Below are 72089 nucleotides of genomic sequence, written 5' to 3' on the forward strand. Positions count from 1 at the left end.
ATTCATTTTGATTCTTACACATATACTTTTTTCTTTTTACCTAATTCTATTTCTTACACATGCCCTTTTATATTAGTTTTAGATTTTTTTTTAAATCATATAAGAGAGTCTAAATTTAAATAAGTCCTATGCATATGAGTTATAACACTCTAATGTCTAATATCTAAGTTTGATTTTTATAAATAAAAAAATTCATTTCATTCTTAGAATTTTGATAACATGACTAAAATGGATTAAAAAGTGTATGAAGCATACACTAAAAAAAGTAATTTTTAGATTTAAAAATTAAAACATAAAAATTGTACAGAAACAAATAAATAATTATTTTTTCCACACCCACTTAGATCTCACTGTATTTCCTGCCTTCCCAAGCAAAATCCCACTGGCTATCACAGTAATGCATCTCTATGACACACCACCTTTTATTGATGTATAAGCATGCAGATATGCCAACAACTGAACTTTCTAAAGAAACATTCCACCTAACTCAAAGAAAACAAACCCTTTTCACTCTTTTAGGTTTCCATATATTCCCCTCCCTCCATCATCCCCATTCCCCACATCAACAAGCCCTCACTTGAATTGAAGGACCATCCTGCCTTTAATTTCTCATCACCACTTCAGTCAACAAAAGATGGTGATGATGAAATCTCTCCCACTTCTTCTAATAGTACTCTTTTCCCACTCTACCACCACCTTAGCCCAGTCCCCGGCCGCGGCACCGACCGCCCCGGCCACGCCCTCCACCGCAGCCGCCCCGGCCCCAGCACCCTCCGCACCCCCGACAGACATCATAAGAATCCTCAAAAAGGCAGGAGGGTTCACAACCCTAATCCGCCTCCTCCAGGCCACACAAGTCTCCAACCAAATCAACTCCCAACTCCTCACCACAAGCGGCGGCCTAACCCTATTTGCACCAAACGACAATGCCTTCTCCAGCCTCAAACCGGGTTTCCTCAACTCCCTCAACGACCAACAGAAGAACGAGCTCATCCAGTTCCACTTGCTTCCCACGTACGTTTCCGTCTCTAATTTCGACACTTTAAGCAACCCTGTGAGAACACAGGCCGGTGAAAACCCTGATAGGTTGGCGCTGAACATAACAAGCTCCGGAGGGAACCAAGTGAACATGACAACGGGCGTCGTTAATGTTACTTTGGGTGGTACGGTTTACACTGATCACCAGCTCGCGGTGTATCAGGTGGACAAGGTGCTTCTTCCTCGGGACTTCTTCGAAGCTAAGCCTCCCGCTCCGGCTCCGGCGCCAGAAAAGGCTAAAGGATCTAAGAAGAAATCTGTGGACAGCACTGCTACTCCTGCAGATGATGCTGAATCAGATGCTGTCAGCGTGAAACAGTGGCATGTTATGTGGGTTGCAAGTGTTGTACTTTTAGTGGCAGCATTTACGTGGTGACAATGAGGGGTTTGAGAATGTAATATGAAGCATATTGAAGGCTTATCATATTGGGTGGATTGAAAGGTGAATGATCAACATTTTGCAGATATGATTTTAAATAATTGTTTTTTTTCTTAATTTCTCTTTACTCTCTAATGATTCAAGTTTCAGGTTTTGGTGGAAATTGTATTTGATTTTATGAAGGCTTTCTTCGTTCTACTAGTTCTCTTCAACCCCCCTATAAGAAAAACTTCATATCTCGTGTATTACTTATGAGAAATTTGTGTATAACTTGCAAACGAAGATATTCTAATAGAAAATGATACAGAAGTTTTGTTTACCTTTATTATTGTACACAGCCAATAATTTTAGAGGTCTAGCTATTATTTTATATTGTAAGCAATGATTCTAGAGTTCAGATATTTTTTTAATTTTTAATTTTTTTGTATACATGCATCTAAATAATACATTATCCCAATTTAATTATAATCAAAAAACATTTTCCACAATTTTATAGTCCATCCTAACGATTCTCCCAATCACAAAAGAAAAAAGAAATAATACTAAATAAAATGTTTACTTATTTTTAAGATATTAAATATACTTATTTTATTATAATATTATATATTTACTCCTAAATTAAAAATTAAAAAATTCAACATGAAGAATGAAAATTTCACTCTCACAATTGTCTATCCATTTCACTCTACTTTCTTTTATTTCTATCTGAGAATTATTTTTTTTTCAAAAAGTATAGAAAATTAAAAATGATTTTATATCATAATTTAAATTATTCATTATAAATATAAAGTATAATTCATATAAATATATAAATATATTCAAAATATTTATTTATTATAATTCTTAATTATAAAAAAGCTCAATTATGAGTTCAAATAAACAAAGTGATGCATTCCTCTCAATGTGACTCTTCGAAAAATGCGTGTATAAGTGGCCACAATTATTAATTCTCTATGAAAAAATAATTATTTTAGAGTTTGATAAGATTATTATATTGATAATAAAATTTTCTTTTTTAGTATTTAACTTAATTGCATGGAGGTCATACCTATCTTTTATGATAGGTAAGAATATTATTAGTGACAATTTTTTTCCCTCTAAATATTTAATATAATTATATATTCAAGATTTAAATTTGAGACGATACTAATTAAATTAGAATAATCTTGTATCAAATGATTCATTTTTTATGATGCATGTAATAATTTGATATATTATTATTATTATATCGTTACATGATAAAAAATATAATCAAGCCAAGTCAAGAAAAAAATGAGAATGATACCTCTACAAAAGTTATTTATATTTTATCTATTATATATATATATATATATATATATATATATATATATATATATATATATATATATATATTATGCTATCATTAAAATAAAAATTAAATAATAAAATTATTTAATATCTTTATGAAATGAAATATTTTAATTACTCTATTAATAAAATACTATATATTAATGGAATGCTTGAGTAGTAGATAATTTGATCTATTAAACATACTAATAAGCTTGGATTTCTCATTATAAATGTACGCGAAAAATAATTCTTAAGAAAAAAAATCAATTTTGGTGATATTTTTGTCTTGAAAGAACTTAATTCTTAAATATCAGTTAGCAAATACTCAGCAGAAAAAAGAAAAGCAAAGTTATCTAAATTTAATTAGAGGGTTGGTGTTAGTCTGTTAGATCGAGGGTATTTAACACGTTGTTGAAGAGAAACTTAGCAGGCAATTCACTGATTCTCTCACATCCATCTGTCAATAGTTAAGGAAAAAATTGAGCTTACGATGAATTATCAAGTGCTTTTTGGTGGAAACAAAAACAAGAAAAAGAATTAACCCCTAATAAAATCAATGCCCAAAGAATCATCTGAAAAATAAAAAAGTAATAAAAACTTATGAAACCTGAAAGGAAGTTGGAACCAAACTCAAATGCCCAAAGCATCATCCTCATATGACCTTTATTTAACTAAGAAAATCCGCACAATTATTTGCTTCTGGCAAAGTGTACAAAAAAGAGCTGTAATATCCTCAACAAAGGCACCAAATAAAGGTACACAAAAGTTGCGCATCTAAACCACCCAAATTGCATCTAAGGAATAAGACTGAAAATGATTGCATCCCAAGACAACTTCAAATTAATTAGTGGTGTGCTTGGATTAACTGGAGGATTAAAATCCATAAGGTTTAGGTTCTATTTATATTGGAATTCAATGAGGAAAAAGAAATAACAAGTGCTTTATTCATGAAATGATTTAAAAGTAGGGGAAAGGTATACTTCTTTTCTTTTCATCACTGTATAAAAAGGTGGCAAAATCTTAATTTATTGCATCCTATCTAATGATAACAACTTAACAATAAGATTTTTAAGCCTCCCGAAGATCTGGGCCCACACAATATAGTAGTAATTTAAATTAGGTAACATATATGAAACCACTCATAAGTTTTTAGGTAGTTTTACGATCAATTTTCTAGTATCATTAGTCATTAAGGTGTCTCTAATTCTTTTTCTAGCAAAAGCACCTCCATAGTTGTACAGCCTAGAGATAACTCGCTTGCTTTGGAGATTCGGGGACTTCAGACAATCTTAATTATATTTAGTATAAGATAATACTTTATCGCCAAATTCACACGGCTCATCCACGAGGGCATGATGATGATGATGATGATCAACGTTGTACAAATATAACAGTCTAATGTAGTGTATGCTTATATTGGACTTGGGAAGATTCAAAATTACTTTTACTTTTAAAGTAACAAATTTTCCCTTTTATTTACCTTACAATTCATAAATGTGCATTACAATTCTAAAAATAATATGTTTCTAACTTTTGTCCAAACATAACTATAACGATCTAAGATGAGGATTTCCTTAACCCTAGCTTATCTAAGACTCAATTTGTGAAACAACATTGTAGTTAAGAAAACATGGATTTCTTATTATTTTATTTATTTTCTACGGCAAACATTTATTTATTTATTTATTTTTCTATGAAGAGAAAGAGGGAGAAAATTCCCAACATTATTTTCATCTCTTTTTCATTTCTTATAAAAAGTAAGTGTAAAATTTAATTATAATCATAATTGATAGCAATTGTGAAAAAAGCTCAGAATCTACATACATGTGAGACTTGTACTTGGCACTTGATAAGACTCAGGTTTTTGTTTCAGCTTACTGCATCAGTGGAAGAAGCATCACAATTCCATTAATGTGCATCTCACAACCAATTGAGTTCTAACTTTTAACTCCTCTTTTTCTTGCATTGCCAAGCAAAAGATGCAAATCTCTTTCTCAATCACCTTTATCTCATCTACCTTGATGGATCACCTTAATCTCCACCAGGACCACCACAAAACCTCACACTGAACACAAGTTAGTATATAGGCAAATTTCATTACCGAAGCTTCATGCCTTTATCCTACCTGTCATTCACCAAGTTCCTATAAAAACCACTCCACTCCACATCTTCCACACATCAAACACTCTTCCTAATAGCACCAAGCCTTCAAAAGAAACTTGCAATTGCCTACAGAAAAATGAAGCAAGTTTTATTCTACCTCTTACTCCTGATGCCTTTTTGCTCCTTATATTCAACCACAACATTAGCCCAAGCACCTGATGCATCCCCATCAAAACCAATGGTCCAGTCACCCTCTACAGATACCTCTGATTCTTCCCCTGATGACATCATCAGAATATTAAGGAAGGCCAAATCGTTCAACGTCCTAATTCGCCTTCTGAAAACCACCCAATTGATCAACCAAATCAATGCTCAGCTAATAACCATAAGATCAGGTGGCTTAACCATCTTTGCACCAGATGATGGAAGCTTTTCACAACTCAAAGCAGGGTTCCTCAACTCTCTGGCCGACAATCAAAAGATCGAACTTCTTCAGTTCCATGTTCTTCCCACTTATGTTTCAAGCTCAAACTTCGATTCACTGAGCAACCCCGTGAGAACTCTGGCCGGGGATAATCCCACCAGGTTGCAATTTAATGTGACAGCATATGGCAGCAATGTGAATATCTCAACAGGAGTGGTTAATGCCACGGTCACGGGAGTTGTGTACTCAGATAAGGTGCTTGCAGTCTATCATGTGGACAAGGTGCTTCTCCCTTTGGATTTCTTCAGGCCTAAGCCACCAGCTCCTGCACCCTCTCCCGCAATGGCGCCAAAAGCTGATAATGATAACTCATCTGCTGATGCTCGCCTTGGAACATCCAAGGACAGCGCTGATGCAAGCAGTTTGATAAGTACTCGAGGAATGACATTGCTGTCCTTTGGAGTTGCTTTAGTTGCATTGGTGTTTATTGCAAGTTGAAGGCTGGCCAGACCAGATCAGACCAGACAATCTATTTGACGATTTTGACTTTATGTTCTTTCTCTGAGCTGCGTAGGAAGAGTGCTGTTTGAGGGACATGTGAATTATGAAGCGTTGAGTTGTTTACATGTCCTTTTGATACAATTAAGATTGTTTTTGTGTGATTTTGATACAATCAAGGCAACAAATATTTTCAATCTCAAACTACATGGAGTTAATACATATTATGACGTGAGAATATCTACATAGACTTTCCTCAGTTTCCAATATTTGACAGTAAGGTAAAACTAGGCAATGACTACACAAAAGTTTGATGAAGAACTTGAAAAGCAGACCAAGAAAAAAATTGGGCTAAAGAATTTTTCATAAGTAGTTTCATTATGAGCAAAAAAGGAAAGACAAATTGAAGGACCCTATGGTGACTATCTTAAAACCTTGAACTATGAGCTGGATGAATTGCAGGATTCAAGGTTGGTTCATAAGTTTCTGTGCATTTTGGAATTGAATGGACATTATAGCAAAATCAATTCCATAAATTGTTACTTGGTATTGAGCTAACAGTTTTCCTATTTTTGGCAGAACTTATTCCACCTATTGGATTGCGCTCGGTTGAAGCTGCTCTGTGGGAGGGAGGATTCAAAGACAATGTCTAAGAATGAGTATGACAGCCGAGTAAAGTAGACATTAATTATGCAGCAGCTATCTATAATATGCTTCATTGGCCATTGTGGATATGGATCTTTAGCTAGAGACGAATGTTAACAAATGTCGGATGGTTTTTCACTTATTATTGTTGATCAAATAATCAATGCAAGGATAAAAAGTTTAATTTTAAAAGCTGGTGTTGAAGTGACAAAAGGCGAAGTGATTTTGTAGAACTCTGTCTCCTACTATCTAGCATTTTTCTTTGTTCTTAATCACGAGGGATGCCAGGAGAGAAAATATGGTAAAAAGAAAAATCAACCTTTTCCCAACTAATACCATTAGAAGAGGAAATGGAGAATGCCAGTTGGTGGAGTTCCAATCCAATTATCGAAGTCCTAACTCCCAAAATTGCTGAATTGCATGAATTTATTTGTATAGTTGTACTCTGGATCTGTATCAATGTCCCCTCTATTTCCTGATCCATGTTACTCTTTTTTTCTCTCTCTCATTAAGTATAGATTTATAAAAAAAGTAATGTAAAATAGTCATTTCAACATGAACTATTTACTATATTGTTTCAAAATGCGAATGCTTTTTATTCCTAGCAAGCTTTGTTGTACATAGATCCAGCATGTATGAAATAAAATGATTAAATTAAAATTATTTGTCTAGCAATAACATCTCTTATTTAGCAAGAAGTGTGGATCTACATCCAAAAGGAAGAACTTTATATGGGTTAAAATGTCTTGTCTCCATTTGTGCTAAAATCAAAAGGTTGTGATGTCTTTATTCTTTATATATACTAATCATGGACAAGATAGAAGATCAAAGTTTTAAGTCTGAAAATTTTATGCTTGATTCAATCTTCAAAGTTAAAATTGAAACTTAAAAAAGTTTCAATACGAAGGCAAAATAAAGCTTAAATTGAATTATTTCCACTTACATGTATCAGGAACATGGTTATGGATTCCAAAGTCCTCTTTAAGGAGTACTATTCATATATTTTGTTATTATGAAGGGAGATGTTAGGGAGCTAATATGGTAAAAAAAAAAAAAGAACCCTTCTCCCAGTTAACACCATTTGAAGTGAAGAATACACTAGTACGAGTTTAAATCCAATTACTTAACTCCCAAATATGCTGAACTACAAGAATTGATTTGCACTATGTGGATCTGTGTCAATGGTTCCTTCTCTGTTTCCCGATAAATTTTATTAAATTACACCTTATAGATATGCATAACAAACAGTTGCATTGCAGGTTCTCATTGCTATTTTTTAGGGGTCCTCTGTACTTTAGCCTCTACACATTGTCATTCCCCTCGTCTACAAAGATGTTTAAAACAGGTATTTCATGTGTAGATTCACAACTCACCAAATTCAAACTCAAAATTTACCCCAATATATGACACAAAGAATCGGTTTGGCAAATATGCCAATAATAATTAGATAAAAGATCCTTGTTCTGCATGACAGATGCGATATACCCTCACTCCACAACTAACAAATTTCACAGCCATAACATTTCACCAACCCACCGTTTCCTTGGCCTCTATATAACCCCTCCTTCACACATCAAACACAAATTGCAAGAACCATTAATTTCAATCATCCACATTCTTTCAGAATCAACAAAGCCATCTACAGGCTTGAGTTTGCAACTGGAAGATAAAGCAAGCAACCCTTTTCTCCTTCTCACTCTTTCTACTCTTTTCCGCCACCACCTTTGCCATTTCACCTGCACCTGCAGCAGCCCCAAAAGCCCCAGCAAAACCACCCCCTACCCCCAAGGCCACAGCACCATCACCAAAACCATTAGTCCCCACTTTACCTCAGTCTCCAAACTCCCCTGACTCAGTCCCCGACGACATCACCAGAATCCTCAAAAAGGCCAAAATGTTCTCAGTCCTAATCCGCCTCTTGAAAACCACCGAAATCATGAACAACATAAACTCACAGCTCATAACAGCCAAGAGTGGTGGCATAACCATCCTTGCACCAGATGATTCTGCTTTTTCCAACCTCAAAGCAGGTTTCCTCAACTCTCTAAACGAAGGCCAGAAAATCGAACTTGTGCAGTTCCACATATTGCCAGAGTTTGTGTCGAGCTCAAACTTCGATTCTCTGAGCAACCCTGTGCAGACAGTGGCTGGAAAAGACCCAGCAAGGCTTCCACTGAACGTGAATGCATTAGGTAACAGTGTCAACATTTCAACTGGGGTCGTCAACGCCACCGTTCTCGGGGTAGTATACTCAGATAACAAGCTTGGGATTTATCACGTGGACAAGGTGCTTCTTCCTCTAGATTTCTTTGTAACCAACAAGGCTCCAGCTTTGGCTCCAACAACTCTTGCAAAAGCTCCCAAATCTGCAAAGGATAACTCTTCAGAGGACGATCAAGAAGGAACAAACCAGCATCAGAACAAATCTGGGGCAGTGAGTGTGGTTAGCATTGGCCGAACAACGTTGATGTTGCTTGGGATAGCTTTGGTGGCAGTGGCAACCATGGGCCTTATTTCCAACATGGAGTTGATCCATTTGGCAGCTGCATTTTCAATTTTCTTCGCCAAACACTGTTAATTTCTTTCCTTCTGCTTTTTTTGTTTAAATTTTGCTCCCTGTTTCCTGTTTCTTGTTTTTCGTGTATAGGTGTTATGAAAAGGACGTGAATCCTTCAATGATCCATGATATTGTTGTTTTCTTGTTTAAAAACGAAAGGGATTGAGTTGAGTTGAGTCGAGTAATTTAAATCTTAGAAAATTGTGTGCATTGAACGAAATATTTGTGTCACTTCCAATCAATTTGTTGCTTAATAGGTGGATTAATTAAAGAGGAGTTAACAGAGAAAACAAGAAAAAATAAATGCAATATCATAGATTTTACAAAACACCAACTTGAAACTGGAGGAGAGGGAGATTATGACTTCTTTTTTGTGTTGCGCACACGCGAATGGATTTTAATAGAATAAAACAACCTAATATTGATGAAATCACACCAACAAGCATCAACTTTAAGTTTTTAACAACAGTTAGCTTTTCCATAAAAAATGTTATGTCTCATACCTATGAATTATCTTTTCTCACATTCCAGTCCCTCTCTTAACACAGTAAAATTATTGTGAAAATTTTAAAACAGTGAAAAATGTTTGGTTGACACCCGATGACCAATCACTTTTAGTAAGATTTCTTCTTTCTATCGTGTTTTTTTTTGTTGTCTTTTCTCACATTTGAAGACCTTAATTAAGGGGAACCAAGTCCACAATTATACTTGGACTAATGACTTGTTGGTATAAAAAATTGAATTTATTAAGTTTAAGGTTGAAATGAGGTGAATTGTTGTGCAAAATGTTACTCCCTCCGTCTATAAAACTCTTTTCTAATTTTTAGATGCGTTAATTATTTTTTTCTTACATACTCTTACTTAATTATTCTATCCCCAAACATTAATGAGGAATAATTAAGTGGATACAGAGATAAAGAAATGATAATTTAATGAATAATAATATAAATAATTGTCAGATTCAATGTGATTAACTAAATTAACTATTTTTCTTAAGGGATGAAAATTAATGTAAAGAGTCTTATAATGAACTTTGGAATTCAATGAGAAAGTTTTTTTTCCCTCTATTTAAGATTAACATAGAGTAAAATTGTGATAAATTTATTATATAAAAATAGTAATGATGTCAATATTTTAAAATTTAAATCATGTTACAAGCATGATTAGAGACTAATCCTGTTATATGTAGTTGTCATTGACCCAATGAGAGTTTGCACACTTATGTTTTTAGTGATTTTATTTCATTTTAAATTGCATGATTAAATAGACAAAATAAGATATTTAGTTTAGTAGTTAAATAAATAGTAATATTATGTGTGATGTATTTTTTAAATTATAAATTATAAGCATTATATTATACTAAAAAAATTAAATTATTGTATAATGACATGGTAATTAACAACAACTTAATTACTAACTAGGTTAATTGAATTAATTAATAACATATAAGCTTGACATAGTGGTATACAATCCTATTGCATACATACATGAGAAAATGATCTATTTAGCGTGAAAAATCTTGTTCAATTTCCTCTATGTGCATTATTCCATTTCACAGCAATAGACACATATTGTGATCGGGATTAATCTGTGACCTAGTGGATTGAGAGATATGATGAGCTTTGGCATATGAGTAAATGAAAAATAATTAATTGTACTTAATTGCCTTAGTTGCTTAAAAGTTAAATAACCACATTATTCTTAATTTGGGTCCATATAATTTGTTACAAATCATCTTTCTTTTATTTTGAAGATTTGTAAATTGATTATCATTATAAAATAATTTAACTTGTTTTGAACTATCAATAGGAATGACAATTACATACTGTAAAAGATATTTTTTAAAATTATTTTAGTTAATAATTAAAATTTACAATTAATATTAAATATAAAGATAATTTATATAATAATCAATTCTTTCATCAATTAAAATCTTTTTCAGAGCTTTATAAATTAAAAGTTTTCAATAACCACATATTTTATATATTAATTTATATTTTCATCATCAATAAAATAAAATTTTAAGAACTTTTTAATTATATTTTTTTTCATATTTTTATGTATTTTTAAATACTCATAAATATAAATATATAAGGCTTAAATATGTTTTGCCACTCAAATTTGAGAAACTTTTGATTTTGATTTCCTAATTTAAAAATTATTCTTTTATCCCTCAAATTTGTAGAATGTTGTTTTCGTCCTTCAAAGTAGATTTGAGGGACTAAAAAGAACAAATTTTTAGTCTTCCAAAATTATGTTGAGGGACTAAAAGTAACATTTCATAAATTTGAAGGACTAAAAAAATAAATTTTTAGTTTAGGGACCAGAACCAAAATAGTCCTAATTTTTTTATTTAATTACTAATTAAGAACTAATTTTTATTTCTCTAATTTGTATTTAATTACTAATTCAGAACTAGTTTTATTTGGTTAAACTGTTTAATTGTACTTAATTGGCTTATTTACATAAATATTAAATTGTCATTTTATCCTTAATTTGTACCCGTGCTATTTACATAATGAGTTTAGAAATGGTCCTCGTATAAAAATGTGGACCATGAGTAATGGTAAAAAAAATATGTTGACCATGAATTAAAAAGAATAACAAAACAATTAAAAGGCTGATAAGAAAATGTAGTCGCACGAACTCAAGTGTCAAAACAGTGGAGTAGTTTGCATTCAACATTCTACATAATTAATCGCCCAAAATCTCAAAGTCTCGTTTAGTGTCTATAAATATTCAATCTTTAAGGAGAAAAAACACTATCCTCGTGAAAGTTGTAAACTACTACTGTCTACATATTTCTTTTGGGCTACACATTGTGTGGTACAAATGTTTAGAGTAAATTAGTACTATGTATGTGATTCACCATATGCATTTTTGTCCTCCATTCTCTCTCTATCAAGTCTGTCTGCAACAAACATACAAATCATATGATGTAAGACTCCAAAATGATGCATAAAGATCAGAAGATAGACTAATCAATGCTTTTGAAGGCAACATGCCTTTTACCAATCCAATGAGATGCTTGAAAGTCTTCCAAACCTTCCATTCAGTTACTTATATGACTAACCAATAAAAGCAAACTAATGGTATAAGTCCTAATGAAATCATTAACTAATAATCACCAAATATATTTTAATTCCACGCATGATTTGACGCAATTATCTAGTAAACCTTGTTTTAACTCAAAATTAGGATAGATTAAAAATTATCATTTAGGATAGTTGTTTTTTTAGTTTTCAGAAATTTTTTGATGTTTTTGCGGGAAATTAAGTAAGAAATTATAAGTGGAGATTTGCTCGCTTGAACACGGCTTGTTGTGCCCTTAAGCAAGGAGAGGCAGAAGCTAAATTTTTTGAAGGTCTAGCTTAAGTGAGACATTGTTTACGCTTAGGTGAGACACTATTCACGCTTAAGTGAGACACTATTCATGCTTAAGTGAGGAGAGTCACAATATGCCTTGAAAGAAATTAGAAGGCCTTGCTTAAATGAGACATTCTTCACTCTTAAGCGAGAAAATACAGTAGCTATGTGAGGACCTCGCTTAAGCGAGACATTACTCACGCTTAAGCGAGAAAGCCGCATCAGGCCCAAGCCAATAACAGTTTATAAAAACCTGGTGCGTGAATGAAGAGGGATCTCAACACGAATTGGAGCAGTTGTTTTGTGAGAGAGAATAGATCATTCTTAGGCTTTTAGCTTGTTATTCATTACACTTTGTATAAATTCTTTAAAGGATTGTAATCAAGTTATGAGCAGCTAATCTCCTCATCCATCAGGGATGGAACGACTGACCTAAATTCATGTAATTCTCCCTTTTAATACAATTTTTTATGCATTTATTCTTCTTCTTCTTCTGCTATTCTTAATGCTTGTTTTGGACAGATCACTTATTGCTCGATCATAGGAACCATTAGTTTAGTTGAAAAACACTCTTCTGGTTCTTGAAATTGAGAATAGTACCTAATTGAGATTGTTGCTAGACAGTTATTAACAATTAGGTGCCATTAATCCTTAATCGATAACACTAATTATTTAGATTAATTTGCTAAGACATTGAGAATTAATCTAAATAATTTAGGCTATTTCACCTAAGGCATTAAGGTTAGAATATATTTGTGAATTGAGGATAAATTGCATGAATGATTAAATTAATTATGAATATTGCATTGCAATAAGAGAAACCAAGTTCAGTCTCGACTATTCAAACCTCTCATTTATTATTATTATTACAATTTACTATTTCATTTCGATTTACTACTATTATTACAATTACTTTTTATTTATTTATTTGACTGTTCATTAGTCTTGAAATTGTTTCAAATACCCCTTTTGAGAAAATACCTTTCAAAAACCTTATCCGTTTAATTAAAATTGTATACATAAACACTAGTCCTTTCGGAGATGACTTGAACAAAAGTCTTGTTTCGAAACTTATAATTTCACTTGACCATACCAAAAATCGTGAACATTAACCAAAAAAGATGTCACTCTTTAGAGTACTCATAGAGTTTCAAATTGATGTAGTGTTAAGAATGAAGAGCTTAAGTGGGGGATGCTAGTAGGAAAAGTCTATTCTCCGAGAGAATGGAGACAATCTATTTATTCTTGAGCTCCTTCAATGTATCTTGACTTCGTAGTTAAACTGCTGAAAAAAGAAAAAAAGAAACTGAGGGATGAAATACAAAAACTAGAAACCAAAAAAACTCAATCAAAAAAATTTAAACTTGTCAGCAACGGATGATCCATATCTTTAAGATGCAAAAAATTGAAAACCCAAAAAATAAAATAAAAAAACGTGAGTATGAGAATGTGGGTAAAACCCCATTGCATGGCCCCGTTATATACTGTAAATGCCATAATATTAATTAGAGCGATATTGTAGTAATTTACGAAAATAACGATTTAAAAAAGCAATATATTTAATTAATTGGTAGATTATTAAGTATCATATACCCTAATACTAAATTGACTAAAAAGTTTCTAATATTATTATTCCTTATTAATTACGGAGTATCTCATATGATTCCAATGCAAGGATTTTTAAAATTTAAAATATAATATACAAAAATTAAAGTGTACATATAATATACACAAATCAAAATGTACAATAATTATCATTTTTAGGGATATTAATATGAAAAGATTTAGTAATTAATTAGAAATAAATATGAAAAAAATTAAGAAATTATTTAATAACATCTATTATGATTAATCTAAGCAAGCTTTTAAAATAATTATGAATATACTTAAAACTTTGTATCATCATTTACAATTTATAATATATAATTTAAATAACAAAAAATCATATCATCATCAAAATTTTAGGAATCATAATTTTACGAAATATTATTATAACAAATACATCTAATAATTTTTAGTTAAAGAGCCAGATTAGAGTTTTTATGTTAGATTAAATAAAGTTCTCGAAAGTCCGAGTGTCGAATCCACAGGGACTTTGTTTGTACTTAGACTAATGCAAACCCAATTTACAAGCAAGAGATAATAAATTTAAAATAAAAAAAAATAGAAAAAGATAAAAGATAAGAAAAGATAAAATTAGAAGATAAAGGAAAAGATAAAAGATAAGAAAGATAAAAGATTTAGATAAAAGATAAATTCAAAATAAAATAGTGTTAGGAACTGACTTGCCTTGTCTGCCTAGAATGTATGAGTTTATGATTTTTTCTTTACCAATTAGGTGATTCTATCCTACCCACATTTATTCATTTACTTGCCCCTGATGCCTCACGATGACAAGCTTATTTTACCTATCTATCCCCCAAATGCCTTTGCAAAGACTCAACAGATAAAATGCATGAAGTTCTAATTCTAGATGTTTGCTTTGACGCATGGGCATAATGCAATCACTCTATGCCTAGCAATGATTTTATTATGATATCTTTTCTTCTTGTTCTATTAGAAGTTATCCTCTCCCGAGCGTCTAACCCCTAAAACTAATGCATGCATATCTTCTTTAAATTTTATTTAGAAGGTACCCTCTCCCGAGCATCTAACCCCTAACAGAATATAAAGATGAGTATGCAAGATAAAAACAGAAAAGAAAATAGAAAAGAAAAACCTAGTATTGCATTTGATAAATAGTGAAGAGTACATCATACATCACATTGGCTTTTAGGCCTGCCAGGCCCTAACTAAGGGTTTAGCCACTCATGGCCATTGGGGGCTTTACAATGAGAAGGGGTGAAAGAAAGGGAGTAAGTGAAACCCCTAGGAGAGGGGGTTCGTGGTGTGTTCTGTCCCTCGGACTGGCTCTCTATTTATAGCTGCTGAAGTGAGCTTTGGGCCTTCGTAGGCGAGCTCAGCGCGACACCCCCTCGCTCAGCGCGTGCTTCTGTTAGATCGCGGGCTTAGCGCGTGTGTTGCAGGCTTAGCGCGCGCTTCTGTTGGATCATGGGCTTAGCGCGCGTATTGGGCTGGGCCTGCTTCAGATTTTCTTCTTTTCTTCAATTTTTTTGGCCTTTTTGCTTGTTACACCTCCAGTTTTTATATCTGCAGCCAAAATTCAACAAAACATCAATTCTTTAATATTTAAGCGCAAATAACTGCTAAATAATTATTTTTAAAGACAATTTTGCCTTATTTTCTATTATCAAAATACAATTATTTAGCAGTTATCAAAATCCCCCAAATTAAAACTTTGCTTGTCCCCAAGCAAATCAAATTAAAAGCAGACTCTGAATGTTCCAACACTTTCAATAGCTACAATTTTTTTCAAATTCTTTCAACTGGTCCCTTCTGCATTTGCCATAATCTCACAATGGAAGCATAAATCACATAAAGATGAAATTGGTTAGTATCGGAAATCAATCAAGTTGGTTTGCCTCACTTTCCTCACAAGGTTAGTGTTTATCTCTACGCACAAGTGTCTGGGATGAGTGTTTAAAATTTATACGACCTGCAATTAAGATTCCCAAATTTTGTACTTCATCTCAATTAAAGTTATTCTTACTTTTGGCGGATCACTAAGGACTTTTATTGGCTTGTAATGGGGCCTGGCTAGACAAGAAATCATGGTTTTTCTGGGATTTCAAACTTAAGGTTATAAGAGAGCATTCATCCTAGAAAAACGTATACTTAGCCTAGGCTTTATTTGTTTTTCAGCCTTAACACATATGCAATCTATTTTTCTTATTTCCAACCTTAGCACTTATGGCACCTCTTTTTTTTTTTTCTGACCTTATTTTTTTTTTTTTTTTTGGAAAGAGACTTTGGGCTTACAAGCTTTTTTTTTTTTGGGTGCCTTATTATGTGCTACTTTTACATTCCCAAGACCATCTTCATTCTACCCATCCCCCAAATTAGGGGTTTATTATGACTAAAACCTTTATGCTCTCTTAGAACCCTAAAATAAGGTTAGAGATATCACAATTAGGCTCAGGGGTTTTATTTAAAAATAATAATTACTAATTTTGGCTCAACAAGGGTGCAAGGGATAAATTTCATCACAGGTTGGCTTTTTGGCTATGTGGCTAAAATAAAAAAAACATGGCTTTGATCATATCCACCTTATGTAAATAATCTAACAGTCTAAGAATGATGCAAAATTAGGAATTTAAAAACAGACTTTCTCTCATGATTAAGTTCACACAGCTCTCCGAGACAAGATAAAGTTATTGGCTTACCGGAACGTGATCTCTTTCCATCAAGCTAACCTTTTCTCTCTTTGTGATTCATGTCTCACTGTTTGACTGACTCTTGCTTCCAGAAACCAGTATTTTCACAATTGTCATGTAGCATTTCAAGTGTTGAATCCTTCAGAAAAAGCCTAAATAGTGACTTCACAAATATCATGCAATTTTTATTCAATGACTAAATTTAAACTACTGAAATTAAAATGCATAAAATCATAAGTAAAGAAAAGAAATAACACAACTACCCTAAAAAAAACAACTGCAACTAACTAAAGAAAGATAGGGTAAGAAATCCTGGGTTGCCTCCCAGTAAGCGCTTCTTTAACGTCATTAGCTTGACGAGTCAAATGCCTTCAAGGTGGCATGAAGGTCACATAGAACACACCTTCCTTGCATTTCCGTCTCTTAGCTAGAGACGCCATGAAACTCATGTATGCTGGAAACACCTTCCATATTGTTGCAAGGGAAGTGTTGGTGATCAAGGAAGGAATGATACTTAAGGCTTTCTTATGTTTTTCATGTCTTTCTTCCTTGACGATCAGTTGATGAGGAGGGTTGTTGATTTGGAGAATACTTTCTTGTTGAATTTCTACTTGTGAGTACTTCTCCCATTGTTGTGCTTTCTCCTCATTTCTTTCTATCTCTTCCTTCTTTTCTTCTTCCACATCTTCCTCAGTTAAAACTACCTTGCACTCCTTTTTGGGCTTCATCTCAGTATTTACCATAAAGGTTTCGGTGGGCCTTTCAGCAACTAGCTTAGCTAATTGTACTTCCAGATTTCTGATTGCTGCATCAGTGCTCTTCTGATGTGACCTTGTTTCCTGCATGAATTGTACCAGCAATTCTTCTAGCCTACTGCTTTCTTCCTGTGGGCTGGGCTCTTGGTCACGTAGAATGACATAATCATTGGCCGCCATATTCTCTATTAGCTCAATAGCTTCTTCTGGAGTCTTTAACTTGATCTTTCCACCGGCTGAGGCATCGAGGAGCTGCTTGGAATGGGGTTGCAAGCCATCAATAAAGATGTTGAGCTGGACTGGCTCGCTAAACCCATGTGTAGGAGTCTTCCAAAGTAACCCATGAAAGCGATCAAGGGCTTCACTCAACGATTCATGAGGATGTTGGTGGAAGGATGAGATTTCCACCTTTCCCTCAATGGTCTTGGACTTTGGGAAGTACTTCTTCAGGAACTTCTCCACCACCTCGTTCCATGTCCGCAGACTATTCCCCTTAAACGAGCGAAGCCATGTTCTTGCTTCACCGGCCAAGGAGAAACAAAATAAGTCAAGGTGGATGGCATCTTCAGGCACTCCTACTATCTTCACCGTGTTGCAAATGTCGATGTATGTGGCCAGGTGTGCGTATGGATCTTCAGTTGGTAGGCTGTAAAATAGATTCCCTTGAATCAGCTGGATCAAGGAATATGGATATGAGAAGTTGGCCGTCTGCACCTCTGGTCTAACAATGCTGGTGAAGTACTGAGGTATAATAGGGCTAGAGTAATCCTCTAGTGTCATTCTCTGTGGACGATTTTTTGCCATGATGCGTTTTTTGAAGAAGGAGTGTGCACTGTTAACAAAAGAAATAACTACCGTGCACGTTATCACAGAATAAATAATTTTTTTTATTTTTTTATTTTATTTTTTTAAAAAAAAGAATAAAGTAAGAATGAGTAAAGAGAAAAAAAATTGAAAAATAAAATAAAGCAGCTAAAATAAATAATAGATAAAAAAAACAAAGAATAAAATAAAAATAAAAATAGAAAGTGAAAACTAATTGCTTACAAATTGGAATATGCAATTAATCAAGTACGAAAAACAAAGTCCCCGGCAACGGCGCCAAAAACTTGTTAACTCATTGGCAAGTGTACCAAATCGTCACAAGTAGTAAAGTTCTCAGAAGTCCGAGTGTTGAATCCACAGGGACTTTGTTTGTACTTAGACTAATGCAAACCCAATTTACAAGCAAGAGATAATAAATTTAAAATAAAAAAAATAAAAAAAGATAGAAGATAAGAAAAGATAAAATTAGAAGATAAAAGGAAAAGATAAAAGATAAGAAAGATAAAAGATTTAGATAAAAGATAAATTCAAAATAAAATAGTGTTAGGAACTGACTTGCCTTGTCTGCCTAGAATGTATGAGTTTATGATTTTTTCTTTACCAATTCTGGTGATTCTATCCTACCCACATCTATTCATTTACTTGCCCCTGATGCCTCACGATGACAAGCCTATTTTACCTATCTATCCCCCAAATGCCTTTGCAAAGACTCAACAGATAAAATGCATGAAGTTCTATTAGAAGTTATCCTCTCCCGAGCGTCTAACCCCTAAAACTAATGCATGCATATCTTCTTTAAATCTTATTTAGAAGTTACCCTCTCCCGAGCATCTAACCCCTGACAGAATATAAAGATGAGTATGCAAGATAAAAACAGAAAAGAAAATAGGAAAGAAAAACCTGGTATTGCATTGATAAATAGTGAAGAGTACATCATACATCACATTGGCTTTTAGGCCTGCCAAGCCCTAACTAAGGGTTTAGCCACTCATGACCATTGAGGGCTTTACAATGAGAAGGGGTGAAAGAAAGGGAGTAAGTGAAACCCCTAGGAGAGAGGTTTGTGGTGTGTTCTGTTCCTCGGACTGGCTCTCTATTTATAGCTGCTGAAGTGGGCTTTGGGCCTTCGTAGGCGAGCTCGGCGCGACACCCCCTCGCTCAGCCCGACACCCCCTCGCTCAGCACGTGTAGATCGCGCGCTTAGCGCACATGTTGCAGGCTTAGCGTGTGCTTCTGTTAGATCGCGAGCTTAGCGCGCGTGTTGTAGGCTTAGCGCGCGCTTCTGTTAGATCGCGGGCTTAGCGCGTATTGGGCTGAGCCTGCTTCAGATTTTCTTCTTTTCTTCAATCTTTCTGGCCTTTTTGCTTGTTACACCTCCAGTTTTTATATCTGCAGCCAAAATTCAACAAAACATCAATTCTTTAATATTTAAGCGCAAATAACTGCTAAATAATTATTTTTAAAGACAATTTTGCCTTATTTTCTATTATCAAAATACAATTATTTAACAGTTATCATATATATATATATATATATACACACACACTAAAACCTAAAATAATCCTTAATTATTTAAAATAATGATTCAAATCAGTGTTACTGGTTGAGGAATTTGTGATTTTTTTAGAACAATAGAAAATAAATTAATAAATAATGGGGCAAAAAAGTGGGATAAAAAATTATAATAAGGTCCTTTTATTTTCCCATATAATAATAAAAATTTAAAGGTCATTTAATATAATTATATGTTAGATTTAATTAAAATAATAATAAAATAAAATGTAGGTGACTTTATGGTGTCAAAATTGATTTATAATGATATGGTATAATGATAAAACTTCATTTTCCCAAATTTATATAATTTTTATTAATTGATACTAATTTGAATTCAATTTTTTTTTAACAAATTTCGAATTCAAATTATGTTGACATAACTGTGTTTTTTTTTATCCAAATCAACCAACTACGAAGAATGCCACTTATTTGGATTGGTAAATTTATTATTATAGATAAAGAAAAATTGAATTAACTAATACTTTATAATTTACATTAAGACGTCCACACTCATTACTATCAGGATCCAAATTCACATGAAAACTAGTTCTGTTGAACTAGAAAGGGATGAATTTTACAGATATCCTAATTGAAAGCAACATATCCATGATCATCCGTATAATAACTCCTTTATTTGGTTACATTCATTTCAGCTATCACTTTTTTTCTCTCAAACGTTTCGATCTTCATTGATGCGCCACCATAATCTCCTTGTCGGATATGGGAGTATGTCCCTTTCAAGCAAGATTTAACTTATTCCTCTGTCACCCCAATCACATATATATACCCGTATATATCATCTACCATCATTGATGCAATACCTTAGTATGATCTCAAAGCTAGATACGTTCATAAATCACAATTAAAGGTTGTACAACAAATCCTTTCACAATTCACCTAAATGTCCTTCTCTCGGCCTCAATATAAAAAGCCTACTCCTGCATGTCATCAACGCATCAACTCCTCATTGCAATTACAATTCCTATCATTTCCTATATCATCTAAACCTTCTTTTAACAAAAACCAAAATGATGAACAAGCAATCTGTCTTGCCCTTCTCACTAGCATTGCTAGTTTCATTTTTGAATTGCACCACCACCTTAGCCCAATTATCACCAGCTTCTGCCCCTCTCAAACCACCCCAACCTGCTCCTACCATACCAGCTGCTGCTCCTCAACAACCATTGGTTCCTTCATTGCCACAATCACCAAGTGATTCCACCCCTGACAGTACTCCAACTGTTGACATTGTTGGAATCCTGAGAAAGGCAAAGTCATTCAACATCCTAATCCGCCTCATGAAAACCACCCAATTGATCAACCAACTCAATGCACAGCTCCTCACTACTAAATCCGGAGGCATCACCATTCTTGCCCCAGATGACAGTTCCTTCTCTGAACTCAAAGCAGGCTTCCTCAACTCTCTTTCTGATGGCCAAAAGCTCGAGCTCTTACAGTTCCACGTTATTTCAGACTACGTGTCTAGCTCCAACTTTGATACACTGACCAACCCCGTGAGAACACTGGCAGGGGCTAAACCTGGAAAGGTGGAACTGAATGTGATAAGTTATGGAGGGAGTGTGAACATCTCGACGGGTGAGGTGAACACCACCATCACTGGCATTATATATACCGATAAACATCTTGCTTTATATAAGGTGGGAAAGGTGCTTCTTCCTATGGACTTCTTTGTTGTTGCCAAGGCACCTGCAAAGGCACCCTCGTTGGCACCAGAACCTTCAAGTGACGCGGCAAAGGCGCCTAAAGCTGATAAGGATGAGTCATCATCTTCAGATTCGTCACAGGTTAATTCCGCTGAACAGAACTCTGGCACCGCCAAGATGATCAGTGTGTATGGAAAGTGGGTGTCAATTGGACTTGGACTTGCATTGGTGGCAACAACGATGCAAACTTGATTGAGACGGATGCACTCTTTAAACACCCATGTGTCTTTATATATGTGTTGTCTTGTTTTGGACTTAGTATATATACTGTATGTTAGCCTAGGAAGATTGTGCTGTTTTCTTTTTTCTTCAAGAATAATTTTCCTAAAATATATAGAACTAGTACTAATATTTTAAACTACAGGTGGACAAAATTAAAGAACTGAACTGCTAAAGAATTGAACTGAACTATAAAAACAGTTCAGGCGAACTGAATTGTGTAATAATTTGGACGAACTGAACTGAACTGCGTAATAGTTCGGGCAAATTGAACTGTTTCGAACTACCCAACTGCCCGAACTGCTCTGAATTGTTTGAATTGTTTTCAATGAACATCTTATTTTGAAGCAAAATTTTCACATAATCCTAATCAGTGTGAATCATATATTTCACAGTAAATCCAAGTTCTGCATTCTCATTTCATATCCAATATCCACCACAAGCTAAAGTAGCTCATCCTTGGGAGTCTTTATAGTCAATAAAAAGAACTGTGTATATTGCTTCACCAAAACAAATTGAACTATATATTAAACCCAACAAAATACGTCATAATTTGAGAAAAAATTTCATGGCATGTACAACTTGTTTCCACACTTGCATCTCAAAATCTGTTGGCTACTGAAAAATATAAAGTTCTAATAATAAGAGCAGAGCATATATTTTGTGAACTGCTAAAGATTTATTTTTATCGAATGATAAGCATTTGAATTTATACAGAAAAAGTTCATGACGTGTACAACTTTTTTTCAAACTTGCATCTCCAAACCTCCAGTAGTACTCAGCGGCCACCACGTGCAACACTACTATAACTGGTTTGCAGGGTATACATTGGCTACACTTGGAGGTGCACTGCGGTGGCGATGATAAGATCTCTATTTTACCTTCAGACACCAAACTTTGTCCAATTTCCCCCTTTAGTTCCTGTCCAACATTCATAGTTAAGCAAGTAATTAATAATCAGTGTTAAATTAAGATAACTATAATAATCGTATCTTTTGGAAATGATTTCTCTCCGATGAAATTTAACATGCAAAATAAGAATAAAGTGAACTCATATGTATAATACATATCCTTAAATTTTAAACATAACTTTATAATATTTTTTTATAAAATAAATTAAATAATTTTAATGGTTAAGATTATGTAGTGGAAATTTCAATGCTGAGGATCCTAATTTCTTTTGAAGAATGGATTCTCTCCACTAAAATTTAACATAAAAGAGTAAAGTGGACTCATTGTCCATCCATAAATTTATGATATTTTTTTATAAAATAAACTAACAAAGATCTATGATTTTTTCTTAAGGTAACATCAATCAATTTTAACATTATAAAAAATTAATTACATGATGCGGTAATTTTCAAGTAGATGCATGCATGCAATGGCAGTGCAGTATTACTGCTGAAAATTGTAAGAAATCAAAGCATGCATATGGGCAAAGAATAGGACCTGTCTATACCCTGAAAATCAATATCACCTTTGGAAAACATTGAACACCTAGTATCTTTTTGGTGAATGGGTGGGGCTACATCCCCAAATAAACATGGACACCTAGTATCTGCAACGGAGAAAAAAGACTAATTAGATGAAGACGTTATAAATTTATCTTATCATGGAATTAAATAGAATTAGAAAGGTGAATAATTTAATTATAGCAGAAATGTCAGAGCTGTGTAATCAATAAATGTGTGGAAGAATTGCCTAAACATGGAATGTCAGATGCAGGACTACTGCAGAAAATCAGTGTTCCAAACAAGAAAAATTAGACATTGCAAATATGAATTTAGTTTGTAAGGGTAGTGGAACTACAAGAAAACAGCCGTTTAGCATTAGAAAAATCCAACTCTAAAATACAAAAGCCGACTCTAAATCATGCCTATTGGTTTTGCATCAGACGCGATGGGGCCGCATAAACCGTCACAGTTAGAATCCCACACTATCTTGGATAAGTTTTAAAAATATTTTTTTCCCATTTAGAGTCGGCTTAGCCAAGTTCAACATGTTTAATAGTTTAATATTCTTTTTATTTTGCGCCAACTTAGCCAACACTAGGTTTAATATATTTAATTATTTTTCTTAGCATCGGCTTAGCTGACTCTATTGTTAACATACTAATTTCTAAATTTTCTTTTAGAGCTATCCTAATGCAAGTAGATGATGACAGTTATTCTCATATAACCTATATGTAAAAATGCAGAGTTAAATTTTGCATACAAGCATGAAACAATAATTAAGCTTTTTTTTTCTAAGGTGGAAATTATGTTATATTTTCATATTTGTATTTTGCAAAACACTAAGGTGGGTTTATAGAAAGTAGAATATAGTTTTTCTAAGGTGAGTTTAGCATCTAAATGTGTGTTTGGAATACAGATTGCATGACTTTCAAAGCTTCCCTACGGAGAAGTATGTCTATAGTTGGATTGGGTTCAACGGATGTTTGAAGGCTTCAAACGTCAAAACACAGCCAAAATGTTGTAGTTATGTTTTGTTTCAAACTCTGGCATTTTCATTTTTCACATAATAGAAAAAAGGCAGTAAGGTGGTGCATGCAATTCAGATCTAGAATTCTTCTTATGGTTTGCTAACTATAAAAGGGTTCTCGTGGAGCAATATTGAGGTATACTTATAGTTGGAGATTACCTGACAGCAACACAGTGTGTTTCATTTAGTGTTTCTGTTACAACAGAAAAGGTTAAGTGTATATTAGAAAGTCAATTTAACAAATAATTGTTTATATTTATCAACTTATTGATACAATCTTCCACATGACATAATTTCCATCCAACAAAGAGGCACCATTAGAATATTAAATCATGTTCCTGAGTTGAAAGTTTTCTTCATTCAGATTCATATAAAAAGTACACGATTTAACGCTAAACTTACTAAACTGTTAAAATAGAGACAGAGTATAGGATACTGTTAAAATACTGTACAAGAGAACTGACTAAACTTAAAATAGAAAACGAAAGTCTTAAAAGATCTACCTTGTTGCAATCACTCAAAATTTTCAATCTAGGGAGACAACAAATAAAATTTAACATACACAGAACATAAGTATATACACACAGGCATCTGTTTACAACTTCTAATTTAAAAGATGAGATATTGCTTATACCATAAGTACTGATTGTTTTTTTTATTTAGATGTATGTAGTGATCGTTAAAAAGATAGATATATACACATAGACCTTTCACTCATGCACAGTTAAATGATAGGATCAACTTTATTTGGGTAAAAATTCATGATCCATCCGTCCAACTCCTTTATTTGGCTACATTCATTTCAGCTATCACTTTTTCCAACGTTTCAATCTTCATTGATGCGCAACCATAATCTCCTTGTCCGATAACAAGTGTATGTCTCACAGCACTGCATCTCAGTTCTCACCCTATTTTTAATATCCCTTTCAAGCAAGAACTTATTGCTCTGTCACCCTAACCTCATATGTACCTGTACATATCTATCTTTAATGATGCAGCACCTTAATATCTTACTATCTCAGCCAGATACGTTCATATATCACAATTGAATGTTGTACACCTAACTGTCATTCTCTCAGCCTTAATATAAAAAGCCTACTACTGCATGCCATCAACACATCAAGTCATCATTGCAATTACAATTCCTATAATTTGCAATCCTTTCCAATATCATCTAAACCTTCATTTAATTAACAAAACCAAAATGATGAATAGGCAATCTGTCTTGCCCTTCTCACTAGTACTGCTAGTTTCATTTCTGTATTGCACCTCCACCTTAGCCCAATTATCACCAGCTTCTGCCCCTCTCAAACCACCCCAACCTACCCCTACCCCACCAGCTGCGGCTCCTCAACAACCATTGGTTCCTTCATTGCCACAATCACCAAGTGATTCCACCCCTGATAGTACTCCAACTGTTGACATTGTTGGAATCCTGAGAAAGGCAAAGTCATTCAACATCCTAATCCGCCTCATGAAAACCACCCAATTGATCAACCAACTCAATGCACAGCTCCTCACTACTAAATCAGGCGGCATTACCATTCTTGCACCCGATGACAGTGCCTTCTCAGAACTCAAAGCAGGCTTCCTCAACTCTCTTTCTGATGGCCAAAAGCTCGAGCTCTTACAGTTCCACGTTATTTCAGACTACGTGTCTAGCTCCAACTTTGATACACTGACCAACCCCGTGAGAACACTGGCAGGGGCTAAACCAGGAAAGGTGGAACTGAATGTGATAAGTTATGGCGGGAGTGTGAACATCTCGACGGGTGAAGTTAACACCACCATCACTGGCATTATATATACCGATAAGCATCTTGCTATTTATAAGGTGGGGAAGGTGCTTCTTCCTATGGACTTCTTTGCAGTTGCTAAGGCACCTGCAAAGGCACCCTCATTGGCTCCAGAACCTTCAAGTGATGCAGCAAAGGCGCCTAAAGCCGATAAGGACAGATCATCTTCTTCAGATTCGTCACGGGTTAATCCCACTGAACAGAACTCTGGCGCCAAGAAGATCAGTGTTTATGGAATGTGGGTGTCACTTGGACTTGCATTGGTGGCAACAGCGATGCCAACTTGATGGAGAGGGGTGGATTTCACAGCTATCAATTTCGTTCTTTAAAACACGCATGTATCTTTATATATGTGGTTGTCTTGTTTTGGGCTTTGTATGTGTTAGCCTAGGAAGTGTATCTCTGAACTATGTAAAAGGTTTGCATGATTGTGCTGTTTTCTGTTTTCATAAAATATATAGAGCTACGTACTAATTCTGGCAACCTACTATTGAATGAACTTGTCTTTACGGATTCTATCAGAATAAGCTTTAGGGAAAAAAGGAGAAGAAAAAACCTGAAGAACCGAGATGGCGAGACATATAGCTGTAGAACTTCAATTTAGTCTTGAATGAATCACCCCAGACTAGAGGTATCAATTTTCATATGCGTAAAATGAACTTTCTGCTTTTTGAGTTATTCAACTAATTCATTCAAAGTAACTAATTTGATCTTTCCGTGACATCACTAATGGAAAAAGTGGAGACAAAAAGCTAATGTATATCAAACTAGAGTAATATAAAGAATTGGATAATTGGATTGCAGAAGCAAAAGTCTAACAAAATTGTCATTGGTTGAAGCACTGTTGCAGGAGCATAAAAACTTACTATATCAGAAAAACTGAAAGCAACTACTTGTAACAGCATGCAACTGATTTTGAGATACTTCAACAAATACAGCTACACATTTACACTCACTGAAAAAATAGTATTTTTGCTCTTCACTTTTTTCTACACTGATAAAAATAGGGAGGAAAGAAATAGAAAGAAGAGAAAGTAAGAGTGTAAAATATCGATGCATAACAATTTTTTTTAAGTTATTGATCAAGGCGTCCCTATTTTTACCCAAAAGTCATCTTCTTCTCATATCAAGAAAGCTTGACATACTTAGTAGATAAATGAGTGGTCCCTTAAACATGTTAACTAAGATTCAATTTCTAGTAGTATATATTCAGAAAGCTCAATTGGAAGAAACAACTCTTAAGCTATATTTGACAAGACATTTAAGTTAGCTTCTAGTTTTTTTTACTAACTGAAAAACTCATTAGACTATTCGGTAAACAAGCTTTTTTTTAGTAATTTTTCAATAGCTTCTAGCATTTTTTGAAACACTACTTGAAGTAATGTTTTTAAAAACACTAGCTTCTAACTTCTAGCTTTTTATATTTTTTTTCAATTTTATCTTTAATATATTTATTCATTTTTCTTGTTATCTTTTTTAAATAAATTATTATTTTATTATTTTTCTATCATTTTATACTTTTCAATTACTTCAACAACTAGTTTTATTGAATACTTTTAATTTAATAAATTAGTTTTTCAGTTTTCATAAAACTAGTTTTTAAGCTTTTAACTACTAGCTCGCTTTTCAACTAGTTTTACCAAACATAACTTTAGTTCTTTTTTTGTTTTTTGATCCATAGGAATAAGAGTTTACAACAACTCACCCACACTATTCAATAATCTCAGTTACACCCCCTCAATAAACAATGCTTACTTCAATAATTTTTGTCTGGAAAGAGTTCAATCTTAATTTTTCTACGGCCGGATATTTTTAATACACAGAAAAATAAAAATCACTATCTCCAGGTTATGAACACATAAATGTTTATCAATTATTAGCACTAAATATATGGTTTACGTAAAGTCTCTACAAGATATAAATTCTTAACAAAAAGAATTTAAAAGATAAAAGAATATTTAAGAACGATTATGGTTTAACAACTGAATCATTAATCATTGAAGTATTCACGTCCTTCTCATAACACCAACACACAAGAAACCAGAAACAGATAGCAAAATTTTTAAAAAGGAAAAATGAAAGAAACTAACGGCGTGTTTGACAAATAAAATTGAAAATGCAGCTGCCAAATGGATCAACTCCACATGGTTGCTACTGCGACCAAAGCTATTCCAAGCGACATCAACTTTGTTCCACCAAGGCTAACCAAACTCACTGCCCCGGATTTATTGTGATCCCGGTTTGTTTCTTCTTGATCGTCCTCTGAAGAGTTATCCTTAGCATCTTTGGGAACCTTTGTAGGAGCTGTTGGAGCCAAAGCTGGAGCCTTATTGGTTACAAAGAAATCTAGAGGAAGAAGAACCTTGTCCACATGGTAAATCCCAAGCTTGTTATCCGAGTATACTACCCCGAGAACGGTGGCGTTGACGACGCCAGTTGAAATGTTGACACTGTTACCTAATGCATTCACGTTTAGTGGAAGCCTTGCAGGGTCTTTTCCAGCCACTGTCTGCACAGGGTTGCTTAGAGAATCAAAGTTTGAGCTCGACACAAACTCGGGCAATAAGTGGAACTGCACAAGTTCGATTTTCTGGCCTTCGTTTAAGGAGTTGAGGAAGCCAGCTTTGAGGTTGGAAAAGGCAGAATCATCTGGTGCAAGGATGGTTATGCCACCACTCTTGGCTGTTATGAGCTGTGAGTTGATGTTGTTCATGATTTCTGTGGTTTTCAGGAGGCGGATTAGGACTGAGAACATTTTGGCCTTTTTGAGAATTCTGGTGATGTCGTCGGGGACCGAGTCAGGGGAGTCTGGAGACTGAGGTAAAGTTGGGACTAATTGTTTTGGTGATGGTGCTGCGGCCTTTGGGGTAGGAGGAGTTTTTGCTGCGGCTTTTGGTGCTGCTGCAGGTGCCGGTGAAATGGCCAAGGTGGTGGAGGCAAGGAGTAGCAACAGTGAGAAGGACAAAAGGATTGCTTGCTTCATCTTCCAATTGCCAAGTCAAGGCAGTTGATGGCTTTGATGATTCTGGAAGAGTATGAATTATTGGAATTAAATTTTCTTGCTATTTGTGTTTGATGTGTGGGGTGAGTAAAGGAGAGAGGATTTATATATTGTTTATGTCAAGGAAATGATAGGTTGCTGAAATGTCAAGGCTGTGAAATTTGTTAGCTGTGGAGTGTGAGGGTATATCCAATCTGTCATGGAGAACAAGTATCTTTTATCTAATTATTATTTGCAAGAATAATGTGTACATATTGTGGTGAGAATGATAAAGCATTGCTCCTAATTCCTAAAAAAACTCCCTTTGCCTAGCATGGACGTACGGTTCAGGTAATGTATCACTGCTTGTTATAGTGGTGAGGGAGGATTATTTAGTTGGGAGGGAGAGTCAAAAGTATTGGCTGTGAACTATTATGCTTTCATGTCATTATCGATATTCACTATATATATCAATTGGATGCATGCATATAATCGAACATGTAAATTAAAAGGTGACTCTATATAGGTTGAGTACTAACATCTGAAAAAGATGATATGGCCAAATTGATTAAGACCCCCTGTCCTTAGTTTATAATTTAATAGTGATTTTAATGTACGAAGGGGAGAGAGATTTGTTTGAATTATGAAATGTTTAACTGCACAGCCAGAAATTGTTTCTGAAACTGCAGGGGACCGTTTCACAAATTGCTAATCAGTGTTACCAGGCTAGTTTGGCTTATTTGTATTAATGAGAATGAATTATTTATATCCTTCTACAGTTTCTTTGAATAAATATTCAAATTAAATGAAAAAAGTTAAATATATTTTATATTTTTAACATATTAAATGCATTCACTCTATCATTTAATATTTACTTTACAGAATATTAAAAATATTTATAAAAATTATAAAAAGAGGATATAATAATATTGTTCAATTAAGAAAATGAGATAATAAGGTCTTGTCCAGGAAAAATGATTATATGATCCAATACTATTATACTATTTATTTTTTATAACTGTCTGTTATATTAAGGGTTTTTTTTATAACATTAATCTTTAAGATTGAATTTAAGCAATTAAAAGTAAAAGGTTTATTGAGAAAAATATATTTATTATTAAGCTGCTTTAAGTGATGAGTAACAGAAGATCTAGCTTTAAATCTAAATTTTAATCAGAAACAAACAATAATTATCACTTCCCTCACCACCTTTAATTACCCAAAATATTGAACTGTGTACAGAGTTTCTGTTAGTTGATTCTTCGTAGAAGACAATCTAAAGCTTGAGATATATAGAAGCGACCAAGGTATAATACTCTTGTACGTTTTAGAATAAAATCATAGATACAACAATAATAGATCCCCTGATCCAGTATTCAATAAATTCATCACAAGTTTTCACTTTTCACTTCTTTCTCACAATTACATAACTCATCGTAGCACTCTTGGTATCAATAGATAGCATATGGTGTAGCAACTAGCTACAACGTTGGAAAATTCAGATATATATGATCTTATTCTGGTTCTGGTTTACGTTGTCATCACACTCATGAGAAGTACTCCAAGAACAAGTGACACCCACATTCCATACGCACTGATCATCTTGGCAGTGCCAGAGTTCTGATCAGTGGAATTAACCTGTGACGAATCTGAAGATGATGACTCATCCTTATCAGCTTTAGGCCCCTTTGCCACGCCACTTGAAGGTTCTGGTGCCAACGAGGGTGCCTTTGCAGGTGCCTTGGCAACAACAAAGAAGTCCATAGGAAGAAGCACCTTACCCACCTTATATATAGCAAGATGTTTATCGGTATATATAATGCCAGTGACGGTGGTGTTAACCTCACCCGTTGAGATGTTCACACTCCCTCCATAACTTATCACATTAAGTTCCACCTTTCCAGGTTTAGCCCCTGCCAGTGTTCTCACGGGGTTGGTCAGTGTATCAAAGTTGGAGCTAGACACGTAGTCTGAAATAACGTGGAACTGTAAGAGCTCGAGCTTTTGGCCATCAGAAAGAGAGTTGAGGAAGCCAGCTTTGAGTTCAGAGAAGGAACTGTCATCTGGGGCAAGAATGGTGATGCCTCCGGATTTAGTAGTGAGGAGCTGTGCATTGAGTTGGTTGATCAATTGGGTGGTTTTCATGAGGCGGATTAGGATGTTGAATGACTTTGCCTTTCTCAGGATTCCAACAATGTCAACAGTTGGAGTACTGTCAGGGGTGGAATCACTTGGTGATTGTGGCAATGAAGGAACCAATGGTTGCTGAGGAGCAGCAGCTGGTATGGTAGGAGCAGGTTGGGGTGGTTTGAGAGGGGCAGAAGCTGGTGATAATTGGGCTAAAGTGGTGGTGCAATTTAAAAATGAAACTAGCAATGCTAGTGAGAAGGGCAAGACAGATTGCTTGTTCATCATTTTGGATTTTGTTAAAATAAGGTTTAGATGATATAGGAAATGATAGGAATTGTAATTGCAATGAGGGGTTGATGCGTTGATGACATGCAGGAGTAGGCTTTTTATATTGAGGCTGAGAAGAGGACAGTTAGGTGGAAGGCTTTGTTGTACAACACCTTTAATTGTGATTTATGAACGTATCTGGCTATGAGATATAAGATATTAAGGTGCTGCATCATTGAAGATAGATACGGGAATTTTAAGTGAAGAAAATTGGTTTGGGAATTTGGTCGAGCATTTGGTAGACGCGGTAAAATGAGTTGCCAAAATTGGATGAAATAGCCGAGGTTTAATTTTATTAAACTAATCTATGATATTATCCATTCACAAATTATCTTAAACTTAAATTTTTAAGTGAGAGAACTTAAGTTCTTTTTTTTTATTAAAAAATAATTTAATTTCAAATGCTATTTATGCAGTATTTTTGTAAATATATAAATAAAAATATATTTTTCTATAAAATTAATTTTTTGTATTATTTATTAAGTTTAACACATAATTAAATTTTCTGTAAAAAAATACATAATTAATAAAAAAAATTATTTTTAATAAAAAGATATACTTTTATGATAAGAATAAATATATTTTATTATTATATGTATTTTTTGTTTTATCTCTTAACATAAAGTGATTCAAATATTATATTTATAAATTTCATACATCATCATATTATTATTAGAAAAAATAATAACTCATAATAAATTTTAGGTCAAATGATCTATTTGGTTCCTTATATGATTTTTTTGGTTCAATTTGGTATTTTTATCTTAAAAAAATTTCACTTTGATTCTTTTCATAATTAAAAGGATCAAAGTAGTCATTTGTCAAGATAGATTTAATGTTATTAATATGTGATATAAAGTTGTTAACGGCTAAAAATTATTACAAAATGTGGGTTTTTTCTCTAAACATGTTCATTTTATAAACACAAGAATCATCCAAGAAATCAAATGAAGAACACAACCCGCACAAGTCAAGAATCCCAAATCCAGAACCCCCAATCACAAATCACAACCCAAATCACAAATTCATCTCATGTTACAATAGTTTTGGAAAGGGAAGATTCCATTGGAAGAGGTTGAGGGGGACTCGTTGGCAATCTTGCGGGCATCGACAATGACAGAGATCAGAGTGGCAAATGGAGGTCGAGCATCTCCTTGGGGAGCTTGTCGATGTTGGTGATGATGAGAACGAGATTGTCAACAAGGGGCAGAGCTTGTTGGCGTTGGTGGAGGGAGACCGAGCATCTCAAACGCATGCATGTTCTGGCGTTGTCTCACAGGAGTAGTGAAAGGAATTCTTGAGAATTTCAAGCGTATTAGTTTGAGGAGGAGATGAGGGATAAGGATAGAGAAATTAAGTGTGACAAATAGAAGGTTGAGGCAAAAGATAGAGACAGTGAAGGAAAAAAACATACATTTTTGTGACAATTTTTAGTAGTCAATATTTTTATTCTATCAACGACGTTAAGATTAGATGAACGAAATGACTACTTCGAACCTTTAAATTAAGATAAATGATCAAAGTAAACTTTTTAAAGACAAAAGACTATTTTGAACCCAAAAAATAAGATGAGCGACCAAAAATGTCATTTGACCTAAATTTTAAACATCACTAATTTTTCTTGAAAACAATATCCACAATTTGAATGTAACCCTTTATATCTCATAAAATTTAAATATATTTTTAGCTTTTAAATTTGGGGTCGATCTTTTTTAGTCATCAAATAAAAATTTACATTTTTTAGTTCCTCAAACTTTGCAAAATGTTTTTTTTAATTTGTTTTGTTGTTAAATCCTATTGCAAATTGTGTATTAAAATCAGAAAAAATCAGTCAAGAGAGACTATAAAAAGTTTTTGGAAAGTTTGAGGGATTCAAATATGATTAAACCATCTCATAATTTAGAAAAAAGAGAAAAAGTAAAATGGTTAAGGGTAAATACTCATTTTTGTCTCAAAATGTGCAATTAGCTGACAAATACATTCCTAAAAAATGAAAAATACAAAATTTAGTCCCCGAAAATGTAAAAAGTAAAACAAATATATCTGGCTATTAAGTTTCATCTGTCACCGTTAATAAAATAGCCTACGTGGTACAAAAGGATAAATTTATCACTGAAATGATTGTCAATGTCACCATGCTGACTAGATTGGATAAAAATGTCAGTAAGATACCATTTTGGGATGTAAACGTCAGTAACGTTTTGTTGAACGAAAATGTCAATATATTTTTAGTGGAGAAAATGTTAGTAATTTTTTTTTTGGACCTAAATGTCAGTACGTTCCATTGAACTAAAAATGTTAATAACTTATCATTATTGGATAAAAATGTCAACAATTTTTTATTTGACCTAAATATCAGTATGTTCCTCTTGTACTAATTTGTTAGACCCAAAATTTTATTTCATTTAAGGATAAAATATAATTTTAGAATAAATTTTTATCATTTTTTATCGTTACAAGCATAATATTACAATAATTATTTAAAAAAATATATTGGAAAATATGATTTAAAACAAACATAATAATAACAATAATATTGATTATCAATCATAATTTTTCTATCACAATAGAAATTATCCAAAATAAGCATTGTATCAGTTTACCAAAATAATACATTGAAACAACGTGTCAATCATTACAAATTTTTCCAAATTACCCTAAAAGATAAATATATTCCATATTTTACTTCTTGAAATCTTGACTATTTTATTAACGGTGATGAAGAAAAGTTAATGGTTAGATATATTTGTCACACTTTTGGGAACTAAATTTTGTATTTTCATGACGCATTTGTCAATAAATTATACATTTAGGGACAAAAGTGACTATTTACCCATTCATATTACCGAGAGAGTACAAAGACAAAAAATAAAAAAAATATTATATGAAAAATATATCCTTATGTTGGCAATTAGAGATGACCAAGTTGATAATCATTTCAATGACAAATTCGTTCCTCTGTGTCACGTAAGCTATCTTATTAACGGTGACGAATGAAAGTTAATAGTCAAATATATCGCACTTTTTATACTTTTAAGAATTAAATGTTATATTTTTATCTTTCGAAGACGTATTTATCAACAAATTACATATTCAAGAACAAAAGTGACAATTTATCCAACGGGTAAATTTAGGAATCTAATCGAATCAGACTTGAAACGGTATCCGATTATATTTATTTGGATTTTCCGATTTTGTATTGGCGAACTAACCTGACAATTGGATCCATCTTTATTTTCTATCTTCGCAGTTCGCACGTCACTCCTTCAGTTTTCACTTTCAACCCACAGAGGCACAAACCAATCAGCATCTCCAAACCGACCCGAAAAGTCATATCGGGTTATCGGATGACCCCGCTTTGGCTTACACGTTAAATTGGGGCAACATTGTTTTCTTCTTCCTAACTACTTAAACCCTAACAAAACCCCACTCTCATATTCTCATCCAACCTCCAAACTCTGATCGATGAGGAAGAAGAAGGATAAAATCATTCTTCCACCGGAGCTTCCGCTGGAAATTCCCGACGACGAAGTTGAAGTTTCTGATGATGACCTCCAATTCATCAAGGAGAACTGTGCCTATGCCTCCCTTGTTTCCACCTTGGACACCCATTCAATCACCAAGTTCGCTTCTTCACTATTTTATAGTGTCACTCCTTACTTGCAATGCTATATTCTGCGTAAACTGTTAGCTAAAGTAATCCTGTTTCTGAAAGTTTAGGAGATTTTTTTCACCATTTATAAAAGGAAAAATTGTAAAATTTGCATATTTTGACTCTTTGAAACCTTTCCGTGAGAAACTTGGCTTATCTTTGTTTATTGTCGACTTTAACTGTTTAGGTGCATAGTTAGGAGAAAGAATTGAATTATTTTATGAAAATGGAAAATTTTTACAGACTTATCATTCATAAATTTCCATAGCATTAAGCTTTAGATTGCCAATAATTTTTTTTTCCTTTTTGCATTATAATTTTTTTACCAGTCCTTGTACGGTGACATAAAGCTTCTTGCGGCTGCTATTTGAATTTTTAGAGTAAGCATCTAGCATGCATGTTATCTTCTATGAAGCACAGACACACTGGCCGAAGGATGTGTCACGGCGGTGGACACATGACGAACATGTTTTTGCAGTGTCCAATTTTATTTTATTTTGCTTCGACATGGTGGCAATACTACCTGGACACACATCTTTCTTTTTTTTACTTTTTGATATTTTTTAAAAAATGACCTAAAGATTAAACTAATATTAGCAAGTTGTTTTTTTTTTTTGGATTTTTCCTTGCATTGTGGAATATGATAACTCTTAATACCTTTTTTGTGAGGCTTATTATGATGTGAAAATTATAAAGCTTAACAACTTGTTTTAAGATGAAATGATGAATATATAAATTTTAATTATCAATTTAAATTTGTCATGTTGATTATATATAACATGTCCCCGTGTCCTATCTATGTTTTAGACTTTAGCTCTGTCTCAGTGTAAGTGTCCGTGCCGTGTTCAGTGTCCGTGTCAGAGTCTGAGTCTGTGCTTCTTCATAGGTTATCTACTCCCTGTCACTTGTACAGTGTGTAAATGTCTTCTGAATTGTAACTGTTTAGCTTATGTGAATGTACATTGTTGTTATGAGTTTTATATGATGAGGTTACTTTGGGAATAACTTTCCCACACATCCTTAGGCATGTTTCACTGGTTGCTGATGCCAAAGATGATGCATTGGAGAAACTTTATGCAAAACACATGCAATAGAATGCTCTCAAGAAAGAAAAAGAAGAAACTGGTTTGCAGGTTGATCGTGTAGATGCTCTTCCAATCAAGACATTGGATGGAAAAATCCATTACGGGACAGGTATCTAGTGTTCAGTATATAATTTGTGCATTGTTGTCATCTGATTACTCTTTTATTTCTTTTACCAAGTGCTTTGGTAACGGATGCTGTTCTCACACTCTGCAGCTACAAAGACAGTATTGGAAAATGATCCAAGTGAAGAGGGAACTGGAGAGGATGTCAATAAGGACAAAGGTATGGTCAAGCTAACTAAGGCTGAAAAGAGAGCCAAGCTTAAGAAAATGAGAAAAGAGGCGAAACAACAAGGGAAAGAGGTGGCTAAAGCAGAAGTGGAAGAGACACCACAAGCAGCAGTACTGGTATTATCAAATCAAATAAACTATCATTTTACTCTTTTTATGGTTTCAACAATGATCTTTTTCTTTTTTGCATCTGATACTGTATCAAATTTCAAATAGAATGCTTTGTTTAAAAAGAATCTAATGCTAGCATGTCACACACTATTGTTAAGTTATTTTCATGTGTCTCCCTAAATAAAGTGTGTGCCCAAGTTATTTAATAGGATCCACATTCCACATAAATTCACATAATAATAGAATGTGCTGGAAATATTGTGTTGCGAGCATTCCACTTAAAAGTAAAAATAATTGTTTTTTCATATATTCTCTTGAACTGCCAACTTTTTTTACAAGACTAGAAATTATTGAACTTGATGTTGTGCATAATTTTTTGTATGCTCTCTTTACTTTGTTTAGGCTGAGGTAAAGGAAGATCTTACAGCTGAGGAGGCATTTGAAAGTAAGAAGCATAAACTTGCAGAGTTGGGGAATGCCTTGCTTACAGATCCAGAGTCCAATATTAAATTTCTGAAGGAGACGATGCAGATATCTAAAGATAATGATAGTATGATTATTTTGCTTTGACAATCAATATTAATTCTATTTTTAATGTTTCAACTTTCATGTTAATGGATGCAATGTGGCAGCTATCGGATCAGGCTTCCTACTGAAAAGGAACTAGAAATGAAGGTTTCAAAGACTGTTAGAAAGATGCGTTATTATGAGTCATCTCTTCTTTCTGCATACAAGGTTCATATTAATGCTCAAGTGTTACGCTTACTATAATTACTTTATTTAGCTGAAGCATATTTATACTGTCATATATGACTTCCATTTCCTGTGCTAGCAATGGTGCTTGTTGCCTTTTTCTTGAACCTACTTCCTCCATTGGCCAATTCTTTTTTAGATATCTTGTTTGAAATTGTCATAAAATATGAATTTTGTTATATTTGTGCCACTAATATGTTTTCTTTTTTATGAGGTCAGTAATGAATTCTACCACATGAACTTGTTGCCAAGTTTCATAACTAAATATCTTGTTTCATTCCATGATTGTATGTTGTGTCTCTAAGCACTGTAACAATATATCTGGTATTTGTTACATTTTTTGTGACATCATTCACTTTTCCCTGGAAGCTGAGTTCTGAAGGCCGGGAAGGATTCTAATTTCAATTTCTCAAGTAGTGGAAAGACTCAAAGACACAGTTTTTTGTGTGGTAAAATCATCAAGGGCCTGCTTCTTTAAGCTGAAAAAAAGTTATTCTATGATATATACAACTATGTTTAGAGCCCCCTCCCCCCAAAGTTATTATTTTAGCTCATGCCATGGGCGAAGCACTTAAATAGGGATAATTGTTATATATATATACGTATATTTTGGGATTAAATTATGTAGGAATTGTTAATTTTTTTCTCTTATTTCTTCTTTTTTGTGTGAATAATTGAAATTTTAATATCATTTAAATTTTTTGTGCAGAAAGTGTTAAAAGCTTGTGAATTTATATTGTTTGGTAAATAATTGGCGCAGAAAAATAAAGTAAAGCCCAAAGAAGTAAAATTGAAGATCTGAAGTTACTCGCTCAACGCGTCTCAAACACTCAGCATGACGCAATTGCTTAGCGCAAGGAAATATGGAGAAGTCTGGAACACGAAGGTGCATTTAGCGCAAGTCACGCGCTAAGCACAAGAAAACTGCCATACTCGCTAAGTGTGGTAATTGCGCTTAGTGCAAAGGTTATGTGAAAACCAAGCTGAACTACACCTATAAAAGGAGGAGAGAGAAAAAGGAAAAAAATAGACAGAAATTTCAAGAGAATACAATTCCTTACCGAAGACATTGGTTAGGAGTCATTTCTTCCCTCCATTCCCTTTCTTAACTATTTCCTTCCATATTCACTATCCTCTTGCAATTGTAAAGTTTTCTATGACAATGAGAGGCTAAACCCCTTTGTTGGAAGCGTAGCAGTTAACGGCTGTGGATGTAATTTTTCTTCCTATCTATTATGAATATTACTTTTTCATTATCCTTCCCCGTGCTTAATTTTATTGTTTATGGTTTGATCATTCATTTGCATGGCAAGTTTTAGGGGTAATATTGGGAAGTGTTATTCTCTTAAAGAACTTGAAAATGGTATCTAAATACTTCATCACTGAGGATAGGTTATTTTTATATTTAGTTTGTTATACATCTTTATTCTTAATGCAATTTAACTGTTTTAACTTTTAAAAGGATTTGAGAGAGAAAATAGATAAATTAAGTTCTTTCACTTGAGAGATCTTGATTAGATTATACGAGTATATGCACGTGAAAATTGGAATAATCATTAATAGAGAAAAAAATCATTAATATTATATCAAGAATAGCTTTGGTAGGCTAAGTTTCGGATATTCTCATATTCGAATTCACTTCTGCAATAATATTGGCTTCTCTAATCTTTTTTGTCTTAATTAATCAATTAAATTTTATGTTTATTTTTCTTCTCTTGTTTATTGCAATTTAATTTTAAGCCAATTTAATTTACTGTTTTTCACAACCTTTTAAATCAATTGTTTGAAAATTATATATTCATCTACTCAAGTACAAACAAAGTTTTTGTGGACTCGACACTAGAACTTTCGTTTTAATTTTACTACTTGGGACAATTTGGTGTACTTGCCAATCGATCCAACAAATAACTTTTATAGGTTTTTTCCTCTGAAAAAATTACATAATTATGATATATTTTTTAAACATTTTTTAATAAAAAAAGTGTTTTTTCTTTTAAAAAGCACAAACAAATTGTCTCCTGTAACTATTTTAGTGAAACCAATTTTATTTTATGTGTAACGTTTAACAGAGCTAGTTAGTAATGTTTCTTCTTTGCGACGCCTTTTCAGGTTTTATTGTCTCTTTCATTTGATGAGGAATCTTGTGATGGCTAAAAGGATAGAAGACGAACAGAAATTGAAAAACAACAAAAGAAAAGGACAAACTTGTAGGCATCAAATCAGTTGGCGAATGATAGAAAGAAATGTAGTAAAGAAATGATCTCTAAGACAAGAGAGGAGGTTATTACTTTTCCCCATAAAAATCATTGTTCTGTTTTTTTATTAGGGATGATATTGTAGTGATGTGTTTTGTAGGTTGAAGCTGATTATAAGGCTGCATCCTTAGCCCCGGATGTTATGGAGAAGAAGCATATGCAAGCTGAAACAGTCTCTGCTGTCTTTGAGACATACTTTCGCATTTTGAAGCATACAATGCAGTCCATAAATGCCAGGTGTGTTTTTATATCACGCATATTACCATATCAGAGGGAAACATTAGTGCTTTCGGTTCATAAACTCTGTTTTCCATTGAATTAGATTTTTATATTTTATTGTGTTAATATTTCTTGTGTAGTTTTTGTTTGTGTGTAACTAAGTAACTTTTGAATGAGCATTCATCACTTTTTGTCATGATTGTTGATAATTTTCCCTGGCTTTCTTGCTTAGGCCTGAAGCAAACACTGGGGCATTATCTGCTGCAGTGGGACCCCTCCCTTTGCTTGCTCCATGTCTGAAAGGACTAGCAAAATTTTCACATCTCATTGACCTTGATTTCATGGGTGATCCAATGAACCATCTGAGATTATTTGCTTTTGGAGGTAGCACCTCAGGCAACACTTCTGACAAATGTTCTAAATATTTGATTGTATCGGAACATTTCCAGTATTGCATTGTTGTTTTTAAAGTGACAAGGAATGATAACTGTGAAATTTGAGTTTAATTGATAATCAATTTTGATTAAGAATGATTAATTTTTTTTACTTTACTGTTATTCTTTTACGAAATAATGAGGAATTTAATATCATGTTAATTTTTTACCAGCAGGATTCGAAAGAAGAAAATGATAAGTGCTTTGAAGAAAAAATTGATGAAAAAATGTGAAAAAAAGGTTGAAGATTGAGACCGTTCGCTTCACGCACAAGACAGACCCAAGGCGTCTCCTCGCTTAGCGGTCAACCCAAGCTTAGCATGAAGAAGCTCAAAGGCACACTTAGTGCGAATCTAGCACCAAGCATGTGATCATTATCATATTCGTTAAGCCCAGAAGGTCCGCTTAATGCGAGGTCGCATGAATTTTAAGTTATGATGGGAGTACGAAACAAAAGAGAAAGACACACCAAGACTTAAAACTCTCTAATGAATACATCTTAAGCCTAAGTATCTCTAATTCGAAAAACCTTCTTTCTATGTCCATTATCTCCTTCTCCTTCTCTATCCATTCATCTTTTTCTATTCACATCAGCCCCTAAAATATAAAGCGTCACATGATAATGAGAGGCTAAACCTCTATTGGTGGGAGCCTAGCAACCAATGCCCTTGTAATGTAATCTTTTCTTACTATCCATTGAATACAATGCCAATTTTTATTGTTTCTTTCCTTCGCTTTATTGTATTGTATGGTCTGATCATCTATGCATTTGTTTAGGGATTAGACATTGAAAAATGATAATTTCCAAAGAATCGGGAAATGACATCTAAACCAATCATTGCTAGTGATAGAGATGTAATGGTTTCTTGTGAATAAGAAAAAGTTCTATGAGACTATATCCGTCTAAACAATCACATATAAAAACAAAATTTTAATCCTTGACAGTTTCCATGAAAGTCTTTCAACTACATGTATCCACAACATGCATTTATAGTTCAATTTCTTATAAGTTATTCATCTCCACCTACCTAGGATTAGGATCTTCTCCATTTCTTCTAGCACTAAGCTTTTAATAATATATGTTATTCTTCATAAAGCATGTATCATCTATATTTTATTTATTTGCCAAAAAGCTTATGAAATAAAATGAAGGAAAAGGAAATTGAGAGGATCCTAACCCACTACGTGATTATAGCATGTGGAAAGTCCCCAGATTTACAAAATATTATTTTAAGCATACCATTTTAAAAATAAGAAGAAAATATATAAATACAAATTAAACAAATAAGTAATTTTTTTTAAAAAAAACAATCCAATATGACAAATTAAGATGTCATTAAAGAATAGAAACAAAAAAAATTAGAAAGCAGAAAAAAATATTGTTAATTAAAATTATTTTTTAATTTTCAATTTTAAAAGCGAATATATTTTGAGATGATAAAATCGAAAAAATCATTTAAAAATTACAAAAAATGAATTTGGTAACATAATTTCTCAAAAAAGAATAGCAATGTCACAGTTTAAATTTTATTTTATTTTTAATTAAAATAATTTAAAACGACCGATAATGATGTATTTTAGGGAATAAAACAAGAGAAAAAAGAAAAAGGAAAAAAAAGAGAAAGAACAATAAGAGAAATTAAAAAAAATGTTAAGAGTAAAATAAAAATTAAAAAGTTTTTATATGCAACATAATTGGAAATTGTTTTTTTTTTTATAAATAGTTTCTTTTATTTTAAAATCAGTTTTATTTTAAAAGTGAATATTATGATTTTAAAATTTTCATATTAAATAGTTTTTACAAGTGACATAAGGAGATTTAAACACTCACATATCGTGGTCAACCAACTAAGTTGGATCTCGTTGATGAAAATCAAATGAATTAAACATGAACTATGTATAGCTTGACTCAATTCATGGAGCTAGCAACTCAATATATATAATTTTTCAATTAATTTCATTAATTTTACTTGGGGTCTTCTTTATAAGTTAACATATAAAATACTATATATGTACATCTAAAATATATTATTTTTAATTAAAACTATTTTGTATCAACTAATCCATGTCAATGAAGGAGAGTTGCCATGGAGGCCAAGGCGGAAAAAGAGGTTTTAAGGATAACCCTTTTCTTGTCTTGGCGGAAGGTCAATGTTAATTCTTTTTATAAAAAAAGTATTTGATAATAAAAACATTTAATACTATTGTAAATACAAAATTTATTTATTTATTTGAATAAAATGATTTTCTATAACCATATTGTTAATTTTAAATCATAATGTTAATTGAGTCACGTAAAAATGATATAATGGTATATACTAGATGATGCAATATTAAGTTTGTTAAATTTTACATTAGTAACTAGGTTGTTTTATAGCATTCAAAATGATTTTGTATATCAAGAATGTCAACAAAATAATGAGGGTTTTTAAGATTTTCTCTCCTCCATTTAGAGTTTGGCTACTATGACCATGAGTGAAACAGTGTGAGGGTGCTAGTGAAACAGTTGTGAGGATTGTGAGAGAATGGAAGGAACATAGTGAGTTCACTATAGGATAAGATGAAGAGTGCAAAACCATAAGTTGTTCCCATGTATTTTTTTAATGGCAGAGCCTAGCAGCCAAGCCTTCTAGGAATAATGATCATTTTGAGTTGGAATTGTCAAGGCTTGGGTAACCTGGGTGCAATTCATGTTTTTAGGGACCTCATTCAGAGTCAGATACCAGATGTTATGTTCTTGTCAGAAACACTAGTACATGCGAGTAAAGTGGAGGAAATAAAAAGGACAATCGACTTTTATAATTGCTTTGCAGTTGATAGATAGGGTAGGAGTGAGAGTCTTGCTTTGTTTTGGAATAATAAAGTTAATTATCAAATTATGAATTATTCTATGAATTTTATCAATGTAATGATTGTTGATGATAATAATAAAAAGTGGAGATTTATTGGTTTGTATGGGTCTCTTGAAGTCATAAAAGGAAAAATTCCTAGAACATGCTTTGAAATCTTTCTTCTTTGTCATATCTCCCTTGGTGTGATATTTGTAATTTTAATGACATTCTTTCTCCAGATGATAAATGTGGAAGAGTGGATCATTCGTCTTGGCTAATCAATGGATTGAGGAAAATTGTTATATTGCAATCTGGTGGACATTCTTGTGGTGGGTTATCCTTTCACTTGGTCATGTAGCAAAGATACTGTTAATGGTGTGGAAGAGAGACTAGATCGTGCCTTAGTCACTGGTGATTGGTTAAACTATTATCTTGATGTAGAATTACAAATTCAATAGCATCTATATTAGATCATAGACTCATTAATATGGATACCTAAGAAGCATCGAACCATCACCGTATGAGGAGAAGGTTTAAATTAGAAAATGTCTGGTTGTTGGAGGAAAATGTAGAGGAAATGGTGAAAGGCAATTGGAATAATTCTAGTGAGGTTGATTTCACTAGTAAAATTCAAACCTACAAGGAGAAATTGGAGGCTTAGGGAGGCGGATTAGAATGAGATTTTGAGAAGATATTAAAAGAAGCAAACAAAAATTGGAGATATAAATACAAAATTCTTTCACTTGCTTAAGGATGGAAATATAAATACAAAATTCTTGTTTGCTACTTCTAGAAAAAAGAAAAGGAGATAAAATACCTAGAGGATGAGGAGAGAGGAAGAGTGGAAGACCAAGAAGGGATTTGCAAGCTAACTTTTGATTATTTTGTGAGTTTATTTGCATCTGCAAAAAACCATTTGCTATGCTTGCAAACAAAATTACTAACAGAGTTTCAAATGATGACAATTGCAGGCTTGTGAGTGAGACCGTTTTCATGTGAAGAATTTAAGGAGGCAACTTTCCAAATGCTATCAGATAAAGCACTTGACTCATATGTATCTAATCCTGAATTCTACTGTCATTTCTGGAACATTTTGGAGAGGTTGTGCTTATTGAGGGATGCAAGTGGCTCACGCATGGTGTTTACCACCCTACTGTTAATGATACCACCATTGTTCTGATTCCAAAGGTTAATAATCCACGAGGTATGAAATATTATAGACTTATCTCCTTATGTAAGGTGACCTGTAAAATTTTGTCTAATGTGTTGGTTAGTAGACTAAAGGAGGTCTTGGAAAATTGAGTATATGAAGAACAATCGAATTTTGTTCCTGATATATCTATTATTGGTAATGCTTTGGTTGTTTTTGAAAATTTGCATTTTAAAGTAGTGATATCGTAACGACAAGACAGATTGTTACATGTTTGTTATATTGTGAGTATAAATATGTAATTGGTTGATTATATTGTGTGAAGAAAATTATTTATGATCACTGGATTATCACTCTCTCTCCCCCACACACATATATATTCATTATGTGTTCTTGTAGTAGCAATATAAAAAAAAATAACTCAAGAAAAGTATGAAATAAAGTAAGAAATTCACTTTTGACGAGCATTACTCCATTCGCTATAGATAACATTGCACATATGTATTTTTATAAATTTATTGTTTAAATAATTTATTTCTATTATATAACTTTTAATCATTATTGCTATGGTTAGAACTTTTATATAGATAAATGTATTACTTTTGGATTATTTTCTTTTGGTTTTATATTCACATTTTTGTCCAAAGACATATTATTTGGCTTAAAAGATTTGTAAATCCAAGGAACCAATAACGTATCTGTGTATGAACTTTATATGCACATTTCTGAATGGTTTTATTAAATTGGTTTATAGACCAATATATGAAATGCAATGTTTTTAACGGGGAACAAGATTTAAATTATTTTGAGCTTCATACATGCATGTTGTCATTTTTATAAGCACATTCACTGGGTTTTCATTTCATTTATTATGAAAATTTCTTTAAAGTTGTGTAATGAGCATAATTGAATTCATATAGACTGATTATAATAGTTTTTACATGTATTAATGTCGCATTAATTTTCCTCAAATGGTTTTGTTGGTTTACAAACATGTATATGTATATATGTTATGTGGTGTGCCTTTTACGATGAACAATATCAGGAAAAATGACTCACACAAGACAAGACATTAATGCTAAATTTGTATTATATGTTTATTGGTACAATTGAAAAACATACGATTGTAAACCAAAAAAGTTTATGAAACAAAAATAATTTTTTTTGTTTGACATGACCAGTTGGATTATTCCGTGTTTATTATGGTGCAAAAAGTAATTACAAATTCATGTGAACATTCATTAAAGATCCGAAAGAATCTTTTGTTCAATGATTTTTCATGTATTACTTGTTCCCAAGAGAAGTTAATATACAATAAGACCATCATCAGGAAAATTGAAGATAAACTCCTTACATTTTTAGTACGGATACAAGGTGATATTTGTAGACCAATTAGATATTTTATGTTTTAAATTGATGCATCAACCAGATGACCACATGTTTGTTTGTTATCAACTTGCATCTAGAAATTTGCGAGATTTTTAACTCAAGAAAATCCATCTTCATAATGATAGTGTGTTTATATCTCATGATTTTAATGAGTATTTTATGACTATTGGAATTTATATTGAACATCCTGCAAACATATTCATTTACATACTAGGCTTGCATAATAACTCATAAACACACACAAAAAAAAATCTATGGCAAGACCATTATTCATGAAATCAAAACTTCCAATGTCTTCTTGGGAAAATACAATCTCGCATGCAACAATATTGGTTCACATCACACCAACAAGTTATAATTAGTTTCCCTTTCTTGAAATTGATTTTTGCTTAGCAATCTTATATTTCCAATTTAATATTTTTGTTAGATGTGTTGTATATGTTCTAAATATGAGTTTGTAAAGACAAATATCACAAGAAAAATGGTTCAATTGTGAATTTAAAATTTTTTAAAGCCTTTTCAAGAACAAACAAAATTTTTGTTTGATGAAAACTGTGAATAGCAGATAACATATTTTCCAAAACATATACAGACGAAGAGAAAAACATTTTCGTACAACACAAAATATCCTTCAAATTCTAAAAACAAACTCACACCCTAGGTCTGATGAAGCAAAAGGAAAGCAAGTAAATATCATACTCAAGAAATTATACTAGTTCTTCTCTACCGTTGAGACTACGCCTAACTCTTGACAAAACACCAAGTTTCTCTAATTTCTCACAAGTTACAAGTATTATTCATTGTCACTTTTGACTCTACAAATCAAGTTCTATCCCAAGCTTGGTGAATACCTAGTATTCTGTCCTACCAAGTCATTGTTGGTTCCAAACAAATTAGAAGATATTTGTTGGTTGAGTTTGCTCACTAACTAAATCTATAATACGTTCAAATTGTTTTGAGAATTTTTTATCTTTACAATAAATATACGAAAAGCTTTTTATAGAAAGAATGAATAAATATATGTGCACAAGGTTTTGTATCTTCTTCGAAACTTGTGGTATTTAATGCGTGCAAGTATCCGTTGTCTCACAATGGTTGGATTCGTCGCTTGATTTTTATATGATGATAATGGTCGTTAGGGGTATTTAATGAGCATTAAATGCACATCCATTCTTTATGTAGAGAGTTTGCACTTATTGGCTTTTGTGTTGTGCACTTTAGCAAAAAGTCACTTTTCATCCATCACATCAAAGCACATCTTTTGATGAAGATAAATATTTTCGGATATTGACTTCATTTATTCTTCATACAGTGAGTTCACACTTATTGGCTTTAGTGTTGTGTATTTTAGTAGAAATATCACTTTTCATTCCTCAGCAGCAAATCTACACAACAGAATGCATCTTTTGATGGAGATCAACACTCTCAAATCTTAGACTTCATTTGTTCTTTATAGAATTTTGACAATTCTACACGATGTATAAATATATGTTAAACTAAATATCTCATGATATTTAAAATCCAAAAAAAATGTTACCGGAAAGAATCCATAATCAATAGATATTATAAAATAAAAAAAATACATATTTATATAACAATTTCATGAAAGCTAAATGAATGCCATCAATTTCTTTGAAGCATCAAAGGAATCTTTTGAATTTCATTCTCTTAATTCACCCATTCCTCGTACGAGAGAAATGTTAGGAAAATATTTTTTGTCACACTCTTTTATACATTTTTTTAATTGATTGAAATTTATTAAAAATAATATAAAATTGTGGTCCTATAACATATTTAATAATTCTCCTGATTTTGTGGGTTTTAATAAATTTTAACCAATTAAAAAAAATGTGTTTGAAGGAATATATTAGAGTGTGTTGTTAATACTCTTTAATAAGAGAAATGTTAGAAACACATTCTTTGTCAAACTCTCTAATTGGTTAAAATTTATTAAACATGACAAATTTATAATCCTATAACATGATTCTTCTGATTTTATGAGTTTCAGTTAAAAAATATATTTAAAAAGTATATTAAAGAATATATTATTTTCTCATTTAACAATAGCATTCCTCCTTTAACAATGCCTTATAACATTTGGAGCGATAACATCAGGATGCATGTCCAACGACAAACTTTTTCCAAACTGAACGCTTCTCAATCAAATGCTTTCAAAAGCCTTTAAAAGTGTGTCGGTGTTTTAATCCATATAAAACAGTACTTTCAAAAGGCACCGATAGAAGGAACTTTATAGGATATTACTTTATTTTTGTAATTTGAAATATCAATTTACTGTACCAACAAATTCGAATATTCCAAAAAAAATTTCACCGAATAGCTACTTAAGAAAAAAATACTTAAGCCAACCTTAACAATTAAACATATATACGATTTATATATTGTTTCAGAGTTAACAGTGAATAAAAAAAAACCTTCAAGAAAATTCTATCCAACCATAATAAGCAAACAAGAAAATTCTATCTATTCATAATAAACAAACAGAAAACTTAATCCTAATAATGAAACAATAAGGATATGCTCTAATATCACTTGTTGATGAGATTTTAATCTTTAATCCTTATTTTAGTATTTTTTATGTAAAAACAAAAAAAATCATAAATTTTAAAATCTACATCATGTTTGATTATTAAGGATTGAAGTAAAATATCTAATTGGTTTATAATCAAAACATTTTTTGACAATTGTTGAATCACAAACTGACAAATAATGTGACCGACAACCTCAATCTTACGATTCTTCCCATTATCCCTTAATGGACTAACATCAACATATGCTCATTTAAGTCCATGTTATCTTATTTAGTACTCTAACAAAATCGCTTAATTTAACCATATAAAATAAAACTCACTAATAATAAATAATTAATATAATTATTTTATAATATTAAAATACACTAATTATTGAAATATTAAATTCCAACAAAAAATCATGCATAAGAATAAAATGCATTGATATTTACAAATACTATTACCAAGTCTCGAAATTTACTTCCAAACCAATTAGACTAGGTGTGTTAATATTTCACATTACAGAGTTCCAATGCATTTACACCCCAATCCAAGGGTCTAGTGTCATTGTCTCATTGAGTTAAACTGTAGTTTGAAACTTTTAAACGTAAAAACAAACACTCTAAGGCTTGTGACCAAGAAGAGATGGCCTATAAAACACATGGCTTTGGGCAATCTCAATGCGGTCACGGGGATCATTCATTGTCTCATCCCTTAATGCTTCAAGAATGGCCTGGGCTGGATATTCCCTGAAGATCAAAGCAAGATCAGCAAAAACCATTGAAAATGTAGTTTCACAATTAGAATTCAGTTCTCTGTTTTGATCATTCAAAGGTAAAAAAGGAGGTAGCTAAATGTGTTACCTTATTATCAATATTCTGTATAACATCTTCAAGATGGGACAGAGCTCCACTGGGGCTACATGCTTGTTCTCTTCAGGATTTAGGACATTTAAGCTGGACTGGCTAAGTAGCTCATAAAAGGCCCTAACAGCAGAGACTCCCTACAACACAAACCAAAATAACCATTGAGGAACAGCAATGTCCAAATTTTAAAAAACGTGTTATCTTCAATTCTGGACTAAAATGTATTCTTGATCCCTGAAAAATATGAAATTCTTTTTTGTTTTAAGTCATATTTGAATAAGCTTCTCTATAAGTACTTATAGGAGAGAAAAATCAAAAGGGAAAAATGAAATAATCTTCTCTCATAAGCCAAAATCAATTTTTGCATAAGTGAATATCAGCTTTTTGGAGAAGCTAAATTTCAGCTTGTTAGAGATGCTATAATTTAGCTTCTCCAAAAAGCTGATATTCACTTATGTATAAGCTAATTGGAGAAGCTTATTTTATTTTCTTCTCCTATAAGTACTTACAAAGCTTGTCCAAACAAAGCCTAAAGTTCATATTTTATTCATTTTCATTTCCTATTTTTTAAACAAAAACAATGCATTTTAGTCCCTACAAGTCATGAAGGACTAAAAGCACATGGGGATTTGTAATTTTTAAGGACTAAAAAACAAATAAAATTTAAATTGAAACTAGCCAAGTTTTATATTGTGATCACGGATTCATGGTGACAGTTGCGGTTCTGTTGCGATCCTTGGTATTGCGAGACATTGCAGACAAATGCAGCCACAATGACCCAAAAAACCTCGTTGAAGCTGAAATCGCAATCGCGGACCGCTTTTAAAACCTTGGAGAATAGTATAAAAAAAAGCATTTACTGGTATCAAATATATATTTATGCCCGAATTCTTTCTTCTTTCTTATCAGACAGCAAGACAACCATTATCCCCAAGTCACAAGCATGTTGAAATTTGAATGTACAAAATACCTGAATCATCCCCTTGCCCTTGATACTGTCACCCATTTCAAGGCTCAATTCCCCTTTGGCCAACTTCTGTCCATACCACGCATTACGACCTTTCAACAAGGTTACATAAGTATCAGCCAAAAGTGGCCCAGCAAGTTTTTCTGGTTCTTCTGCCAATAGATGAGTGATAAAAATCATCTCTGAAGTACAGTGAGCAAAGTATACAGATTTGCTGGTGGCACTTTCATTTGTTAAAGCAGCTACCATTCCTGTTAAATTGAAATTAAATAAATACAGTTTAAGACTTGACGATATAAAAAGAGGACTCATGAACTGGCAGAAAAATAATCAAAAAGTCCAAAACATCAAGCATCACTCAGAAATATAAATACCTTATAATAAGTCTCTAAGACACCCCAAATGATATTTGGCAAAAGTAAATCCACTAAACTAGACTCTTAAATGGTAAAAGACGAAAAGTAAAATGCTCAAGATGGAAGAAAGTGGGAACTGGGAAATCTTCTAGCCAAAATTCGCCACTAGTACATCTACTATCTAATGAGAAGGATGTCTAAATATAAATTGTGCACACAATGCTAAAAAACACTTGATAACTCCCCATTTTCACCTACATTTCTCACTCTCTCCCCCTTTTCTATACTCAAATAATAACAATTCCAGTAAAGCAGACACAATGAGCAACAAGCAAAGATCCAACACAGACAATATTTTCTCCTGATGCTCGATCTCCTTAATAAAACCAGAATGAATATTATGTATTTCCTGCTTAAAATAGCATTTGCCTACTAGCTTCTATGAAGTTATTCTTTACAATGTATAGCAATGTAAGAGGAAAATGGAGAAATTACCTGCTCCAATAGCATATACATTCTTTAATCCACCCATGATTTCATGAGTAACAAGATCACCATTATCCCACACTATAAAGTGAGGTTGCCTCAAAAACTTTGCCAATGTTTTCCTCCATTTTTCTGCCCCACATATCCGAGCATTTGCATATTCCTTGTTGTAAATTTCTGAGGCAATGTTCGGTCCTCCAAGATAAAGGATGCTGTCCAAGGGAACGCCAGCTGCAAAGAAATCAGGCAACGATGGGAGTTTAATTAAACATGGATGTCATGTACCATTACAAAAATAAGAACTCCAGAAAGAATATCAAGATTTTTTTTCTTCATAGACAAAGAATTAATCAAGAGAAATCCCATTAAGATTCATCCATCTCAAAAATAATAATTACTTTGCATTACCTTCTCATTCTTTAGGGAATTTTTATTGCTATTTATAAGGTTCAATTACATAAGCTTCTATGAAGGCCAAAAAAGTGACAATAAACAAAAATGAATTATGCATACAGTATCAAGTATCAACTATAAACATGTATATAAGAACAGAAATCACTTTTTAAATTTTAATAAACAAAACCTCAATGTTTTGAAAGAAACAAGCATATCTCTTGGGTTACAGGGCTATCAAACATCAAATGATCCACTGTATAGCAGCTCATCTTAACCCTTAGCATGCAGAGATACTCAACTCACATGTGAATTTACAAAATTCCATCCCAAAGAAAAAGCTTCAATTGTTATCTTGTTATTCACATATTGCATAGTAATTCCAATTTAGGAAAAAAGCTTCAGATTTAGTTTGTCTTGATATAAAAGAAAGAAAAAATCATTAAATCATAAGAGCTCATCTAAATTCTGTACAGCAAAGCCATGTAGATATATACACTGAAAATATAACCCTTATTTTAAACTATTGGATTTCTGAAATGAAACTCAAATAATTTTAATTTCTATAATGTGAAAATTCTATTTCAAGGCACAAATGGACAACACTCATGCATGTTAGAAATAAAATGGCTTCAAAAGTAGTGAAAGCACATAGAGATGCCACATTAGGATCTAATATCATGAAATTCAATAATTTTAAGAAATGGCTCTTGTAAAGGATGGATGATTTCACACCCAAGCATGCCATGTAACTCAAGAAATTTCCATTGAACTGTATGTGATAAAGGAAAGTTAATTAATTGTACTTCTTTCCTTTTGAGGACTCCACGTCAAATTCTTTCAGATAGCCCTTTCAGAGTTGCACAATCTTACTTGTTTAAGTGCCTCATCTTTCTACTCCATGAGTCAGCACCTTTCCCATAAAAACACATTGCAATTCAAACATCACAAACAAACTATCACACATTACCTCATGGAAAGAAGAGAAGGAGTAAGTGGTCCACTAATGCCCTACTTTATCAGAGATAGCAGCACCTAGTTGCAATCATAGTCAGAATTTTAAGGTACTAACACCACAGGATCCTGTATCTTCAAGCTTCATTAAATTTTCTTGTCTTTAATCACCTAACAGATGGCAAGCGATGAAAAATCTTGTCCAGTGTCTCAATATTCTATACTTCTAACAGCTATTGAATTGGACATCCTAAAATGTGCTTCCTCATTTTCAATTGTGCAACAAATCACTTCCCCATTAACTAAGGAACAGATCCTTCAAATCAATGTCTTAACACTAGACTGAACTGGTGAATTCAACTAACAAGACCATGAATCAGCCAAAAAAATTTATTAGTGTCAGGAAAGTTGCAAACAAAGAAAACCACAAGAAGAAAGAAAAAAAAGCAAATGAAATCCAAAGATACCAATTTGTCACTGAGTCTTAGGGTTCCCATATCATATTCAAATAAAGACTCAGGTTTCTCAATGTGTGCCTAAACATGAGCAGACGGGAAAACCAGAAAACAATTTCTTTATGTATTGTCAGGTAATTTTTCATCAACAAATTTGGGGACTATTGGCACTTTAAAAAGACACCAGAGAAAGGTTATCAGTCAGTGGTTGCATTCTTGGGGACAACGGACAACCTTTCCATGATTGTTTTCACATTTCAATACTATGTCTTGCTTGTATTCCCTTATTCACAAACATGTAAAGAAATCATATAACTAGGCCTGTCTCCACATACAAGTAAAAGTTTATAGTATATCGGTAGTGCAATAGAGAAACCAAAAGAGGAGCAGAAAATTTAGCCTAGTCAGAACCATATAAATTAAAAAACTATTTAAATATGTTAAAAGAGAACTAACGTAGTATTAAATATCTTTATAAATGCAGATAGAAAGAAAGGAAACTTTAGAGTGCAAATCACTCAATCAACACATAACACTACATAAAGCAGATAACAAAATAAAAGCAAATGCATCTTACTTGCTTGATTGATCATTAGAGTTGGTGTTATTATCCGTGGCTCAGTGCCCAATTCAGCCTCTACACCTTTTGCCAAGGATACAATGACAGGGACAGTGATTCTCTCTTTCCAGTACTTACTAATTTCCTCAAACACCTCACGAGTTTCCGTTGATGGCAAGCCATTAATCACGATATCAGCATCCCACACAGCCTCCTGCAGGTTTGTCACAACCTTCAGAGGGCACAGAGGGGTATCAATCATATTCAGGCAAAACCCATCTTTCAAAATCTCATCTGCATAAAGTGTTCTATCACCTAATCTAGCCTCGACATATTTTAAATATGCACACCTCCTAATAAGTCTCCTCAGTACATCCTCCCTTGAATTGATCACCTCGAACAAGTGCTCAGCCGTGGCCCTGTCAACCATTCTTCCCGGCCTTCTCCATATCCTTATCAGAACTTTTTCTCTTAAACTACCATAAGCCTCCTGCAGCATAGCAATAAACACACTACCCCAAGCACCAGCTCCTACACCAACTATTCTCAATGGATCACCCTCCACTTTCCCAAGAAGCCCACGAATCTCATCAACCTTCTCTTCTAAACTACCCCCATTAACATTCAAAAGAGAGCCATTTGAATGTGCATTCCCATTGCTTCCAACCATCTTCCTTCCAAAAAATGATCCTGATAAAGCACCTCAACGGTCACCCTACAAATTCTGACAGATCTGCCAACAAAATATCTCTTCTCTAATAACCCCAACAAATCCTAGTGAAAAACCTCATTCAAGATTGCAAGTTCTAACCTTTAAAATCAAACAAATTCTAACTAAAACAAACAACCCCACCATTCACAGCACTTAGCGAAAAACACAGAACTTTTCCAGAATATTCAAGATTCTCCAACTGGGTAATAATCATATCACAGTGATTATATAACCCTCTACGAGAAACAACAACTAGCTTCTTCCAAGAACAACTTCTGCCAGCACAGCATGCATAAAGAAAAAGACAAACAAAGAAACCTCAAATCCAAAAGAAAAGTTAAACAAAATAAAACAAACAAATTGTGTGGGCGGGTACACCAATGCTTTGCCAATTGGGGTTTGCGTGGAATGCTGGAATTTGAAAACGTGCTTGAGTGTGAAAGAAGAGAAGGTGATAAAAAAAAAAAAAAAAAAAAACTGGAGTCACTTTCTTTGGGAAAGGGGAGGATGGAAGGATTAAGGAAGCGCGTGCGTCAACTTCTAGAGAAAAAGGGCATGTTTGTAACACCAAAATCATTCCTACTTCATGAAAATACGCATAAGTCAACGAAATGGAATTTTGTTTTTTGCTGAAATATTTTAAAGGTTTAATTTTGATTAATTAAACATCTTTAAAAAATGTTAAATTAGTTTTTTTCTTCTCTAACTTATTATTATTATTTATGTTCAATTTAATCCTCTAATATTTAAAATTGATTCAATTTGGTTCTCTAAGTTTTTTATTTTCAATTTTGATCATTTAATTTTTTAAACATATTCATTTTTTTTTGGAAGTATGTATTTTGTGGTGCTTTTAAACCATCACAAAGTGTGATTTACAATTTAAACTAAAAGATCAAATTGAATTGATTTAAAAAATTAGAGGATCAAATTGAACAAAAAAAAACTAGAAAATTAAATTGAACATAAAAAATAAATTAAAGAACTTAAAAAAATAATTTAACCTAAAAGTAACTTAAATTGTATTCTAATTAAATCCTTATTGAAAATTTGAAACTTTCTTTGGATATGTACTTGCAAAAATTGGAATGTGTCAACATACTAATATATAGGGGTGAAATTAAGGGACATCTGTTAGGAGTCTATGGTTCAGCCCATCTAAGGTTTGACTTGACTTAGCTTGTTTAACAAAAAGGTGAGACTCCTACTTTTTAAAAATTCTTTTTAGTTAAATAGGTTAGGTCATAGGCTATTAAAAAACTTATTAAGCCTGACTAACCGGCCTATTTAACAACAATATTTTTTAATAAAAATATTATTATTAATATCATATATCATATTATAATTATATTAATCAAATTACAAAATTATTTTAGTGTTTTGAGGATTTGAATCATTTTAACATTTAAAATAAGTTAATTCCTATAAGCATAGATGAGTAAGAAGAATAATGGTTATTTCATTTGACTTGGCTTAAACGGTTTTGGTAGTCTATCACATGTAATGTTTGTAGACAAGTTTTGACCACATCTTATGGTTTAAAACTAACTAACTTATTATTTTTAATGAAAAATTTTGGCTTTGTTAAAATTTTTTTTACACTTTTTAATATGAAACAAATCTTTAAATAGGCTAAAGGACTAGACGAGCTTATATAAAGTCGGGCTCAAACCTAAATATAGGCTCATGATGGGTAACAGCTTGGGCTACATAAATATAAAATAGGTCAGATCGGACTTAGGTAGGGCCTGACAAAGTCCAATCCATTTTCACCCCTATTAATATACTAGCTTAGTGGTTTGTGTCTTGCACTGGTGTTAAAATCACATTTTATAATTTATAAGAGTAATTTTTTATATTACTTTGAGTTTTTAATGCATTTTAATTATTTAATTTAAATTCCAATACATGTATGTTAGTAGGTATGTCAATAAATATTTAAATATATTTTTTCTATTTAGACTTGCTCCAGAAAATTGTGAATATTGAGGGTGTTGTCTAGGTATGATTTTCTTTACTTTGATGATGTCTTGCATGTTCCCTTATTACTTTATTTTTTAAAAACAAGTTGATTTAGTTCTTTTTTATAATTTTTGTAATCGTATTACTGGTGCAAAATATTGAGTGACTTTGTTGATAGCTAATCTTCATTAAAAAGTGAAAAAACATAATTTTATAATATTTTTAAATTAAACTAATTAATTAAATATGTTAAAGTTATCATATATATGAAAATATTATAAGTAGTAAGGTTAATAAAAATGGTTATAAAAATTAATATAATCATTTGGATATATTATAGGTATGATGTAGTTTAATAGAATCACCCCATATAATCAGAACCTTCTTTTATATATACCATTATAATAAGACAATGCTAGCATGGACCAAGATGTTATATATGGTTGGATATATGATATTATATTTGGCGGACGAGATATGTAACCTTATATCACTTTCCATATAATATTTTAGTTTCTTATTTTTTTAAGTCACAAGTAGTTTTACATAATGTGACCAGGATGTTTGTTTGCACAATTATCCTTCTTTGTGTATTTCCCATTTTGGCCCCTCCATGCGCCGCAATGAGCATTATGTTGTTGGAGTGTTATCGTTTACGATTCTTCATTGGTGAAGCTGTTAGTAGATGATATGTTCATCCATTAATGGGTTTTGATGTATAAGATTGAATATATGGTTGGAACCTTTGCGTTTGATATGCATAGGTGCATGTGGTTTGTAATCGAATGTGAGAGGTTATGAAAGGAAAGATGAACCATTGTTTGTCGGGTTGAAGCCTTATTGGGTAGGGGGAAACCTGTTCAGCGTGACCAATACCCTCTGGCCACCACAGACAATTATTTTGTAGGGACATCCATATTTCCAAAGTAGACATGTTTACACTCACTCTAATAGTAATTTGGGTTGTTGGACATCCGTAAATTGATAGTTAGAGAGACAACGGACAACATGAGCCTTTCTTTTGTTGATGAACTATGAATTACACACGAAAGGCTCGAATGTAAAAAAAAGAAAGTTGAGACCCAATATAGAATTGTTGCTAATCGGATGATGAAAATGAATTGAAGTGATGTGGTAGTTGATGGTAAGGGAAAAAGGCCCTTTTAAGTGAGAAAGAAACTTGTTCAGCTTGGAGAAGTTTGTGCCTTGACCTTGTTTTAGACACATTTTGGGAAAAAGTTGTAATTTTAATAGGGAAAAATAAATGGATGGTTTGTAGTTAATTTGAGATATTTTGGTAATTAAAAGTTTAATATGATACTACATATCTGGATTAATAAATATTTAGTTAATGTTAAATAATAATTAAGTTTGTTGTTAGAAAAATAAAACACGATAATAACTTCGTGGATGATTGCATGTAATGATAAATAGATTGAAATGATAAAATTGTTTGATATTATGAAATTGAAAAATGACCTAGTGTTAAAAAATTTATGTTACATAGTTTTTTTGTCTTTTATTATATGCGGAAGAAGGTTAAAATTAATACATGGAAGGTTAAAATGAATTGACTTAAGTTTATTAGGGATATTTCTACACTATTGGTAATCCGAGCAATAATTTATAAAATGTTTGAATCATGAGAAAGTACTATGAACTTAGAGCATCTTTAATATTGGATCTTGAGTTCAAGATCAAAATCTACCACTAGACACATGTTTGGGGATTGAGCTGAGTTTTTGAGTTCAAGATCCATTCTTCACTAAATCTACCAATACACATATATTTGGCATATTAAGGTGGGTTCCTGAGTTTAAGATCCGTTCTTCACTAAATCTACCAATACACAATGTTTTGCATATATGAGGTGGGTTATTGAGTTCAAGATCTATTCTTCACTAAATCTACTACTAGACACGTGTTTAGGGTCTTGAGCTAGGTTCTTGAGTTTAAGATTTATTCTTGAAAAAGTCTACCACTAGACACATGTTTGAGGTCTTAGTGGAAAGACTAGATGTATGATAATATATTGTGGGCATACATGTCCTACATCAACAATAGTTTCATCCATAAATGAATCATACCAAACAAAAAAGGTTTTTCATCTCTCCTAGTAGTCCGCTTATAGTAAATAATGTATAATCATTGATGATGTTTGTTTTACATTCATGTATATGATTGTAAATTTCATTGCTTAAAGTACACTAATGTAGGGGATATCCATTTAAAGTTTTCATCATCTATCCATGACTGATTTTATCCAAAAAGTATTTGCAGTTACGGATTTCAGATGCCAAGCCTATTGTACACGTGATGATTACATTTATTTTTAAATTTTTTTGTCACAATATATATACACATACATAATATGTATATATTAAAGATATATTATATTTGTGATTCTTAAATTATTGTAATGCAACAATAATTAAAAATTACATTTATAATTTAATTAAAAATATATATAAGTTTATTAAATTATAAAAAATTATTAATCTTGGGTTATCCATGGATATATCTAAATCCAATAAAATTCTATGATAAAGGAAGTGAGAATTAAAATACAACTCAACCCAGTCCTTGGCTTATTTCTCTTCCTTACACATAAATTCTGGTAAACTATTATCTAACTAAAAGAGCATGTGCATTCTAGGCAAGAGCTATACCGTGTATTGTTATATTTGTAGGTCATACGAAATCATTGGGGAATTGCATTACAACTATTTGACATGACTTAAAGTGTTCAGTGTCGCTCATTGTATACAACAATATCGACTAGGCACATCAAAAAGTGTCATCACCAATACCCATCATACACGCTTCCACTGTTGCTTACTCATTCATTAAATCAAACTAATAACCAATAATTTCTCATTTGCAAGGATCGCCAAACTAAAGAAACCAATAGGCTGTATTTTATTAATTAAAAATTAGTTTATTAAAATATAAATATGTATTATTTAAGAAAAATGAGGCCCCACCTTAATACAATCTAAAACCAAAGTCCTTGATTGTATTAAATGGTCATATGATTGTATAGTTTGCATATGCACCTACCCACCCCTACTCATTAACACAAGGTTTTCGGTCTAGTTATAATTTATGGGAACTAATTGAGTCCTTAAGAGTATAATTGGTAGAAGCTCTACAAGGAAAAAAATGATCGGAGCAATAAAGCACTGTAAGTTCTATGTTGTTGTGGTTGGATGATGCCCCGACATTTACTTCACGTGGGATAAGTGTAAAACAAAAGTTCTCGGATGCTCAATCAGTAACTAGTGTGGTTTTATGACATACCAAGATGCTCTAAATTACTTTAATGACAACTAAAAACCTTGCTCTAAAGAGCCCACCCACTGAAATGTTCATACACCTCATTCAACATATATTCCAACGCCAAAGTCGTGTTCTGCTAGCCAAGGTAAGTACACCATAATTTGCGTTGCCTCAAAGGGTTATTTATTTGTTACCACAAGCATTTTTGAATGTGTCTTTTCACATTTAGGTTGGTAATCATAGGTAACTAGACAACACTGTTTGTGTTAAACACAACATATGAAGCTTTTGTCCAACAACATTTAAGGCAACAATGGCTACGACAACTATGTGCATCCCTTAAACTGTTGCCAACTCTAATAGTGCTTTCAGATTTAAAGTGCATCGACGATGTTGATTTTCAAAGGTATTTTGGGTCCTTGATGATTGCTCTAGACGGTAAGCCTATTTTTCATGTTGGGAGATATGCATTGATAGATTACAATGCTCAAGAAGACATTGTCTTTTTCCTTCAACACCTTCTTTCAGCATCTGGTAAGTGTATTAGGTATCTCAACTACTACCTGTGACTACCTTTGAAGAAGAGGTGCAAGAGCTTAAGAATCAGAACAAACACTTACAAATGTGAATGACATTCATGTCTGACCAAATTCGTAGCTTGTGTAGCAACTTCAATGGGCGACACTAAATGTTCATAGTAAATTTATGTTATGAACATGGTGTGAGAAGATTGTTGTTTGGGGTTGAGAATATGAGTTCAATTAATGTTTAAATGTTTAATCCTATGCTAAAATGTAGTTTTAAGTTGCTTCTATGTGTAAATATTTTTTTAGTTAACATGAAGGATGTATTGGTTTGCATGTGGTCACCATCATGCATTAATATAAAATGCTATACATTATGCTAAGCCTAATGAAGTGCTTATCCAATATATTATTGTTTAATTAATACATACTCAATGTTATTATTTCAGCGACTTTATATTACTTTAATGACAATGAACACTAGTTTTCAAAACCCAATTTCTGTTTGGAATAATAAATAATTATTAATCATCAAATAAAATATAATAATTAACAATTAAAATAAATTCTCAAAACCCAATTTGTGTTTCGAATAAGAAATAATTATTAATCATCAAATTAAATATAATAATTAACAATTAAAATAAACTCTCCAAACCTAATTTTTGTTTTGAATAATAAATAATTATTAATAATCAAATAAAATATAATAATTAAACATTAAAATAAACTCTGAAAAACCAATTGTTGTTTAGAATAGTAATTAATTATTAATCATAATTTTTTTAATAATTAATAATTAGAATAAACTCCCTACAGACCTTCAAACTATAGTCTGATGCTTTTAGTTTACTACTACGAATAGAAATTGAGTTTCCTACAATCAATGCTAATAACTTTGTTTTTCTGCCCTTTCTCTCACAAAGAACGTTCGATAACATATAAATCAAATAAAAGTGGGCCTCACTAGCATTTAATGTGATGGAACAAACCTGAAATGTTTCAATAGCTGTTCATCGTGGGTGCATAAACGAGTTTATCCATGTATATAACCAAGCTTCACCTTATTCACATAAAAAAATACTTGGTTGAGACTCTTATTGTGAAAGCTCCTTGCCTGCAACTTAGGAAACTTTCTGATAAATGCTTGCACAAAATGGTAGACGGTTCCTCGGATGGTTAAGGTATGAAACTTGTTTTTGTATTGCACCTTTACCACCCCTTTAATAGGTTTTTGTGATTTATTTTTTTGTTGGTTGTTTAAATTCAACATGCTCAAGGCTCAAATGCTTGCTATAGAGGTTAATAAGGACCTTAGGAATCAAAGTCAAATCCTTCCTTCAAACATTCATGATCACAGTGCCTATGTTAACGTTGGCCGTTTATTCTTTGTTGGTTTATTTCCATTTAACTCATTTTAGTGCATTTTCGTCATTGGATGACTATCATTACGCTTATGAACAGGTGACAACATTGCAAACTAGTACCATTGTTGCTTTGCTTAAAGACTTAGGCATTTCAGACATTGCTTCTTTCTCTAATTTTCTTGCAAGTATAAAGGTCTGTGCCATTTGATACTAAAAACTACTAATGAACACTAGCATAAAAGTAATGATGATAAGTTTCTTAATGTAGGATCTGAAAGTGATTGTGTCTATGCTAACTTCTAAAATGGAGTCTCTAGATGACACTCACACTTCACTACTAAGGATAATAACACGATGTGTTATATCACAACAATGTGAGTGTGAAAATAATAGTCACCATGAAAACGCAAACGATGACACATATTTCACTTCACCAATGCAACATGACACTCACGTTAACCCGATTAATGATAGTGAAAATCATGTTGATGCTAAAAGCATGAATCTAACCATTAGACCCAATAGTCTTTTAAGCAACCTAGACACCATTCGTCTTGATGATTTTGATGCAACCTTGCCTTAAGGGAGGACACATGGAGGACTTAACAAACCGTTCACATGCAACAAGGAAAAAGTTCACCGATATTGGCAAACAAAGGAGGGTAAAAAAAGAGTGGGACGTCCATCGAGAAATACAAGCTAGTTGAAAAAGACAACTCTTAAAATAATTTTATAGAAAAGGAAACTAGAACCAATGTATCATTTTTATTGCACGTGCATCCCTATGTTGACTAGATTTTTTGTATGTTGTTTTAAAATGATTATTCATTATTAATAGTTATGGCTAATAGTGTCTTGTACCCTTGTAGGCAAAAGATGCAGCTACTAGTCAAAAGAGGGATCACCTAATCTTCACAGGAGGTTGTCATTTGCGGGCTCTAACGCCATGCCAAATAATACCAGTTGCAACAAGGGGAAATTAACAACTTGTACACTTGAGAAAGTTGCTACACCAACAAACACAGATGACCCTATATGAAGATCCCTGTTGCTCCTTTAGCACTAGATGCTACCAAAAATGGTTCAAATAACAACACTCCCAACATTCTTAGTGAGTCAACTGACAAACAAAGAACCCCTGAAAAAAGAAAGTCACATGGATCTAACATAGACAAACGTAAAACAAAGTAAACCATAACCCCAACATCATCACATCAAGAACCTCAACATATTCTGCATATAAATGTTATACAACCTCAACATTTTTTATAAATGTCTTTTGTGTAGAAAGTTTAATCTAACTACTACTTTTTTAAATGACAATGTGCAATGTGCATCTACCTTTCCTATGACATGAGACTGACGATGGAAGAAATTCAAGTTTGTGCTAAGGTTTTCAATATCATGAAACCACTAGAGTAAGTTGTTGACTATACCAAAATACAAGTAAATATGAATAAATAAATAACATGTTCACAATCTATATAACAAAAAACATGCATTTTCATGTAGGGAGGTTGTCTTCATCGGGGGCAAGCATCTTGCATCTAGGGATGACTTTATGGATCTTCGCCCAACTTGACTCACTAGCGCAAAAGTTTTTTTTGTTCTTAAGTAAAATATTATGGTATTATTAAGGGAACATTTTGTTAATTGTTTTCATGTTAATAGATATCCATGTAATGGCTTTAAAAATAAAGTGGCCACAAAGTATGAAGACTTTGAAAATAGTGTGGTGTCTCACACCTAAATTTGCAGTAACTTGTAATATAATATAACTTGTAATATAATATATACATTGTATTTATGAATGACACTTTACAATTATAAAACATGAGGATTTGTATCATGTTTTTAGTGGGATTTGATGCATGAAAGGAGTTTCGAAGATGTATTTGACAATGGATGCCTTCCTATGACCAACTATCGCAGATTAAATTTTCGTTTCATATATACAATTGTTATAAATGTTAATGTTACTAATTCTAACATGATGCATATTTATGTAACCTCATGCATATTTATGTGCTAATCCAAGACGAGAACATTCACTACCACTTGATGGTTATTTGCTTCAAAACTCAAAATGTGTACCATCTGGACCATTCCTAACAGATCAAGTACTTTTAACTCAAAAAGCACACATTCATTGAGTGGTAACAATCTACCTTAACCCAACGTTACAACTAGTCATAAGTAAATATTTGATGTATTCTTATGATACTAGTTTACTTATTTGCCTTCAATTGTCGTAGTGTTAATTTTTTGATGTTATGATGGTTTGTATTTTGAAATATGAGGTGACATCCAAATTTACAAAGGCATTCATGTTTTGGAGTGTTGTCGAGCCTCGTGGCATACCAAATTGCAGCAACATGTAACTAGTTGTTATTGGTACAATGAAAAACATTAAAGTACACCTTATATAAGTTCCATTGGTGTCAATGCTTATATGAGCTATTATTTTGTAGTGATGAGTTTGAATTATGGATTCTTACTTGGATGAATATGGAATATTGCTTTATGACAAACCTCTTAGGCAAGGTAAGTCCAACCAACATGGAATCAAACACTACTTTGTACATTCAGAGTACACCTTTAAAATAGTATTCACGTTTAAAGTTAGTTCATCGATAAAAAACAATTATTGGCCAACTTAAAGATCACCTAGTGAGGATGACTATGACTATGCAATTACTATTGGGAGGACATAATGAAAACAAGTTGTCCCTAGTGATAAAATCCAACTTCATTACAAAGCAATGACCACAACACGATTAATTAAATAGTTTCAACAAGTAAGGAAGGTGAAATGGTATTTTGTAAGGTTCCCTAGATGAAGTTCATGGTTGGGCGACTAGGTTTGTAGACTCCAAATGAATTTCGTTTTTTTGTTGGGGCCAATATGTGAGTATAAGTAACATAGTGTATGCTTGAATCTTGAAGTGACGCATGTCCTTTTACAATTCCTGGTTTATATGTTTAATGAAGCCAAAGTCAAAATTTATTTTAAAAAATTATAATAGAGCTGTTAAGAGAATCAACTACTAGATTTATCTAATTGTAGTACATGTGAATAACTATAATTGTACCTGTTAATTAAAAACATACCTAATCAAATAGGCCTAATAACTCTAATTCTAATACTCAATGAGTAATATGACTAATGTCATTTGCAACAAGTGTTTATAACGTGTGTGTGCCTAATAAAAACTTTAAAACAAACCCTCTCAAAATGTATGGTCCAAGATCAAATAGACCCAACGTTAGACCTAGTAATTAATGTCGATACCATTTTAGGTAAAGAACAACAAAAAGGTTGCGAGTATGATCAATATGCAACATCAAATTAATAGCATGTATCATGCTTCTTATCAACAAAATTTGTCCAGCAAATGTTGGAAAAAAAGCCACAACTGTAACTAACTACTAAGCAAAACAATATAGTTACATTTTCACTCCCTATAACATGCATTTGCTTCAATAAATAACATCCATCACAATATGAATATCCATGAAGATGGAGTATACCACTCAACCAAAAAACAATAAATAATGTAAAAGAAGACAAACATCGGACTTCATTTAAGATTAGAAATAAAATTGACAATCAACAATCAAGAATAACAACACAAAGTAATTGACATATTTGGTTCCAAAAAACCACATTTAAAGTCTTTAAGACAAAGATGTTGCTTTGACAGTATCCTCTATTGCTGAACTTGTTGAGGCTCTCCATCTCTCCTAATAACAAGTTCAAAAATAAAATAAATTTGACATCAAGTTCAAAAATCCCTTTTATAAAGTAGAATTTGTCTCTGTGAAGTAAAACACAAAATCTTGTTGTAAAGCCCAAAAATTGGATGATAAGTGGAAATTCAATGTGTTGTTGGTCTAGTTGTTGGCTAGGATTGAAGTCCAATGGGTTGCTGACAGGTTGTGAAAATTCAATGGTTGGTTGGTCCAACAAGTGACTAATTGTATTAGTGGAAAATCTCATCTTAAGGGATGAGGATTGTATGTAGCCCAAAGTTAGATTGAATCAGTATAAAAATCTTTGTACATCATCTTCTTTCCCTTTCCTCTTTATTGTGCTATTTTTGTTGCTTCATCACATAACTATCTTTTTAAATTGATATAGCTTGAACACTCTTTTTAAAAAGTAACCAACAACTGAGCCCTTTCGTTTAAACCTTTGTAACTAAACAATATTTTTTTAAACAAAGTCCTGAGCTGATAAAAATATATTTTCTAGAAACTATTTGAATAGTTCTTCATTCTAAAATAATTTCTGAACTAACATCAGACTTACAAATTATTTGGAAAAAAAATTATAAGCTTTTGAAAACACAATTTAACCCTCTTCATGTGTTATTTTTGCCACTTAACATCTATCTCCAACCTTACTTCTCTAGCATGGTGAGGTTAAAAGGATGAAAAGGCCTAAAACCCATACCTCCAATTTTTATTCACGGTCAACTTCTCCCAATTCAACCAATGGATTCCTTTATTTGAGTTATCTTTGCTTCCCCACCAGAAAGAGTTGTTCATCAAATTTTTAATGTCCTCTTTTAAAGTAAATGGTAACAAAAAACACTTGTACAATATAGGAAATAGATTGTGCTAGTGACTTAATGAGAATTTCTTTTTTCGCCTTGGAGAGGTACTTGTTAGACCAGTGGTTGATACGATTCCAGAGTCTCTCTTTGAAAAAAAGCCAAAGATGGGTTTTTTCCTCCTCCCAATAAAAGATGGTAAACCCAAATATTTCCCTACTCCAATGCTTCGCGTGACTCCAAAGAAAGATGAAATGTTGTGTCTCTGATTGGACAAAGTATTCGAACTGAAGAAGATTTCAGATTTTTGGAAATTAATAAGTTGGCCAAATGCTTTGCCCATATGAATCTACTATATCCTTCAAAATAGCGGTCAATAGAGCATTTTCTTAAGTTATATAGATAACTAGTTGGTAACCCGTGCGTATGCACAGGTCACTTGTAATTTATTTTGTATGAATATTTATTTATTCTATAATACAGTATTAAAATGAAAAATAGTATGAAAATAAAAATATATGTAACATTAATTATAATTAGATTGTTTGCATAAAAAAAAGCAAGATTACTCATTGACCAAGGTAATGTTAATAAACAAAACAAACAACCTAAACTTAATTTCGTCACTATCACTATCACTGTCGTCCCAATCCTTTTGACTTCTAATAATAATTTCCCAAATTTGTTCATGATGCCTGTAATAGAATGAGATTTCATCACCATGAGAAAAATCACTTTCTTCAAGGAATTTATACCAAGGTTGCACAACATATTTTTCCCCAATTCCAATATCAAGAATGATAACATTCCACTGTAACGGAGGCCCTAATCTTCTAAGGATTGTCATGTGTTGGTCACAACCATTTAAATGTCTAGTTACACAGCTTGGAAGATTCTGCAAAAGAAGATAAATAATAATTGTATTTAAGTTTGTATTTATATAAGTCATAATAAACATTTTGTCATCATTACCAAAGTGTGCGGTGTGTCAATCATTGACTGTGTTATTTCAAGAGTCCAAATATGTTGTCTGGATATCATCCACGGTCTTCCGGAGGTCTGCTGTTCCAGTGGTGGACTGAAATGAAGGTCAAATACTGAGATGTGGTCGATGGCAAAGAAATGAATGATGGTAGATTCATAAATGGCTAATTCTTTTCTAAACCGTTTTAGTCCTTCACCAAAGAAAACTTTTCCCTTATGGAGTCTGACTTGGATTTGGTATACAACTCCATTATATTTGAAGCGGACAAATTCGGGATATTCTGGTGCCCACTGAATGTGATAAAAAAAAATGCGACTTTTATGATGTCCTGCAAGAAAATATTGTGTGGAAAATTAAAATAAATAAGCTGCAAAAAAAAAAAAGCAAAGAAGAAATGAGTTTCAATGCAATATTACCCTATCATTGTGGAACGTGGCTCTAAATTGCATGATTGCTGGTTTTTTGATAAATGGAAGTTCCACCTAGAATGAGATTGCAGATAAAAAGCAAAATTGTTGTATTATTCAGATAGATAATAATCAAACATGTGGACTTAAGAAGAAACAGAGCAATTAAATTTAATCTATCAAGCAGGTACAGGAAGTGTAATTATGTTTAGTAATTTTAGAGACATACGCAATTCTAGATTAGCAGGAAAATTGTCGAAACAATATATTAGGATCTGGCATTGCTGATCAAACATGGAGGAAATTAAACAACATTCTAACTTTCCGAAATGATAGAAAAATGTCATGATCTAATAGAAATGAAGATATAGATTGTAATTATGTTTAGTCATTTTAGAGGTATATGTAATTCTAGATTAGGACATTTAGATGTATATAACCTTCTACAATTGCTGATCAAACATACAGGGATTTAAACAATATTTCAGCTTTTTGAAATGATTTAAAAATGTATGTAAGAAAAACTCCTCTCCCGCTGAAGAAATCAATACCAGGAAAAAACATGAATAACCAAACAACTACATAGAAAATAAAACAATAAAACAACATATTTGTTGTGAAAGAAAGCCAACATAAGTAACTATATATCATAGTACAGGGTGGCCCTCTTTAATTGTGGCATTGGTCGACAACACAATAATGGTGTTTTCATTCTCACACTGATACAACGATGAATAACAAAATTTAATGAGGCAGATTAACATGCACAAAATCAACACCATATGAAAACAACAGTTGAAATAATCAGTATAGTCCCTGATCTGAAATTATTTAATATGGTTTAGTAAGCTAGAAAATTCAATTAAGATCTAAGTTGTGATGTGGCAGTTCTAGGCACGGACGATAACAGTAACCAAGAACAGGAATGAAATCTAAGAAGTAAGAAAGCTTGAAGTAAAAGCAAAGCCTCCACAAAATGGAAGGTCTGACCAGATGAAAAATTACAGTGCAAGTGATGGAGATACAAAAATGAAAAACAAACTGAGAAAAGCAAGGAAGAAAAGCAGTAAGAGAATGCACAAAAATAGAGGAAGCAGGGTTAGAGTAGTTGAAGCTGATCGGGAATGCATCCCAACATGCATGAAAAAAAAGATAAATCTCTTAAGGCAGATGAAGATGCACAAACTGAAGGTCATATGAAAACAATAGTCTAAATAATCAATATAGTCCCTAATCTAGAATTATTTTAGACATGTCAAATGAACGTCAACTATAAAACATAAAATATATCGGTACATGCATTGAAAAGATGAACTGAGAAAGAAGAAAAACTCGGTAAGGATTTCACAACCAAGTGAGGAAATTTGGAATCTAGATAATAAATTTCATCATAGAATCACAAATAGAACTCGAAATCGGAAAGAGCAGTCTAGAAATTAGGTAATGCAATTTGGGACGAATTTTTAAAAAATTGACTAAGTAATAGAGTTTTTGCTTTGACATTTACTTTGTTTGAAGCGGTCGATGAGTTTGAACTCATAGTTGGAGGCCAGTCGCTGTTGTTTTTTAGGAAAGTTTTAAGAGGTGAATGTTTGTAAGGAAATAGCGTTTGTAGAATAAATAAGGTAGTGAAGTACTGGTTAGCCAAGAGGTGTGACGCGAGGCATGCCAAGTAAATTGGAAATCATGGAATATTTAATGCTGGTCTAATAGATTGGACATGTAGAGGGAGTTGAATCATTGTCAATGTTGCTGTGGTGCTAGATAGAGACTAAGTATTGTTTTGTCGCTGAATGTCATGAGCAATATATATATCTTCAAAGATGTAGGCAAGAAAATCATTTTTTTGTGAAAATGCTGATGATTATATGAAAAACGTGATAAATGTTGTAATTGATAATAATTAGATTGTATTTGTAAGAAAAATTAAGATATTATTTTTTGTTAAATAAGTGTTTTTAAAAAATAAATTTAAATTGTTTATTTACATTGATATCAAAATTTTAAAGAATTTAAAGATAAAGTTTTTTTTTAGTTTTCTGTTTAAACGTATTTATAGTATTTCATAGTAAATTTATTATTCCAAAAATGATTAAATATTTAATCAATCAATATATGTTAGAAATTGGTGGCACAACAATTAATCAAAGATGAGTATTAGATAGTCGATGATATAGTTTTTTTGTCTTAAATCATCTTAATCGAATAACGTGATTCAATTTCAATTGTTTTTTTTACATTAATGCCCTCTAAATTATTTATGTATTTGAATATTTGCTTTTTCAGCCACTATAACTGAATGCTAGCTTTCTATGTTATACATACATACATACATACATACATACATACATATATATATATATATACATACATACATACATACATACATACATACATACATACATACATACATATATATATATATATATATATATATATATATATATATATATATATATATATATATACATTTTTACTGGATTGCTGGACAGTACCAATTATCCAATGAAACATCACAAAAATGCATTTGCCTTAGACATTTCCATCATCTATTAATGTTCATGCAAAGAGTTTTAGGATGACAATGGTTTCAGAAGTTGGTGCAGTTATTGCAGGTGATATTGATGCAAATTCAAAGACATATATTATTATTAGTGCAAAATCATGTGGTTCATGATTCATGTGGAATTTTGAGGCTTGCTCATCTCCATGTATGAAGAAAGGAAATATGAAAAGTGAAGAAATGCTTATGGGACAATAACCAAGAAAGGGATTATAATTGATAACATATATATTGTACCCTATAATTCAGAATTGCTGAAAAAATACCAAGCACATTTAAATATTGAATGGAGTAACCAAAACACTTGTATCAAATATTTATTCAAGTACATGAATAAAGGATATGTTTATGCCTACATCTTGAACTTCTGGCTTCAGCTCTTTTTTTCCTGAATTATTTTGTAAGGTTTCACCAAAAATGGACCTATTCTATGTAGGATAATCAACCACAAGGCAACAATATTTTCAGTTATTTGTTTATTGGATTGTGATGGTATATGCAAAAAGACATGACATAAAAATAGTATATATGATATGGTGCACCTGATTAAGACAGAATCAGTGCTTGAATTGATGTGTCGAAAGTTGCCTGTTATCATTTTGTATCTAACTGCATGTTAGAGAACGGATAAGCAACTATCGAAAATCATAGCATGCAAAATAATAATTGAGAATTTATATAAACTGGATTAACCCTTTAAGATTTGCAAAGACCTCTTTGAAGACAACATTGGTTGTAGAATTTGTATTTATTTTGTCTTTGTCATGTATTAAAACTTTAAGGCCTTTTTTTGATTTTACCCTTGACAATGCCATATATAATTGCCCATGTGAGAAGACAAGTTTAGGTAAATAAAGCCCCACCGAGGATAGTGATTGACCTTGGGACTTGTTAATTGTCATTGCATAAGAAAGCATTATTGGGAACTGTCTTCTCAAAAGTTTAAAAGGGCATGGGGATTGTGAAGGAGACATAGACATTCTTGGAATATAAACATTGTGACCAATATTTTTGCAAGAAATTATATCAGCTGCAATCACATGTTTAGCTAACCTGTAACAATTAATCTACTGCCATTACATAGTCCTTGAGTTTGATCTAAGTTTCTTAACAACATGATAGGTGATTTTTTGATTTTGATGCTATGATTCGGTAGACCTGATGTTGTTAATGAATTAAGAAATTCTGTTGTGAGTGATCGGAAATGAGAACTCTCTAGTGTTTCTGATTTGTCCACATATTCAACACTTAGATATTCCATTTGTTCACCTGTGATTTTTTTTTCCAGTTTATCATATCAGATAAAGAATTAAAACAGTTAAAAATTAGAAGATCAGTATGGAGATAAAATATTGAATACATTTGATTACTAATCCTGCTTGAGAATCTTGCTTGAGAATGGCATACAGTCCAAATTCATATATAATAAGAATTAGATGAAGTATGTTATAATCACCTGGGATTAATGATAGTATATAATCATTAACTTGTTGTACGGTTTCATTTGTGGAAGCTAATATCACTCTAGATTGAAAGTATTCAGGATTTATATGATGGTGAGATAAATTTGGAAATGTAGAATTAACTATTGCATAGAGTGGATCATCATATTCTGTGATTAACAGATCTTTTGGAATTTCAATTGAAGCATAACCATCACTGATATCAAGGATCCACTGTGCAAAAGCTAAAGTTTCTTCTCTGTGTGTTGCATCTATATTGGCTTCTAAACGCATGTTTTTTGACAGTGTCCAAACATGGCAATAATTCCATAGATAAGACGAATTTATAGTTGCATTAACAATGTCAGACCGGCTACCCCTAGGATTGACTGGCAGAATCTGCCCGAAATCTCCACCAAATTCCATAACTTTACCACCAAAGTTTTTATCAGAACTTGATTTCGCCTTAATAACATCTCTTAGACATTGATCAAGTGCTTCAAAACATAATTTGTGAGCTATGGGGACTTCATCCCAGATGATAAGACTTGTTTCATTCAATAATTCAGCCAATTATGTTCCTTGATGAATATTGCATGTCGAGTCTTCAAATATCGGAACAGGAATTTTGAATTTTGAATGTGTTGTTCTTCCTCCAGGCAATAACAAAGAAGCTATGCCGCTAGAAGCAACCATAATAACTATTTTATTGTCAGCTCTCAATGAGGCTGCAAGTGTTTTCCAAATGAATGTTTTTCCTGTACCTCCATATCTATATAAGAAAAACATGCCACCTTCATTTTTATTGACAGCCTGAATAATTTGGTTATAAATTTTTGCTTGTTGGTCTGTAGGCATAAAAATTGTTCTGGTTTTAATAACAGTTTGAAATTCCAGAGCGAAACACAAGGGAGCAAAATAAGCAAGGCAAGATAGTACAATAAATAAACCTGTCATTTGAGGGAAAAGGTAAAGGAATTCTTATCTAAGTTCTTCATTATTGAAATTCAGCTCAAACAAAATGAGGTCATTGTCTGCATGTGTTAGTAAATTAGCATTCTCAGGATATGACATCGAAAGATAGTCTTTAAGCAAGTTAGATTATGTTTATGATTAAACTTTTCTGTGTCAAGCTATATGTAAGCCAACCTGGAGTGCTTGTTGATCTGCGA

The 72089-nt window shown here is 32.5% G+C and overlaps 8 protein-coding genes and 1 pseudogene across 8 annotated transcripts; 6 read left to right on the forward strand and 3 right to left on the reverse strand.

The window, feature by feature from the left end:
• Positions 1-555: 555 nt before the first annotated feature.
• Positions 556-1736, forward strand: LOC100818760 (fasciclin-like arabinogalactan protein 12). The gene is made up of 2 exons (XM_041007031.1): positions 556-1480; positions 1568-1736. The coding sequence occupies exon 1, from the start codon at positions 635-637 to the stop codon at positions 1412-1414; it is 780 nt and encodes a 259-aa protein (XP_040862965.1). The 5' UTR covers positions 556-634; the 3' UTR covers positions 1415-1480; positions 1568-1736.
• Positions 1737-4835: 3099 nt separating this feature from the next.
• Positions 4836-5957, forward strand: LOC100819299 (fasciclin-like arabinogalactan protein 12). The gene has a single exon (XM_014764054.2). It carries the CDS (start codon positions 4968-4970, stop codon positions 5751-5753), a length of 786 nt encoding a protein of 261 aa, XP_014619540.1. The 5' UTR covers positions 4836-4967; the 3' UTR covers positions 5754-5957.
• Positions 5958-7730: 1773 nt separating this feature from the next.
• Positions 7731-9112, forward strand: LOC102665444 (fasciclin-like arabinogalactan protein 11). The gene is made up of 2 exons (XM_041006820.1): positions 7731-7743; positions 8051-9112. Exons 1-2 carry the CDS (start codon positions 7731-7733, stop codon positions 8974-8976), a joined length of 939 nt encoding a protein of 312 aa, XP_040862754.1. The 3' UTR covers positions 8977-9112.
• Positions 9113-20545: 11433 nt separating this feature from the next.
• LOC100794781 (fasciclin-like arabinogalactan protein 12) lies at positions 20546-21816 on the forward strand. The gene has a single exon (XM_003538168.5). The coding sequence runs from the start codon at positions 20758-20760 to the stop codon at positions 21643-21645; it is 888 nt and encodes a 295-aa protein (XP_003538216.1). The 5' UTR covers positions 20546-20757; the 3' UTR covers positions 21646-21816.
• A 3455-nt stretch (positions 21817-25271) lies between these two features.
• On the forward strand, positions 25272-26432 carry LOC100819833 (fasciclin-like arabinogalactan protein 12). The gene has a single exon (XM_003539165.5). The coding sequence runs from the start codon at positions 25358-25360 to the stop codon at positions 26234-26236; it is 879 nt and encodes a 292-aa protein (XP_003539213.1). The 5' UTR covers positions 25272-25357; the 3' UTR covers positions 26237-26432.
• A 1474-nt stretch (positions 26433-27906) lies between these two features.
• Positions 27907-29043, reverse strand: LOC100795316 (fasciclin-like arabinogalactan protein 11). The gene has a single exon (XM_003538169.4). It carries the CDS (start codon positions 28930-28932, stop codon positions 28084-28086), a length of 849 nt encoding a protein of 282 aa, XP_003538217.1. The 5' UTR covers positions 28933-29043; the 3' UTR covers positions 27907-28083.
• Positions 29044-30194: 1151 nt separating this feature from the next.
• LOC100795847 (fasciclin-like arabinogalactan protein 12) lies at positions 30195-31413 on the reverse strand. The gene has a single exon (XM_003538170.4). It carries the CDS (start codon positions 31342-31344, stop codon positions 30460-30462), a length of 885 nt encoding a protein of 294 aa, XP_003538218.1. The 5' UTR covers positions 31345-31413; the 3' UTR covers positions 30195-30459.
• Positions 31414-34848: 3435 nt separating this feature from the next.
• Positions 34849-40267, forward strand: LOC100796370 (nucleolar complex protein 3 homolog; annotated as a pseudogene).
• Positions 40268-48560: 8293 nt separating this feature from the next.
• Positions 48561-54404, reverse strand: LOC100796897 (probable glycerol-3-phosphate dehydrogenase [NAD(+)] 1, cytosolic). The gene is made up of 5 exons (XM_006591087.4): positions 53139-54404; positions 50769-50990; positions 49921-50168; positions 48948-49087; positions 48561-48833 (listed from the first exon to the last, which is right to left on the reverse strand). The coding sequence occupies exons 1-5, from the start codon at positions 53788-53790 to the stop codon at positions 48707-48709; spliced, it is 1389 nt and encodes a 462-aa protein (XP_006591150.1). The 5' UTR covers positions 53791-54404; the 3' UTR covers positions 48561-48706.
• Between the last annotated feature and the right edge of the window lie 17685 nt (positions 54405-72089).

This window comes from Glycine max, chromosome 11, assembly GCF_000004515.6.
Source record: "Glycine max cultivar Williams 82 chromosome 11, Glycine_max_v4.0, whole genome shotgun sequence".
NCBI lineage: Eukaryota > Viridiplantae > Streptophyta > Magnoliopsida > Fabales > Fabaceae > Glycine > Glycine max.

What these genes read in the sequence shown, in the direction of transcription:
- LOC100795847 (XM_003538170.4), bottom strand. Translation starts at nt 31,344, where the DNA reads ATGATGAACAAGCAATCTGTCTTGCCCTTCTCACTAGCATTGCTAGTT.
- LOC100794781 (XM_003538168.5), top strand. Translation starts at nt 20,758, where the DNA reads ATGATGAACAAGCAATCTGTCTTGCCCTTCTCACTAGCATTGCTAGTT.
- LOC100818760 (XM_041007031.1), top strand. Translation starts at nt 635, where the DNA reads ATGGTGATGATGAAATCTCTCCCACTTCTTCTAATAGTACTCTTTTCC.
- LOC100819833 (XM_003539165.5), top strand. Translation starts at nt 25,358, where the DNA reads ATGATGAATAGGCAATCTGTCTTGCCCTTCTCACTAGTACTGCTAGTT.
- LOC100819299 (XM_014764054.2), top strand. Translation starts at nt 4,968, where the DNA reads ATGAAGCAAGTTTTATTCTACCTCTTACTCCTGATGCCTTTTTGCTCC.
- LOC100795316 (XM_003538169.4), bottom strand. Translation starts at nt 28,932, where the DNA reads ATGAAGCAAGCAATCCTTTTGTCCTTCTCACTGTTGCTACTCCTTGCC.
- LOC100796897 (XM_006591087.4), bottom strand. Translation starts at nt 53,790, where the DNA reads ATGGTTGGAAGCAATGGGAATGCACATTCAAATGGCTCTCTTTTGAAT. An exon ending in AGGGCAAGGGGATGATTCAG is followed by an intron (nt 49,088 to 49,920) that starts GTATTTTGTACA and finishes TTTGTGTTGTAG; the next exon opens with GGAGTCTCTGCTGTTAGGGC. An exon ending in TACAGAATATTGATAATAAG is followed by an intron (nt 48,834 to 48,947) that starts GTAACACATTTA and finishes TTTGATCTTCAG; the next exon opens with GGAATATCCAGCCCAGGCCA.